General features: G+C 42.7%; 6 protein-coding genes and 1 long non-coding RNA gene across 13 annotated transcripts; 3 read left to right on the top strand and 4 right to left on the bottom strand.

Moving 5' to 3' along the window:
- Positions 1–3,766: 3,766 nt before the first annotated feature.
- On the bottom strand, positions 3,767–5,629 carry LOC120900203 (glucoside xylosyltransferase 2). The gene is made up of 3 exons (XM_040306897.1): positions 5,158–5,629; positions 4,768–5,080; positions 3,767–4,703 (listed from the first exon to the last, which is right to left on the bottom strand). Exons 1-3 carry the CDS (start codon positions 5,307–5,309, stop codon positions 4,038–4,040), a joined length of 1,131 nt encoding a protein of 376 aa, XP_040162831.1. The 5' UTR covers positions 5,310–5,629; the 3' UTR covers positions 3,767–4,037.
- A 979-nt stretch (positions 5,630–6,608) lies between these two features.
- On the top strand, positions 6,609–13,604 carry LOC120900202 (dedicator of cytokinesis protein 7). The gene is made up of 7 exons (XM_040306896.1): positions 6,609–6,649; positions 6,759–6,843; positions 6,911–9,349; positions 9,430–11,454; positions 11,522–12,566; positions 12,637–13,036; positions 13,112–13,604. Exons 1-7 carry the CDS (start codon positions 6,609–6,611, stop codon positions 13,314–13,316), a joined length of 6,240 nt encoding a protein of 2,079 aa, XP_040162830.1. The 3' UTR covers positions 13,317–13,604.
- A 574-nt stretch (positions 13,605–14,178) lies between these two features.
- LOC120900204 (reticulocalbin-2) lies at positions 14,179–15,826 on the bottom strand. Its single transcript, XM_040306898.1, has 2 exons — positions 14,771–15,826; positions 14,179–14,672 (listed from the first exon to the last, which is right to left on the bottom strand). The coding sequence occupies exons 1-2, from the start codon at positions 15,607–15,609 to the stop codon at positions 14,501–14,503; spliced, it is 1,011 nt and encodes a 336-aa protein (XP_040162832.1). The 5' UTR covers positions 15,610–15,826; the 3' UTR covers positions 14,179–14,500.
- A 240-nt stretch (positions 15,827–16,066) lies between these two features.
- Positions 16,067–43,676, top strand: LOC120905021 (arf-GAP domain and FG repeat-containing protein 1). 6 transcript variants are annotated; one of them, XM_040315638.1, is made up of 8 exons: positions 16,067–16,151; positions 19,845–20,823; positions 36,702–36,890; positions 37,026–37,738; positions 38,082–38,783; positions 39,158–39,382; positions 39,447–39,901; positions 39,981–43,676. In XM_040315638.1, the coding sequence occupies exons 2-8, from the start codon at positions 20,660–20,662 to the stop codon at positions 40,023–40,025; spliced, it is 2,493 nt and encodes an 830-aa protein (XP_040171572.1). In that variant the 5' UTR covers positions 16,067–16,151; positions 19,845–20,659; the 3' UTR covers positions 40,026–43,676. The 6 variants fall into 6 exon arrangements, with proteins under 6 accessions (XP_040171572.1, XP_040171570.1, XP_040171569.1 ...); XM_040315636.1 differs by lacking the exon at positions 16,067–16,151 and adding an exon at positions 19,451–19,708; XM_040315635.1 differs by lacking the exon at positions 16,067–16,151 and adding an exon at positions 19,451–19,761.
- On the bottom strand, positions 16,143–18,672 carry LOC120905023 (intraflagellar transport protein 80 homolog). The gene is made up of 3 exons (XM_040315641.1): positions 17,785–18,672; positions 17,346–17,725; positions 16,143–17,286 (listed from the first exon to the last, which is right to left on the bottom strand). Exons 1-3 carry the CDS (start codon positions 18,586–18,588, stop codon positions 16,200–16,202), a joined length of 2,271 nt encoding a protein of 756 aa, XP_040171575.1. The 5' UTR covers positions 18,589–18,672; the 3' UTR covers positions 16,143–16,199.
- Positions 43,677–44,063: 387 nt separating the features above from the next.
- Positions 44,064–46,227, bottom strand: LOC120905024 (stress-induced-phosphoprotein 1). Its single transcript, XM_040315643.1, has 2 exons — positions 44,985–46,227; positions 44,064–44,889 (listed from the first exon to the last, which is right to left on the bottom strand). Exons 1-2 carry the CDS (start codon positions 45,887–45,889, stop codon positions 44,817–44,819), a joined length of 978 nt encoding a protein of 325 aa, XP_040171577.1. The 5' UTR covers positions 45,890–46,227; the 3' UTR covers positions 44,064–44,816.
- Positions 46,228–49,732: 3,505 nt separating this feature from the next.
- LOC120903827 lies at positions 49,733–56,838 on the top strand. 2 transcript variants are annotated; one of them, XR_005739660.1, is made up of 4 exons: positions 49,733–50,558; positions 51,760–51,896; positions 51,953–52,501; positions 56,303–56,838. It is a non-coding gene; the product is annotated as an uncharacterized LOC120903827 (long non-coding RNA). The 2 variants fall into 2 exon arrangements; XR_005739659.1 differs by having other exon boundaries at positions 51,760–52,501.
- Positions 56,839–59,569: the final 2,731 nt, after the last annotated feature.

Here is a 59,569-nt window from a genome sequence, read left to right as displayed (position 1 = left end):
ATAAATATAATCCCACTCCGAAACGCTTTATTGAATATGAAAACCGGTTCCTTTGCATTCCAGCTACCTCAAACCGGTTGCTGGTTGATAATAATTCCTCGCTTTGCCGGCAGGCTTAGTGTGCTGTCCGTCCCGAAGTTCTAAGGATTAAAGGCAAAATAAACGCAAATATTTAATTTTAGCATCCTCCTTCATGCTTCCCATTTTCCATTTTTTCCATGCTTAGTGTATATCTCCACCACTCAGGTGTTCGATCTTCCTTACAAAAAAAAAAAAAAAAAAAAAGAAAACAGCGTCTCCGCCGGGATGACACTCTGCGCTCTGGCGAATTTTAACGCGCCTCGAAATATGAACGTATCCTGTTATCAGATGGCCCATTGTGTACGCTTCACACCTTTGCCAAGAGGCTGTGATATGGCGGGGGAAATAGATAAAACCAAATCGCCCCAATGATTGATGATTTGCATGAAAAGCTTTCTTCCAGTCAATGATCGTGAGGTGACAGGCGTGCGAGAGAAAGCTAAAAGCTACGTTGGTTTGCAAATTTGAATAGCCATTTGAGCCGCGATTTTGCCTATGTAGCTAAAACTAACTGCTTTCACAGTTTAGATGAAATTTAAATTTCATAATTTATGCCATCAACAGCATATGCAGGCGGCGTAAGGTATGTAATGTAAAGTTCGATATTGGCGCCAGGTTTAAATGCCAAACATAAGCGAAACCGTTCGAATGTCGGTCGAACGCAAATAGCCTGTTTAAAGAACGTAGCAGCATCAATAGCATTGCTCGGTGGTAAATGGTGTAGGAGAATAATCTATTAAATCAATTTGATTTATTCAACCAGTCATCGTAAAACGTCGGCCGGTGTCATTCTTTGCCTGCCAGCCAGCGGTTCAGAAGTACGCCAGCCGGTACCCAAATGGCCAGGTGTTGTCGAAGACAACGGCAAGTGTTAAGTACCGAACCTGAAGGCTAATATGATTTACAACAGGAACCGCAAACGCTTAGAGGGGAGCTACAGCTCTCTCGGGGCTGCACCAAACCTCCGTCCCTCTACCCTGTACCGCCGATGGGGACGCTCGGTGGTGGTGTAACAATCAAAACATTAATAAACACTTGGGCCTGTTTGTGTTACCGGAGCTTCTTCTTTTTTTCTGTTCCTTGTGCTTGCAAATCGACAAACAATCATTACGCAACCCGAAAAAGCCGACACCCATGGGAGGTACGTTGGTGGAATCGTTGCCATGCGTCTACTATTGATAAAAACACTTTCCTTTAACGATAATGTTGCTGGCAGATCACTCACTAACGGTGAAAAATGTGTCCTACGTAATCTTGCCATAAAATCAATACGGGGACACTGAGCGTGACACTGGTTGAAATTGCGATACATTAGGAGTGTATTAGCAACATTCCATTGCGGTGTTGCGGTGTTGAGATGCTGCTAATCAACGTTGTGATTTCATGACACTTTTTTTTAAATAAATGCCAAATGTGAGGTGGAACTGCGAAAGACACTAAAATCAACATTATCAATATTTGTACGCCGGTACTAAGCAAAGCTGCAAGCATGATCATGATGGTAAAATAAGAAAAAAAGTGTAAGTAATATTTCCCAGATTACGTCGATCGTTCAATCGCATCAAAGCATGATCTTTCCCTTTTTCCTGCTAAAATACACATTTCTCCACATACACTGCTTCCAAATAGGACAGCAAGACGGTGTAGCAAGTGGAGCTTTCAAAAAGCTCGTTCGCAAGGGGAGGTGGTGAGGTTGCTTTGTGATGGAAATGCGCATATACATAACCCAAAACCTGTGTGCATACCAGAACAGAAAGGGTAAAGGAGCGCTACCGCACCGGACCTGTTGTTGTTGAATTCGATGATGCCACAGGGTTGGACCCGACCCGAAGACCTTCTTACCCTGGGTGCCCAGCCCGATCGATTGCAATCAATGCTTCATCTGAACGAACCATTCCGAGGGCCAGACGGATGGGACGAGACGCGCCTAACCTTGACTCATTTTCGGCACCAAAGACGACGACGACGACGACGACGACGACGGTCGGACCTGATCCGTGCGAGCTTACGTATATAGTAGTCGGCAGGTGATGATTGTTGCGATAATGCTGGCCGCCCCACCCTCCCAGCACGTGGGGCCAGTTAAACGCATGATAAACAAGTCACACTTCACCGCAACCGTTCGAGATCATCGAGATGAGAGTCTTCTTCAGCATAACAATGCATCCTCCAAACGATGACCGTAACGACTTGCTGGAGAGGCGGTGCTCGACTATGAATACATATTTATATACAACGCATCGCTTAAGCTTCATCCTGCCCGGGGGATGGGGAGGTAGTGAGGGAAAGCTTCCTCGTGGAAGTCGGTGGAATGGGTTGGGCGCGCCCTGCCCGGTCCATGTCGACGCAAACATACATATGCTATCCCCGGGGACGCATGAAGATGAAGATCGTGTGCTATAAGGCGTAGCGAACATAAATATAGTCCCCGCGGCGGCCCAGCTTATTATGCTTGGCGATGGGACGTTTCACCAGCGGAATACAAATCGGTTGACGACATGCACGAGAAACATAAGCTGCGGGACTGTATCGAATGTCGAATGTCAGCCCGAAAAGAAGTTTTACCACTTTTTTCCACCGCCAGGCAGAGTTCCATCGCCAAACGATTCGACGCTCGTTGCACAGAGACACAAGTAGAGGACCGCTTCACCCACTACCAAGCAATGGCACTTGACTGCAGACTTCACGATCTTCAAAGCAAGTACCTGCCAGCTGATATTGACTGTAAAGTTTAACAACATTTACCAGCGAACCGTGAAATGTAAATGCTATGAGATCTTTAGAAGAAGAAAACGGACACAGCATCAAGCGTTTGTGCATTAGAGGACGGGCGCTGGACAAGTCTGCTCACCCGATACGCCAAACAGATGCCATTGCCATTGAGAGTAAGAGCGAGAGAAAAAGAAGGGAAGGAGGGGAAGGTTTACGTTATTATTATTAATGAAACTGTCCGCCAAGTGCATTTAGCAAAAACCGCTACACCACACACACACGCCACACGCTTCCAATTCATACGGCAGAAGATACGACCTTTAACGACGCTCCGGCAATAGTCGATCCGGTGGAGACGATCGCAGGCGAGGGCGCAAGACGAAACGAGACGATTACCGGCTTTTCGAGGCAGCGATGTAACCTCTGTGGCCATACCGTCATTTGGTTTGAACTTTACCTCTTCCTCGCGCCCTGTCCTGATTTTACTACTGTTCGACGTACTTTCGGATTCGCCCAGCAGCACACAAACAGGTCCGTCAGTACCCGGGCCACCGGTGGCGGTGCTAATAGGGGGAGATTTATTTTCTGATTTGTTGAAGTGGTGGTCATTGTCTTGGTGTGATGATACTCGTATGGAAACGTGTTTCAACAAGCAACACATGTAAGTATGATTGCCAATGTGCGAATGTTTGTTAGCCAGGCGCTTATTATAGCAACGGTCAATCGGTAGCAGACACAACCAACAAGAACCGATCTGCATTAATCTAACTATGGATGATTGAATTCACTAGGGATTGAATGAAATTAAGATTAATTAACTTTACCGATACAGTAAAACTTGGTTTGCTGTAGAGCTGTGTTACATGGATCAAACCGAAATATTGGAAATTATTGTTGCGGTAAATCGTGAGTTAGGAGCAGTTGTACGTTATTGCGCACACACTAAACTAAACTAATTAATTCTACGCGTATATATTACAAACAGCACAAACACATTTATTTATACACACGTTGATCAATTACATTGTTTTAACTTACGCCCATACTGATTGTATCGTTACACTAAAGAAATCTTCCTCGTCATGAGTATTGGTCGTTAATCTCCTAGATTTTTCTTTCTTCACTGGCTGGTAAAAATATCATCTTGGAATGGACGTTTGCGAGTTTAAGTGGAATAGGTGGTTGAACTGGGAGAGAATAGAAAAAAAATGTAGCTCCGACCAAATTGCACTTCCGCGCGCTCGCTAGGGTACCTCTTCGTACTGATTTTCTTTGAAATATTTGCGCGGATCCTGCAAGAATTTGTCCAACAGCTTATCACAGTTCGAGTTGCTCGGTAGCACCAGCGATTCTTCGATTGTGCGAATGAAGTTACCATACACGTCTGTCCGAAATGTAAATTCTTCTATGGTCGAGTAGATGAGGTTAAAAATTGGCTGCGCCCGTGAATGAAAATACCCCCTATTGCCGTGAATGATTTTCACCCCATCGGGAGCATCGCACACGCTCATGTACATGCAATGGTCGGCGCGGTAGTTCCAGTCGCAAGGGAACACGTACAACCGATCGGGATTGTAGTGAAACAGCACGTTAAGGATATCCTGATCGCCCCAAACTAGTTGCAAGCGATACTCGCGATAAATTGGCAGTATATGTTCCTCCCACCGGAACTCTCGCATACGCGTCAGATTCATCAGCATGACGCCCGAGTTTACCCCCAGCTCACCGTAGTAGGGATGGCGTGCGAAGCGATTATACCAGCCCGCATTCATGTCTTCATGCTCCGGGGCCATGCCAGCAAACTGGGTTGCGTTAAATTGCTGAAACATTGCCCAAATTTCTTGTACGGGCGACAGGAACACGGTGTCAGAATCAACGTACAGCACCGCATCTAGATGTTGAAGAAGAGACTGCAAAACAAAACTTACTTTTACTGAAAACTTCTTCTTTTCGGGGCATGTTCATCAATCTTACCGGTAGGAATAGCCGTTGGGCAGCGCAAGGTTTGAACAATTTCCTCCACTCGTCCTTGTTGGCGCGTGGAAATGTTAACGAATGGATTTCATACGTAAATATTCGATCGGTTACCTCCTGCCAATCGTTTAACTTTTCCATAAAGTTCAACTTTAATTTCTCCTCTGCTATGATAACGAACCGTAATGGTGACTGATTACGGTTGAATATGATGGCCGATTTGATCATATTGAGGGCTTCGTTGTGCCTTTCGTTGCATGCCACCGCCACCACCGATATTTCGGTGCCATTCGACGAATGTGGGTAAGATTTCCTGTAATGTTCATTAAATTACTCTTAGCTGTGTCATGTTTAACAACTACACAGTCACTGTTCTGGATGACTCCTTACCTACTAACAGCTGCTTTCGTGTGTCCATCTGTGAGATGTTCCGCTAAATTCTGGTCGCTACTGTTGGGTCTGTCGCCCACCCGGTAGATGTAGTACAGGAGCAATAAAAACGATGCCGCCGCCAGTAATGCCAAGTATCGGAAGGTCTTCATTGTTTTTTGGCGTCTCAGGAGCACATTCGAGCATCGTTTATTGTTTCACTAATGTTCTGCTCAAACTATTCGTGTCGCGACATCGTTCTACAAACAAGCGAATGGGCTCCTATCATGGCACACAAAAAGATTAACACGGAACGTCCGGTAACCACTTCAGTGTTCTGTTCTTTTTTTGATATGGAGTGGGTTACGCATGGTTTTGGTGAAAAGATCCTTGAGCAAATACACGCGAATTTCCACGCAAGCTTTGTAATGCAACAAATGCCGCACGTAAATGTAAATAATAATAACATTAAAATGCTCTCGTTGTTGGCTGTCAAATTGCTCACGTATTTCACCACCTGCGCACTATGAGCGATAAAACAAAAGGCAGGGTCAAACATTCCCGCAGGGTAAAACCGTGGTTTTCACAAGCTCGCCAGCGCTCAAAACCGGTGCTATTTTCCCTTACTGGCGAGCGTTTTTGAAAGACGTTGTGAGGATTTTTGAGGGTTCAAGCTGGCCGCCAAAAAGCTTTCGCTGGTGTGCGGTTGTTTTGGTGGACAAAATTAAATGACAAAACAATACGCTGCGCCACTTCTCCTCCTCCCCCTCATTGACCCCATCGGGGTTCAAAATACTATGCCTTGATTAAGATCATGCATTTTGTAAAAAACTTACCAGCCGCCGGATATGTTATCTGGTTTCATCCAGGTCTTTTGCCCACGCTGATTTTTGCGTGTGCCTCCTTGAATTGATGATCTACGCGTTGCGCAACTTTCGATTTCGATGCAAATAATTGAACTAAATTGTGCAAATTAAATTTAGTCAACCACCAAGTTTGTTTACGTTTTTTCTCACGTCCATATGCGCGAAAGAGATGGCATGACACAACGAGCGAGAACATACCGCGATATATGATGCGCGTAAATTGTCACCAACATAACGAAAAGCATATGGACAAGGAAGGGTAGAGAAAATGAGCGAGATACAGCGCTATACGAACGTCAAAAACTCTCGCCGTGTTGTACGGGAAACAAAAGGGATAACAACAAATATGGATTTTTTGCAACCCGCACGCGAAAGAGAATAAAAATACACCAAATATTGGAAGATGTGCTATTTTCTACGATTTCAGCCGAGTGCATGAACCTTTGAGTTGTTTTGGTATTGTGAAATATCCGCACAGAAGTAACACGAGATACCATACTTTCTGAGTACGCAAAATAGAACCACGCGCGTAAGAAAGAAAGGGCGTGTTAATAGGCGCAGTGCAGTCATTGCAAGAAGCGAATATTGGTGCAACGACACACAACGATGTCGTCTGCACAGCGAGCATTCGCTTCAAAGCTGACCAAGTAAGCATACGCCAGGAAATTGGGAAGGGCGACGCCCTTGCATCCCCAAAGCGGACGGTTCCGTGTATTGTCCGATGGCATCTAATCAATTCGTCATTTCTTTCCGCAGACACAACTCCTCGGACATCCGGAAGAACGTGGCAAACTACCAACTTTTATCGAAAAGTGATAGCAGCTCCGTGTGCTCGTCTTCCGTGAGTCGTTGTTGTAAAATTTGAGAGTGTTGAGCTGCATTACTAATACATTTTCGTTTTTCCCCAGATATCACTGTGCGATTTGGTAGAGCCGATCGATTATGAGGAATTTCTGGCCCAACATAGCACACTGTTGCAAAAGGATCACCTTAGATCGATTCTTGACTTCCCTTCTGGGGATGTACAGGTGAAGATAGTGCCGCGTAAAATACGTACTACCGAACATGTCATCCCGAAGGAGCCGATGGAGGTGTTGCCACTTTATGTGCAGCACTGTGTCGATTGCTTCACAAGGCCCTGGAAGGTGGTAGAGTTTTCGGCAAGACACCACTCCAGTTCGTGTAACGCGCGCGAACGGAAAGATAAGGGAGCCCTCAGTCCCACGTCGTACCAACAGGAGTTTGAAATAGATCGGGACTTCAGCAACTTGGTATCGTTGGAGGAATCGGTCACTTCTACTACGCTGTATGCGAGTGAAAGCTGTACCCCGAGCAGTCGCCAGTCTATTGCGAGTCTTTCATCGGTGTCCACCTGTACCGATACGCTCACCCCACGGGGATCTTGGGCATCGTTTGATCTGAGAAGCTCGGTGAACGATCCTCTCATTACGGGTGTGCTAGAGCGAGTTCCGCCGGAAAGTGTCGATCAAAGCAATGAAAGCAAACGGCAGGAGGAGCGCCAACCGGCACTATTTGGTTTGTACGCAGATGGTGAAACGGAAGAAGCGATCGAGAAACGCATGCCTGCAGACATGCCGATGGAACATTTGGGTAATCGAATTCACGTGAAATGCCTTCATCTAAAACTGGAGCTAGAGGTGGAGCCTATCTTCGCTTCGATGGCTATATACGATGCTAAGGAGAAGAAAAAGCTGTCGGAAAACTTTTACTTCGACATGAATCCGGAGTCGTTGCGGCGCATGTTAGTGAACCACGTGCCGTTTGCTGATATCAGCACCCAAGCGCGAGAAGCTATCTTCGACATAACGAACCCGAGCAACGAACTGTACCTCGTAATAAGGCTGGAAAAAGTGCTTCAAGGCGATATCAAAGATTCGGTCGAACCTTATCTCAAGGACGATAAGGACAAATACAAGGATAAAGTTAAATCTAATGCGGCCGATTATTGCGAACGGCTCGGAAAGTATCGAATGCCGTTTGCTTGGACAGGCATCTATTTAACCGGCATCTTTAACGGAGACGGCATGGAAAAGGATGACCGTGAGAGCATTGGCTCGGCATCGAGCTCCAACAGCTTGGACCGCAAATCGTCTACTAGCAGCTTCGATCAATTCCGTAAAAGAGCCACCGATATGGGCACACTTACACGGCGGGGATCATTGGAGCGGAAGATGGAAAAGCGCCGTTCCTGGTCGCCGGATGATTTTGCCAACAGCATTGAAACGTTCCGACCGATCACAATTACCGTAGCAAGCTTCTTCAAACAAGAGTCCGACAAAATGAAGGACGAAGAGTTGTATAAATTTTTACCGGAATTGAAACGGCCCGCCGCGCTCATGAAAAAGCACAAATGTATACCAGGATCGATAAAGGTAGAGATTGCTCCCGCTCCAGAAGAGCTGAAGTACGCACTGACACCAGAGTTGGCAAAAATCGACCCTTATCCGGATGATCATTCTCGGCCGGTGAAGGAAATTCTGGAATTTCCATCCACACCGATACTGAACCCATATTACGCCTACCGTAATTTGCTGTTTGTTTCGCCAAAGGAGCTTAATTTTTCGACACGTGCTGGCTCGGCTCGCAACATTGCCGTGCGCGTGCAGCTAATGGGTGGTGAGAAGCAGTCGGATGCACTTCCGGCCATTTTCGGCAAGAGTTCGTGCTCGGAGTTCAGTACCGAGGCCTATAGTGCGGTCAATTATCACAATAAGCAGCCGACGTTTTACGATGAGATTAAAATTGAGCTGCCAGCCAATCTGAAGCAGAATCATCACATCTTGTTCACTCTGTTCCACGTTTCCTGCCAGAAGAAACCACAGGAAGTGCAAACAACGGTAGAAACGCCGGTAGGCTACACCTGGCTGCCGGTGCTTAAAGATGGCGGTCATCTAAACGTGGGCGAATTTAATCTTCCTGTAATGGTTGAAGAACCACCGAACAACTATTCTTTCATACCGCCGGACGTACAGCTACCCGGAACCAAGTGGTTGGACAACCACCGGCAGGTGTTTTCCGTTACAATTGATGCCGTTACCTCGGTGCATGCCTTGGATGATTATCTGGATAAATTTATTTATCTGTGCGAATGTTTAGACATGCGTAAGGTTCCACCGCGCATCGGTGAAGGAAACATGGAAAAGGAGTTCAAGAAAACGCTCCAGGAGCTGCAAAGTGCTGACCAGGAACAACTTGTGAAAAATTTGCAAGTAATACTGGATAAGCTGATCGAGTTGCTGGTAACGAGCTACAAGATTGGCGGCGAAGCATTGTCCCTAGGACAGACGGTATTTGAAACAATCTGCCAGATATCTGACAAGATCTTCGTAAGTGTCAATTGTACTGTTACTATTTCCTTTTGTTTGCTATCTAAGCTAATCTTTTCATGTTCTTTGCACTCTTACAGTTCCTACAGCCCGACGAGCGCTACGGCCGGCAAAACATTCTGAGCACTTACATTCAATATCAATGTAAAATACCTCATCCAATGGATCCGAAGTGTAAATTGGCCTCACTTCAAATGCCTATCCGACGGCCTGCATCGGCTGAGGAAATCAATCGTAGCACAAGCAACCCAGATTTGATGGCACTCTCTGATCTAAATTCAAGCCGTACTGTTGATCGTGCCCTTAGTATGCGATCGGATGGTTGTTCACCAGGCTCAGGTGTAAAGGATGGACTCGTACGTCTATTGCACGAAGAAATTGCACTAAATTGGGTAGTGGCTAGTGGTTCCGCTGCTGAATTATCGATGACCAACTCGTGGATGCTGTTTGAATTGATCGTGAAAAGCATGGTCGAGCATTTGGAGCTTACGAATGCGCTTAACTCTCCTCGTAAGAGCCGCTTTCCGCATCAGTACACTGATGATATAGCCACGTTGGTACATCTGGTTACGACTAAAGTGGTGGGCTACAACAGCAGTGACCAAAAGCTGGCCCAATCCATAAATTCTAGTTTAGCATTCTTCATATTCGATCTGCTAAGTATAATGGATCGTGGGTTCGTGTATGGACTCATTAAAACGTACTACAAAGTGATCATGACCAAAAGCTCACCAACTCCGGACATGATTCAATATAAGCTGGACTTTTTGCGTATCGTGTGCAGTCATGAGCACTTTGTGGCGTTGAATCTACCTTTTGGCACTCCATATACGGTGCTTTCGGCTCCGTGCAGTCCAACACCGAGCGTTACATCGAACCACAGTCAGAACTCGTACATTAGCGCCATGACTGGTAACGATCGTGCTTTGTACGCAGATTTGAGTGTAGAGTTCCGCCAGCAACATTTTCTGGTAGGATTGGTCCTGCAAGAGCTCTCTAATGTGCTGGACATCCCCAATACACAGCTACACGGTAAAGCGATCCGTTGTCTAAGGAATTTACTTACTTCCCATGATCTGGATCCTCGCTACAGCGAGACAGATGCAAGGGCCCGCGTCGCAGCTCTCTATCTACCATTGCTGGGTATTGTAATGGACGTTATACCTCAGCTACACACCCCTGTGTCGCAATCTCACGATCGACTGAACACAATCGGCCAGCTGGATGATTACCAAGGTCCGGCGGCTACGGTTCCTGCGACGAGCACCATTAGTCCGGAGGTAGCATTTGCGATCTCTGGCATTCGTCGCTACAGTTACGTCTCGGAAACGCCCAAACCAAAAACGGTCCTAACGAATGATACCCGCAATCTGTTGGCCTGTTTTTTGTGGGTGTTGAAGAATCTCGAACCAAACACCCTGGTAAAGTACACGATGGGGTTGAGCCCACATCGAGTACATCAAATGCTTCAGGTGTTGAACATTTGTATACCAAATTTTGAATATCGCGGAAAAAAGCAACCGACAAACACATCCAAGCGCAACACCTCAAGCTTCCGCAAAACACCGGATATGCGCGAAAAGCTGGAAGAATTCATCCGTGGCACGGGCTCAGCAAGGAACGATCTCATCAACCGGCGTAAGGATGGACGCAATTCTACGGATAAACTTCGCTGGAAGAAGGATCAAATACGCACCCAGTTTTACGATAGCAACATTAAGAATGAAGCAGAACTGGAGATGTGTAATTACATTGAAGGCTCTCTGGCGACAGAGGTGTGCTTAATCATACTGGATACGTTGGAAATGATCGTGCAGGTTGCATCTTCTTCAGAGATGCATCACAACCTGCTGGGCACTGTGCTGAAGGTGTTACTACATGCTCTTTCCCGTAACCAGAGTACGCTGGCATTGCAAAATCTATTCGCCTCGCAACGCTCGCTGGTATTTAAGTACCATAATTTGCTCTTCGACGAAGAAACGGACAACTGTGCTGATCTTTGTTTGTTGCTCCTCAAACATTGTGGTTCGCAGCTACCGACCGTACGCTCGCAGGCGGCAGCCTCGTTATATCTGCTAATGAGACAGAACTTTGAAATAGGAAATGTAAGCATGACTGTGTGCTTCGGAGTGTTCAGAATGATTTTAATACGTTTTTCTTTATTTTTTACAGAATTTTGCTCGTGTGAAGATGCAGGTTACAATGTCACTCAGTTCACTGGTGGGCACTAGTTCCTCATTTAGCGAACAGTCGTTACGTCGTGCGTTGAAAACGATACTTGTATATGCTGAATCTGATACAGATTTACAAGAGACATCATTTCCCGAGCAAGTCCAAGATTTGCTGTTCAATCTGCACATGATTCTGTCGGACACAGTCAAAATGAAAGAATACCAGGAAGATCCTGAGATGTTGCTCGATCTCATGAACCGCATTGCCAAGGGATATCAAAATTCTCCCGATCTTCGCCTCACGTGGCTTGAAAACATGGCAAAGAAACACACAGAACGGGCAAACCACACCGAAGCGGCTATGTGCTACGTCCACAGTGCCGCGCTTGTAGCAGAGTACCTAAGTATGCTGGAATCTCAAACCCATCTACCGGTGGGAGCCGTCTCGTTCAAGCACATTTCACCAAATGCACTCATGGAATCAGCCGTTTCGGACGATGTGGTAAGCCCGGGCGAGGATGGTATATGCCTTGGCAATAGCTTCACCGAGGGTGGATTGAAACAATTACTCGATCATGCGGCTAGCGCCTTCCAGGCTGCGGGCATGTATGAGGCAATGAACGATGTCTACAAGGTGCTCATACCGATTTGTGAGGCGAACAGAGATTTCCGTAAATTAGCCCAAATTCATGGTAAACTGTTGGAGGCTTTCAATCGAATTGCACAGCTGCAGGGCAAACGTGTTTTTGGCACCTATTTTCGCGTTGGTTTCTATGGTGCAAAGTTTGGCGATCTCGACCAGCAGGAATTCATTTACAAGGAACCAACACTTACAAAATTGCCGGAAATATTTAGTCGGCTGCAAAATTTTTACGCGGATAGATTTGGTCCAGATGTGGTGCAGATTATAAAAGATTCGAATTTAGTGGAAATCTCAAGCCTGGACCCGGACAAGGCTTACATCCAAATTACCTATGTGGAGCCGTACTTTGAAACATATGAACTACGTTACAGGGAAACGTATTTTGAGCGCAATTTCAACATAAGTAAGTTGTACAAACTTCTCCCTCGAAGTGTTTTGCCATCTATTAATCATATTTCTTTCCCTCTACACAGAACGTTTCATTTTTGCTACGCCCTTTACGAAATCGGGAAAAGCGCACGGTGATTTACATGAACAGTGTAAACGCAAAACAATTTTAACCACCGCCAACCACTTCCCGTATGTGAAAACACGCATCCAGGTGGTGCAACGCCAACAAATTGTGCTGGAACCAATCGAGGTGGCAATTGAGGATATACAGAAAAAGACTGCCGAACTCGCTGCAGCTACCACCCAGGAACCGGCAGATCCGAAAATTTTGCAAATGGTTCTGCAAGGTTGCATTGGCACTACCGTCAACCAGGGTCCAATGGAAATGGCGCTCGTGTTCCTCTCCAATATTGCTAATGGTAACACAATACCAACTAAGCACCAGAACAAGTTACGACTTTGTTTCAAAGATTTTTCTAAAAAGTAAGTTTTTGTGAATCATTCCGTATCAGCAAAGATCCACGACCTTGTTATGGTTGATTTTACTTCTCGTTTCAGATGTGCTGATGCACTGAAGAAGAATCGTAATCTAATTCTATCTGATCAGAAAGACTACCAAAAGGAGCTGGAGCGGAATTATCAGGTATTTACCGAGCGCCTTGCTCCACTGATCACTATTAGTCCAGCACAGGCCCAGGGGTTAGTAGTGGTGAAAAACGACCTCCACAATAACAACCGTTTGACCTGTTCACTTCGATTCTAAAGACTGTTTTAATCGTTTGTGCTCTCTACATATGAATTGCAATGGAGTTTGTCGTGTATCACATAAGGAATATGGATTGATCAATGGCTAATGTTCGTTTCGATTATGTAGTATATTCATCAATACAGACAGCAAATCAAAGATGAAAGTAAAACTACAAGATTAATAGGAAGTTCATGGCTATTATTCTACCAGTAAATGATTTACAACTTGATGTGTTGCGTGTAATGATAATGTTTTCCGTACACTTTTTGTACCATTGAATAAAATAGGCATCGCTCTCTGAAACATTAATCATTTACCTTAGTTGAATGTACTAACTAACTCCTTTATCTAAGATTTTCTTTAAACCTCAGTGTTTTTGGATCAGTCTGTGCCAAAGATTTACTAAGTGAGTGATAATTATCAAACTCTCTACACTACACCTATGTTTTATGGTATGATTTCTTTGGGTTCATCAGTGTGGCCGTATCATACGCATTAGGATCAAACACTCCCCATCTCCCATTTGAGTATAGCATTTAGCTTTCGTAGTACATGTTAATAAGTGTAGGTATCGTAACGTGAAATATTTTGCGGAAATGCACAATAAGGTTGATATCATATGACCATGATAAAAATACGAATGAGCAGTAATAACTCTGCACTATTATATCCCGTGACTCCGAGCTAAAACATCGGAATGGTACTGAGCAACATTTTAAAATTCACTACTACATAACAATGAACAAATTATCTATGAGCTTTTTTATAAATATCATTGCAATAAAGTACTTGCAAAAAGTGAGATAAAGTGGCGATAGAACGTACAAACACACATGTATCCGAAAACGATTATTTATGGATAATTTAAGGGAGACAATTTAAATGTGGCATCAAGAAGAACTCCAGCCAAATTTATTTTATTACATTTTAATAATCATACAATGAAAGAACATAAGTTATTTGGCAAAAATATGTTAGGTACGCTATATAATCTCTATCTAGTATATGGCAACTGTTATTGATAGTTGTGCAAATGACACTATAAAAGAGTACGACAGAAATTAGTACCGATACGATAGAATAAATTAAATAGAAGCTATTCGAGAGTGCTTTTGTAGAGTGAAATGAAATACATATCAGTATGCGATGTGTATGCGCCATTTATACAATGGCCCGACGACTGGTCCAGCAAACCATTATTATAGTTCATCATCGAAATGATGAATGTTTTGAAGATGATCGCCGTAATCGGTGGCTTCACTACCAACGAAGGTGTCATACTTATCGATGATTTCCTGATGTGACAAACGGTCATCATGATCGTCATCGCTGGCAGCAAATAGGTGGTCTACTTCATCGCTAGCTACCTCGCTGCAAATTGCCGGAAAGGAAGGAAATGTGTTTGGGATACATTAACATGATACAATAATTTTAACTATGCATTAAAATGGGTGCGTTCAAAAACTTACTCATTGCTTGGAACAACCCATGACAGGATTTCATTGCCGCTCAGGAAGCCGTCGTTATTCCTATCGAAATCTTCCTTGAATTTGTCCATCTCAACAATCAGCCACTCCTTGTCGTGATCTTTTGCGTTGTCTCCCACAAACTCCTGGAAATCGATACGACCGTCCTTGTTCGTATCCTTATCGCGAAGGGTTTGTTGCAATATTATGGGAAGCATTTGGGGGAATTCTTCCGGAGAGATGAACTGCACAAACTCGGTCGAGTCCAGCTTTCCGTCCCGATTGGTATCCGCAGCCTCAAACATTTCCTTATCGTCCTGAACGAGCTTGCGTTCTTCCTCATTTCGGGGCTCCTCAAACGGAAGGCGAACACCTTCCTCATCTTCGCTATCCATTCCATATGTTTCCTGCAGATATTCTTCCCACGTCACGGATTCATCGTTGTTCAAATCGACGTCTTCAAATCGCTCCGATGCTTCTTCTTCCGCAAGGCTCTTAAAGGACCGTAGAATCCATGCCTTGAGCTCGTGACGATCAACGTAACCGTCGGAGTTCTGATCCATCTTGACAACCAACAGCGCTAGCCGCTTTTTGGACTCTTCCGGCGACAAATTGTCGAACTCCTCCGCTTCCTTAACGCTTCCGAGGATCGCTTCGTGGTCAAACTCCGAAAAGTGTTCTCCGCCTTCCATATGATGCGCATCCCGCGGAGCATATGCTCCATCCTCGGTGCGTTCCTTATTGACCGTGTGCGTGTGGGTATGCTTGTGCGTAGCCGCACACTGCACGCAAACTGCAATCAGCAGTATCGAACTAACCGATAGCCACATAACGCGATTCATGGCAGAAGCACTTTTTTTTTACTGTGACCAATCCTGTTTCAGCTTCGATAGTGTAGGATTCCTAGCCAACAAAAACTCCACTATCTTAGCACCTACTCCATCCGAGGCTATCAGATGCCAGGAATGTGGCTTTCTAATGGAGGCTGCGGAAAAATAATGTAAACAGAAATATTGGATGAAGCTTATGGGTTCGTCCGGAATTCGTGAAATTGTGTCATTTTTTTCTTGTATCCAATGTCAAAAAGGAACATGCATTTTCATCTAAGAAAAGATACACGTACCAGTTGCAATACCGTTGCCGACAGTTCATGTGGTGCATGTTGACAAATTCTAAAAATGTTTCGACAGTTTCCGCGCCGTGGCGTAGTTCTCGCCAACTTATCATTTATTTTTACGTAAATATCAATTTTGTGATAATGATTATAAGTTTATTAGCCACTAGAAGATAGTGCACGTGTTGGATTATTGAAATGTCGGTTATAAGACGATACTTTTCATAAAAACCAGCATTATACTTTCGCTTTTTCAGGATATGTTTACAGGTAATTTCACGTTTTGTTGCTATCATTCTATTCGATAAAAACACTGCACTACTCAAGCCGCTCCTCCATTGCCAGAAATTGGGCATCATTTTCCTCCCGCTCTAATGCTTGTAAATATTTCCTACGCTCCTCCAACACTAACTCCACATCGGTACCATGCTTAAGTGCTACCTCTAGCGCTTTATTCCATCGGTGCATTCGCATGCAGAACCGTATCGCTTCGGGGATGCGCTTATTGTGCATTAGAATGATCTCTGCCTCTTGAATGCGGCCATTCATAATCGAGTTTTCGGCCATATGCTCGGGACTCGAAGCGGGCAGCGACTTGATGTAGTTCAAATAGTTCACTTTGTCTATCTGCAACGAAGCGGAAAATGCTTCCTCGCTTATTTCTAGCTGATTGCGCTTCGAAGCCATCGCTGCCAGAGTCGCCCACAGTAGATGGTTCTGGGCTAAGCGACACAGCTTCAATGCCCGTTCCCACTGGTTTTCTGCAAACAGTTTGTGCAGAATCACGCAGTATGTTTTGACCGATATAGTGAATATAGCCCCAGAGCTGCGGAAAGTAATGTTTGCCCCTTCAAAGTTCTCCAGCGTAATGTTTTTACCAAACTCGCTAGTATCGTAGGTGAATGTGGTGAGAGCAATTAGCGTAGGGTCAGCACAGGCTTCCCCCGGACAGTACCAGACGGTATAGCTGAGATCGTGCAATCCGACCAAAATATTTGTATCAGAAGACCACATCACTGTCGTTATCTGCGTTCCGATCTTGTGCATCACATACTCTGGTCCGCTATGAACGCTCGTGATGTACAGATCTTGGTTGGCGTCTATATACACCAGATATTGATCGTCCGGGTTACCAAACCGACATACAGCCACCTCCAAGACGGACGATTTGCTTTGGATGCTGTAAGGTTCTTCCTGTCGTGTAGCCCCAGGTAGCAGGTCAAATACATGGATTACAGTTTGATCAGAATGATCGCGCACTGCTAGCGAATCCATGCCGAGCGATATGCAACGTCCGTTCAGATGGGGTATCTGCGCTTGGGAACCTGGAAAACGAGGATTCAAATGCAGCCTTCCTGTATATGTGTAGATCCAGATGGAGTTATAGTCGACCAGAATGAAATGTCTGCAAAAAACCGGGACATTATTAAGTGCGATACACGTTTGGGCTACTAGCTAACATACTTTTTCCCAAGCATAATAATTCGAATATCACTGCGCCCATCTATAATGATCGGGGTGTTAACATAATGCTCGTTGAAGATATGTACTTGATGGACTGTAGCCACAACTAAATGCCCGTATCCTAATTCCCACTTAATAATTCGCTCCGAGAAGTCTAGCGTATCGTTGGTGCGTGCGACAATGTCTTGTAGTTGAATTGTTTTCCGTCCCGTGGTAATTGCTTTGAGGTTTCGATTTCTAAGCTCTCGTTCGATGATGTGTCCAAAGAGCAAAGATCCAGTGCTAGTTGAGGATGCGATTTGTGTACTATCGGCGGACCACACAATATTGAATAGTGATCCTGTCACTTGTTGGTTGAATCGTACAATACTGTGGCTCCACTGCAGGGAAATAGTACAATTTCAATGAATTGTAAGAATATAACGCCAATGTTACTTACTCCTGTGTAGTGGCAAAGCTTCAACATATTAAATCCACCTATGGCCAACAGCTCTCCATCTGGACAGAAATCAATGGATGTTATGGCATAGTCATCGGCCACACTAGTATACACGTTCGTTCCTAATGTATCCCAAATCTTATAACGACAATCTTCGCCTCCGGTTCCGATCATGCCCGTGTTGTTAGACCAAGCCAGGCAAAGGATCATTCCTTCATGCGCTCTCCATTTCGTTAGCTTACTATTTGCGGCAAGCGGTTTGATGGCTACAAACGGTCCTTGGCAGTAGACGATGGCTGTAGCATTCGGAGACCATCGGGCACATCGGATTTGGCCTTCATTCTGTACAACCGTAGACCGCAACATTCCCGATCGGGACCAAATTTTTATGATACCATCTTCACCGGCAGATAGCAACCCGGCCCCGTCTGGGCTCCAGCGGGCCGTCACAATCGGCCCAGTGTGTGCCGGTACGTTTCGCTCTATTCGTGCGCTTTTATTTAGTATTACAAAGCGGCCATCAGCGCCGGCTATCAGTAGCGATTCTCCTCCTTTGCTGGAACCCGGGGCACTAGCACCGGGCGTTCCCATTCCTGGACCTTTGCCAACGAGCCAATGCAAATCAGTTGGTATGAATCCTTCGGGGAGTTTAGCCACTTGCACCATTTCCCGATTGGTCGAGCTCCATCTGTACACTTGTTGATCTTCACTGCAACTATATACGTCCTCATTGTTGCTCCAACCTAGGGCGGCAACCGTTTCCTTCAGCTTCGAATCCTTCGTAATATATGTTTTAAATTTCATCTTTTATAGCGGAAAAATATTGCCTATCAAATTCACAGAATACGTTCCTCCAGACACCTAAAGAAAGTAAATATCGTTTGTTTTGTGTTGGATTACCTGCTGCCATGGCAACATTAATTCCGCTTCCAACGACCAGCACAACGTGATGTTTTAAGTTAGAAATAATGAACCGTTAAGAAAATCAGTTATTTTAAATGTTTTTGTATTAATATTAACTTTTGGCGTAGTGATGATATGAAAGCAATACTAATAATTGTTAATTACTTGTTCTTTTTTTTTTATTCAAATTTGTTGCTTTTTTCAATAATTTAAATAATTTTAATTATTAAATTGTATTTGTATTAAAATTCTTTTTATCTAAAAAAAGATAGTTGTTAAGTTATCAAACATACATCGTGTGCTAAGGTTAGAGATGAAAGCATAAACATTTGTAATTGTTATATTCTTGTCCAAGAGCTGGACTATGCTTCGGAACAATTGATGATTTATAAAATATTTCTGGAGTTGCACACACCTTACATTCGCCTAAGTTTGACTACTCTGTGTGGAACGTAACAAATCACAGTGGGTATAGGGTCAAAAACTGTTGGCAAGATGTTTGAATCATTGTGCGAAATCTTGTTGATGAAATATTTGATAATAGAATAGATTTGGTCTTGATTGAAGCATTAGTTGGGACCCTTTTTTCTCTCTTCTTAAAATTGTTTAAGTGTCTTACCAGCAGCGACACGCGAGTGACTTTTCAAATTTTGTATTTATGTTTTGGTTTTATAACCAAAGTTCAAGTTACAGTGCATAAAAAATGCAACAAATCAAGATTTTTTTTACGCGCCGTGAAATAATTGTACACTGTACAGCAAACATCATGTCTTTTTTTGCATGAATAATACAAAAATAGAGTTTATGAAATGTCATTTTCATGTGCCAGCGCAGAAGAACCCCTCGATAGCGCAGAAGAAAACCGAAGAAAAGGCTCATAAAACAGAACTGCGAAGGGATTTCAGCCCAAAGTGTTTCGAGAAGCGAGCTACGCCATTTGAACTACGTAACACAAATTGAATTATAGTTGCGTATGCGTTTGCCTCAAGTTGTTGTCGCCACGTAAAGTACCGAGATAACGGTGAATAAAATACACATCAAACGTGATTGGTTTAATAATCTTTGAGAAAGAAGGTGAACGGGTTTTTCATCTCTATTTTGCGAAGAGTGCAATGTTTTTATTCTAATCCAGTCTGTTTTCAATCCCTCCTCCCTAGCGTAAACATCATGGTGTGCGTGACAGCGAGCTGTTCGTCAGTGGTGTAGAGTAGTGTGCGTGCCTGTGTGAGGGTCTCGGTCTCGTTCACTTTCAGGCGCTTTCGTTTTGTTGGTTCGAGCTGTCAAGTGGCAAAATTCAAAGGTGGTGCAGGCGAATGAAGAAAGTCTCTGTGTTTGACCGGACTTAGTGCAGTGCGTGCAGGGTGAAAAAAGAGAAAGCCGTCCTCGTCCGATGCAAGAAGTTGTCGTGGTTCTCGGAAAATAAATTACCCAGTCGTCCGCGCGGTCCGTGCTCGATCAAAGTGCAAAATTTGGCGTAATGCAAAAGGTGTTGTCCTCCGTGGTGTTGTTTTCCTGTGCTATTATGTACCGTCATTGTCGAATCTGTGTGCAAGAGTGAGAAAAGAGAAATGAAAAATGCAGTGTTTCGTCTAAGTGGTCCCAAGTGAGCGTTTGTTCCGTGTTGATTAAACAAAACAAAAAATACGCAGTAAAAAGCAGTTTCAAATCGTTACACTGTGGATGTATTACAGTGCATGCTAGAAGTGTAAAGGAAAGTCGAATAAAAACGTCCAACACTATCATAGCGGAGGTGAAATTCAGGCCGCTATCATCATCTTCCCCATCAGCCGGAAGTGGTCAAATCACTACTACTGCTGCTGGTGCTACTGCTGCTGCTGCTACTGTTGATAGACGGGCAAGCAGTGAGTTGAACGTGGTGAAGGTTTATTTCACCGCACCGGGAACAAATAAACCGTAGCCAGTTGTGCGGAAAAAAAGCACCACCGAAAAGCAAAGCACCGACCCCACGACGATGGCCCTGGTGCGGAAGAAACTCGATGACAAAATACTGAAAACGTTGCGAGAGCTAGTAGGCGTTGGCGGTAACAAAGAATGCTTCGATTGCGGCCAGAAAGGGCCAACTTACATCAACATGACTATCGGCTCGTTCGTCTGCACCAGCTGCTCCGGCATATTGTAAGTATTGTGCAGCATATAACTCCTGATCTCTTTGGTCTTTCCTCTAGACCTATTGATAATGAAACACCCGAAAAGTCATTTGATTTACGGTATGACGGTGTCATCACGTTCGCGCTTGTGTTGTTTTGTAGCCACTACATTTAAAGCACATTCATGGAGCCAGTGCGTCACTTTCAGTACCAAGAAAATCTACTTGGCGTAGGGGTTTCCCGGCATCTATTATCGCATTTATTGTGAACCTAATTGGGGACGTTTTTTTGTTAAGATCAGCTGACATTTAAAAACGAAGCATTTATGTCGGGAGGGACGAATCCAGAGGATGCTGGTCAAGATAAGAATAGCACGAAAGTGGGATAGAATGAACGGTGAAATCATTCGTTGTAGGAAAAACCCTCCGAAGTTCTATGCTTGTCTGCCAATTATGTTACATTAAGTTCGATTCGGTAGCATTTCTATCTATGCAACTAAAAATTGTATCAAGAATCGCATTATTCAACACACTTTTTGAACACATTTCGAGGGTTTAGTCTTTTCTGGTGGAGCACACATCGTGAGTTCCAGCCAGTTAGTAAAACTCGTGATGTAATTATTCTTAAGCAGCATTACCTAATATTCCTTTCAATGACTCGTTTGGAAGACATTGACGCGTCTCTCTTTCCTATCATCCTGAGAAAACCCTAACCTTTACGGGTAATCCTTCGTGACCCAGGGCGGTCTTCCTTGGCTTACCGATTTCCACAATTACAAGCCGAGCGGTGGAACTCGTGCACCGAACACCATCTAAGGCGCGGATTATCTAAGCATTACCGTCGCGCCGCGCCGGCCTTTCCGGGGGCTTCCACACTGTGTGCGGCCCAGTGTGTCTCGAAGCATGTAAAACCCCTGGCGGTTGCTGCGATCAGTCTCTTTTCACTCCGTGATCGCGTTTGCTGTGCAATAGCGCGCCGCGCGGCTGTGTGTACTCGAACGTCGCTTTCATGGCATTCCTGTGAATGGAAGCAAAGATGATGTCGGAGGTCGTTCGCCCGTAATTGTCAATTCGTTACAGTGCGATGCACATAGACACACACACACACGAAGACGCTTAAAACAACGACGACAGTGACGGCCGAGGCGACATCAATTCTGTTTTGTGAAGGCCCTTCACGTCGTTTTGTCGTTAACGTTCGCCGCTGCTCTCCTACATTCCATCACTCCATCACCTTCCGTCTACGCTTTGATCCGGTCCTTCTGGAGCCCATGCTAGGCTGCGCAGAACCGCCCGTTTCCGGGCTACACCACCATTACCGTGACAGTGCTTTGGGATGTGTGTGTGTGTGTTTTTTTTCTTTCCTTTCTCTCTTTCAATTGATTGATTTCAGCAATCGAAACTACTGCTTCACAGTATATTGTGTTCCTCGCTTGTTCACCCTCTGGGAAAATCATCCATCCTCTGTCATGAACGTGCTCTGTGTAGTGTACTTGACTGGGTGACTGAAACCAGCATTTCTGGTCCGAAATGAGTGCAAATAACTGCATCATACACCCTAGATCGTGTGAACGGCCAGGCATGATTTTAGCCAGGGGGTTTATCACAGGTAAAGAAGCTTAGATGGGCGATTGAGAATGGTGTCATATGAGTGTGGAAATCAGTGTATGCATCCCGGAATGGGCACCAGCAAAAGCTATCAACAGGTAGAGCCAGCAGGACTAGCACTCTCTGCGTTCCTTAAAGCCCAGGTTGCCTATGATCACCAAGTATGAATAGGGAAGGGCGATAGAATTAACACAAGCAAATGGTTCACTGTACGCAGCATACTTTGGCCGTTTATGGTTAACAAGTTTTTAACGAGAGTGTTGGTTGCTTTTTCTACCGATGATGCGACAGGGCTTTAAGATCACTGTAAATACCGTTACCATTTAAAGTTAGAACGAGTCTGTGCGTTCATTGCTCGGTTGGTCAAAGATGGTGAATACTAAAACATTTTAAATCAAATAACACTTATTTATTGTTCCAATAGTTATTAGCAGAATAGGAAAGTCGTAATAGACTGATAGCAAAACTAATGTAATCTTAGTTGCTTGTTTGAAATCGTAGGAACTAGACCAACTAAGATGTTGATTGCTGATACCCGTGTGTACCAGGAATTAGGAAGTAATAGTCATTATAATCTGGCTAGTGATGCTTCTTTTCAGTTGAACATTCATCAATATTCACGGTTGTTTTTGCTTTTGATCAATTTTATAAACATTGATTACAGTTATACGTCATGTGTGTGTTTTTTTAATAGGGGAATGTGGGGCAAAATGGTTATGTAGGACAAAATGGCCACTTGCATTATTGGAAAATTAACACGTGCAAAATGAATTTTGGTTATTGAAAACCATCCAATGCAATAAAAGATGCAAACTATGAGCATTTCTTAACCTAAGATTCGTAAATAAAAGAATAAATTAAGAAATAAAGTAAGTTATCAAAACGATGCTATTTTGACCGTCTCGAAATTAAGTAAATCATTAGAGAAGGAAAAGGATGTGCATTCAGACACATGAAAATCATCTATGATTTACGCGAAAAACCTAACTATTTTACTTTGACGTAAAGTATGATAAATGTTCCACGTGGGGCAAAATGGTCGCTTCAGCTTGAGGTCAAATGGTCGGTATGGTTTGACAGGAGAAAAGAAATAAGGCTGAGGTGTAAGCAAAGATCGCAACATTATATTTGTTTTACATAAATAAAACTAAGCTATATGTATACTCTATCGACAAGCAAAATTATATTACGGGAAGTATTCCAGCAATTTACTTCCCTTACAAATCCTTGTTGACAGAGCTTAAACCAAAGCCTAAAGTACAATGTTGTGGTCCATTTTGTTGACCCTTTCTTTTGATGTGTATGGTAGTGATAGGAACTCCGGATTGGAAATCGTGAGTCCACTTCAACTCCGACATTCTTAGTCCGGATCCGATTACGAAATAATAATGGCTTCGAATCCGGCTGCCCCGAAAACCCACTTTAATCCTTCGATTTAATCCGGACCACTCCGATCGAATCCAAATGGCTCCTATTGAATCTGTTTTACTACCGTTGCTTATTCGTAGAGCAAAACACTTAAACTAAAAAGCAGGTTTGCAAGCAACCCTAGTTCCTAGCCAATATTGCTGTATTCATAGCTCCACATATAAGCATAAATTCAATTATCTATGTGCGTACAGGCAAAACCCGTGTAATGGGTTTTCCATGAGTTTCTGGGTGTTTTCAGATTATTGTTTTGATAAATTTGTGATATTATTTCCTGTCCTAAAATGTTTGGGGGATTTACTAGCAGTTTTCCGCATATTTTTTAACAATTCCCACAATTAGTTGGCATAATCCTAAATTGTTTTCAACAAATAATTTAAACAATTTGGAACAACTTCCAATACACTGTTGAATAGTTCAAAAATAAATAAATTGAATTTAAATTTTTTTAATAGCTAATAAATCGTAACCTGATCGCAAAAACAAATCGGAAAGCATGAAAAAATCACAGAAAATCTATAACCTATAACTACGTAAATATACAATGTATAGTGTATAAAGTCGTAGCCGGTCTCGTAGTACAGTCGTCAACTCGTACGACTTAACAACATGCCCGTCATGGGTTCAATCCCCAAATGGACCGTGCCGCCATACGTAGGACTGACTATCCTGCTATGGGGGGAAATCAATTAGTCACTGAAAGCCAAGCCCACAAGTAGTGGTACAGGCAGGCCTTGACCGACATCGGTTGTTGAGCCAAAGAAGAAGAAGAAGAAGTGTATAAAGTCGGATTAATTGAAATCGGGCTGCTGGCCCAGTTTGCCCATCACTAGTATATTGAAATTTCGAGTATGATCATTTTCCCCCATAGCGATACCATTTTACCCCACACAATACATTTTCACGACTTTTGATGTTGTTTTGGAAATTTCATTTAATACATTTTTGTTTGTTGTTACTACATCTACTACTAATTTTGTTTCGCCAATAAAACGTTGAAGCATCAATTGTCGTCAAAATATATGTGTAAAATAGTTTACCAATGAGATACAGAGCAAAATCCTTAACAGTGCCATTTTGCCCCGCTCTCCCCTACATGAATCAGCCAGCTCACCCCGGTTTTGCCGTCTCTGAACAGATTTGCAGCTCTCTTTAAGCACAATCAACATTCGTTTAGGTCAGCATATCTCTGAAGGATCGTATTCAATCAAAACAAACCTCATTTAGCTGAGGGAGTTAAAGGCAGAGCCCAGCAGTGCAGTGCAGTGCTGTTTCTGGTGGTTTCGTGGCTCCTCGGTGGAAAAATACTAATCAAAACATAAACAAACACATGCACAAGAGAGGCTACCGACAATTTTTACTTCATTTTTTTATTTTTGCAATGGCATTCGAAAGGGGTTTTTTACGCAAGCTGCCGATCTTGAAGGCGAAGGAGAAGGGGGTGATGTTTTGCTGCGTCTTCAGTCGCTTCTGACTTGGCGCATTCCAATTGCGTTTTTGTGTTCGATGTGCCTTCTGCTCGAGATTTACCCCCGACATCAGTAGAAAAACCGGTTTTCAATTCCATTTATGAAATTCCACACCGCAAATAGCGGTGGCGGCAGCGGTCCATTTTCGCCTGTATCGCGGGAGAGGGCCGTGTCGCATTCTAAAATACGCGATATATTGCCGGGGTTGATGCGTTTTTTTTATTCATCCGTTGACTCATAGATATTGGAAGACTAAGAAACTGGGCTTTCCATTTCGGCATGCTTTTTTAAGTGAGTATGTTAATGCTCAAACTTACAGCAGTAAAAATAGTTGCAATTAAAGTCAGGGCAATGCGAAATACACAAAGAAGATCCAGTATAAACAGTTGATAAAGAACCACAGCAGATTCTTTGTGTCAGCAACGCAACTGAGAGCTACAAGCACAGTTGTAGTTGTAAGAAGAAATAAATGCCATGAGTCATCAATTAATTCAGTGGCATTGGTTGTTTCGGCTTGAGCTGCCTTTGCTTCTTTGATCCGGGAACGTAGGTAAAGAGGGAAAAGGGACTCTATTCATAATTACAAGATGATGGTGAAGATAAAAGAAATTATTAAAAAAATTTAAAATGTAGCATCAAATCTGAAGGTGCGACAACACATTTGAGAACTATTTTTGCATTATTGCTAGCAATTGGTCAAACATTTGATACTGTCAATCGTGCGTGTTAAGCTTCACAAGTGCGTTCTTCTATCTCTGCGTTCTAAATTCTTTTCTATCGGGTTTATTAAGCAAACAAGGGCTGAAAATACGGCAATTAAAGCAATAAAAACTCATTTTCTAGTGGTTTAAGTATAATGGCACGAAAGAACGATCAACATAAGATTGGCACCCACATTTTTGAGGTATTATGTTTTCAATTTTTGATTACTGCATATCTTAAAATTACCATAAAAATGGCAACCGGAAGTCATGGGCCAACGGAATATCTTTAACAAAACATTTCTCAGAAATAGATAGAAATTCTATAGCTTTTCAAAAAGTGACTATTGCAAGTTTGATTTTGACTTTGAGGAAAAATGACATATTCCTATTAACAAGTTCATCAAACATGCTGGGGTGTAATGTACTTGTGTAATTTCATATAATGAAATTATAAATTGTCCTGCATAAAAATTAAATTGTATTTTATTTACAATTGTTTATTGTAAAACCGTAGCTGTTTACGCAAGAGATTTCAATAATGCCTTAGTTTCTGCTTTCTACTATTTATCGAAACGCCGCTCATATTCTCTAAATTTACAGAGCGAGCCACCGTAATAAATTATCAGGCATCAGGCAAAGTACTTATGGTCCTAATTATAGGATAACGGAAAGGAATAGATTATGTTAAAATACTTTAAACATCTTCCTTTTCCCATGCTTTCTATAAGTATCTATCTTCTTAGTGTCACAGTTATTTCTATATTTTCTCATAAAATTTGATTGTATGATAAGAGGCTTGCACATTTTCATGGTCACTGTGTTTATACATATATCGCTAGATTTTTAATATTTGTCTTAATGTGTCCACCTTTACCTATCTTTTCCCATAACTTCATATTTTTAATTCAATTTCACTGTATGTGTTGCGTACATAACGAAGTATATAGTCGTTGCTTTTACCATCTTTGCATATCAATAATATATTTCAATTCATTCGCGAAATGATCTAAACTAAACCAAAAAGAAGATTTTTATCCATTTTATCCAAAAACTTCACCGAATGGTTGAAAAATCAGTATTGCATGATATTTTGGCAGCTTTGGGTGAACACTGAAACAAGTGCCAATTTTTGTTCTTTTTGGTTGTGTGTGCTACTGTTCCGTTTCGATCGGTTACCGATAAAAATGCTCATGAAATCATCATGTACACCTGCAGAGAAAACACCGGCTCCCAGAGGAAGAGGGTGCATGTGTTGTATGTTTCTGGGGTGGCCAGCAGACGGCTATACCATGGTATAGTTATAGCGAAACTTCCATTAGTTTGATTGACAGGGTAGGTGCGCGCTTGTTGGTGTGTTGTGTTAAATAGCCCGAAAATGTTTGCAATTGGCTCATCGATAAATGCCCTCCCTGCCGCCACTTGGCGGAAGCAGTTCGATGATTTGAAGTGGTAGGCAAAACATTGACGAATAAAAAAAGAAATTTGTTTACAGAATACACGGAAATGCAGGCCTAGTGCGGTGGTATGAGTCGGTTCTGATATCGATTGGCAGACGATTATTTGTCACGTTCGCGTTCCATACCCAGTGTTTTTAGTTCTAAACGGGTTTCATTTATGTAATCTTTCAAATATTAAGCTCTCTAGATTTGCGTTGGGAATATGTTGCAAAATTACTAACGGGACAGAACTATGTAGATGCATTCCAAGAAGAAACGGAACGGAATGGGTGTATTAATTGGAATTGGCGTAGGGTGATAATAAGTTTAGACAAAAAGAGTAGGAAGAGAAGGAAGGTTCTTACTGTTTTGTGGTTCTTACTTACATTTATAACTAATGCAACCATTCCAAATTATTTCTAACATTCTGATTGATCCTTTCCGACAACATTCCGATTGATCCTTCTGATCGCTCTAATTGTTCCAACAGTTCCGTTTAGATTAGAGGTTTGCCCCAAGAGCCAGAACTGTACGATGTATTCAATTCATCCTAAAGAACGGACGACCTACGTTCATCCAATTAATGTTGATCGATAATTGTCGAAATAAAGAAAGTCTTAGTACGCCAGGTCGTTAATTTCCTCCATACAAATATAAACGTGAACTGGATGACCAGGACGTTCATGAAAAGAACGTCCTACCAATTGTAATGAAGATCTTCCTGCTCTGCCTAAAAATTTTTAAGATGTAATGTACTAATTATATTCTTTTTACAAAATGAAACAATTTACACTATTTTTCTTCAAAAGAAATGAACGAATGAATCGCGATTCACGTTCAGTTAATCTTAATGAAAGAACTAGTACGTTCACTTTAATCAAAATGAACCGAATCGCCCAAGCCTAGTTTCGATCGTTCCTGTCATACCGCTCATTCTGGCTGCTCGTATCATTTAGATCGTTTCTATATATCCGATTGATCCGTTACATCCAATCGTTCCGAACGAGGAACGGTACAAACCTATTGGATACATTTCGCAACGCGCGCCACTACGGCATCACTTGCATCAAAACATTCTATGCAACCTCTATGCCACTGGCCGAAGCAGATTACGACGACACTGAAAGCAGCTATCATACACCATTAGCCTTCAGTTCAGTTCCGAGCAATCTGCAAGGTTATACTATAGCATCAATGTACCAGAAGATCTGAGCATAATAACCTTTTCCGAACATCGTTTAATTATGAGCGTTGGCCTTCACTTACCAGTGCATGGAACTGACCACAGAGCACAAGTCACACAGACACACGCTCATTTAAAACTCGCGTGGAAATTGCATTTGCCTAGATGGTCGTATGCGGGAGGCAGCACTGAAGGGGAGGATATCAAATTATTAAAATTTCTCCTCATCTTCATCCGCGGACAATTGGTGCGGGAGGGGAGCTTTGATTCCGATGGTTGTATATACCACCCGGACACATATATGCGCTGGTCTCGTACCACAAACCGGTCAATTTACAGTTCGCAGTTTTTACTTTCCTTTTTTGCTTTCCGCATAGCATACTAACCAACAGATTGTTGCGTTCCAGGCGCCTCTCTGGGCAAGGTTTTTCGTGATATGAAGTTTTGCTTTCATCGTAAATGATATGTGAAATGCAATGAATGGATTCATGGAGCTTCTTGGTAAGACAGGCACTATTAACCGCCATTATTTTTAAGGCCATTGTTTTTCAACATACCGTAAGTTGTGAGTTCGTTAAAAACATTGCCAAAAAGAGAAAAAAACAATCAAATAAATAAGAGATAACCTGACACCAACTATATTTGCCCTAAAATAAAAAGAAACCAATCTCTTCCGCCTACAAGCGTGTTACCGTATTAACATGCTCATTCATATCAATTTACAGCTTACGAGTGGGTTTAATTTATAGAACAATCAAGCAAAGATCACTGCCATTGCTTATTCAATTTGTATGTTGCTATTTGTAAATATTATCTTCAAATATTTCATTTTGAATGACGCACTCAACAACAGTTCGCGAAAAGCAAATTGAACGTTAGCAAATTGAATGCAAAATTATGATTTTATTTTTGGAAAGTTTAGCAAAATGCATTTTGTTTTTCTATAAGCGAGAGTGTAATCAGAGTACAGAAACCTACCAACTGTCCAGTCTCTGATGGTACACGGATGGCTTCCTTTACGTTAAACAATACTATGCATACACCACATCACCCAAAGTCTAGATGAAGACAGGGAAAAATGCCTTTTGTTTACATATCAACGGTCTTATGAAACCATCAAAGTCGTGTTGTGGTGGTTGGAAAGTTAAAGTTGCTTTGCTGAAGAAGAAAAAAATAGTAGATTTCTACATCTTTACGGCTAGTGTACAGCTACGGCATGACATCAAAAGCGAACCGTTGGCAGATTGGATAAAATGTGCCTGGATAGTGGATTAATGAACTAATTTGCATGCCAAATCATTGTTGAGACGCTAGAAAGCGGTTCGAGAAAGTGTAATGTGACGTTTCTTTTGCTGTCCGTTGTCTTGAAATTACAGCATTTCTTATTCATTTTCGTAAATTTGTTATGCTGAATCATGTTAGCAGAGTTTTCAGGTACTGAGATGTTATTTAAATGACGTCGAAAACTTTGTGATAGACATAATGGCAGATTCTGAACCATCTGCAACACCTGCGACTGTTCAAGCAGTTCGTTGTGGTTGTGGTTATGAATTAATGTGTCAACCTCATACTCTAAGCCAGGGGTCTCCAAACTTTTCAGTTCGCGGGCCGCATTGCTTCACAATCAACATTGTCGAGGGCCATTTTGACGCTACCGTTAGAATGAGTGGAAGTTCAAATCTCGTTTTAATAAGAAAATACCAACAAAATATATAAAATTTCTGGAGCTTTCTTTTATTGCATCTTGATTTTCGTCTTTCAGAATTAAAAAAAATAATTATGATTGGTTAGTCAGAAAAGAAAACTATTTACTCTAACCTTTACCCAGTCATCGCGGGCCGCATTAAAGGCTCTTGAGGGCCGCATGCGGCCCGCGGGCCGTAGTTTGGAGACCCCTGCTCTAAGCCAACTATCATTAGTAACTATCATAAACTTCTTAATAAAACTATTCTTAGTATAGTCACCAGAAAATGGGCGGCTATGGAGTACTATTGAAAATAATGTTTTCAACTCGGTGTTTTATTTTAAAATTCTAGCATTTTTTATTCCCTTGATTTGTGTCGCTGTATAGCTATACCAAGTAAGAATGATAGTCACCAATTTAAATTCACCTGTTAACTGCCACAGATCGCCGGTACCGCCATGGCTTTACGAGTTTGCGTGCGATGCATCAATCAACAGCCTTGATTCGTGCTCTAGTACAATCTGATGCAGCACAGTGCTGCCGCGTGTATAGTAAACTACATCAGTTTCAGATCATTGCGCGCGCGTTTTTTTCCAGGACGGTTGAAACTATCGGCCTTTTAGAGTATTAACCATGACACCTGTACGCGCTCAGGTGTCGGCGAAGCGTGAACGTAAATTAACAATGCAGGCACTTCCTTACCGCTCGAGTGTCTTAATTTGTGTCTTGTTTTGTTGCGAATGTCGGTTTTCTGTAGTACACGACTTACAACAGTGTAAAACGCCTCACGAGTATTGATATAATGAGGGCGTACCCACCCACCGCCTGTTCCATTAAAGATTTGTGGTTGATGCTTAACTTCACGAGAACTATTTCAAAGTAGCTGGGAAGGAAGGCGTATTCCGGATAACCAAGTAAAAAATACGTTTCCACTCGACGAGTGCATCGTTTATCAATGGACTGTGCCTGCATACTTATCGTGCTTTGCTCTGCTGCTGTCTGGTGGTGGTGCCCTTCCCGGAAGTTGACAACAGTATTCTTTCATGTTTGACGTATTTGCAATTATCAGCTACATAACTGGCGCTTTGGATGAGATACAAGCATATCATTAAAGTTATGACAAAATAATAATTCACACAGCATTCGATACGAAACATGGCAAGATCATAACAATACCGAGGTCATAAAAGGCCCTTTTACTTTACTCTTTTTGCACTTTTTTCAATAAAAGTGCTTATTTTGAACGACTCATTTACAAATTGGATATCAATATCTTTTGGGGTGATGAATAGGGACTCACTCCAAATTAGACATCGCCATTACAAAATTGGGTTTTAAAGGCTACAAGCGAATGGTTTGCCCTTTACCGTACGTAAAACAAACACTTAATTCTTCACCCTATTCTTACATGCGTGTGTGATGTGAGTGGAAATTTAGTTTGCATTATGTTTCCATTTCCGGTTTTGCGGGGGCCGCTTTAGGGGTGAACTTTGTGGCTTGCAAGAAACCCCACAATCACTCGAACAAGTTGAGTTTCAAAGTCACTCAACTTTAGCACCATCATTGCAAACTTACGACCAAATGGAGGTGACATGTTGCGTGCGTGTATACGTATGTGTGTGTTTTGGCTGTGAAGGTAAATGTTCTGCAACGACGGCTAAAATAGATGGTAAGGGTTGTCTGAGAGGATACACAACACAGCGTGAGTAAACAGCAACCAGCATTAAACTGCGTGCAAATCAACGGGCTTTTGCAGTTGAGGTTAGAAGGGAAGTTAGTGGAAGCGTTTTTTTAACCGTTGCCGTAATTATTGTATTCAATTCTTCCTAGCAGCGAAGGTAGGTGGATTGTAAAGAGCAAGCGCCTTCTCTAGAGACATTGTTATAACCTACCTAAGCACTGTACAATGGATTTCCAACCGTATTCTTGGATAATGATCGTGTGTCCTACAGACAGGAAACCGGGTTTGTCGCCCGTGACGCATGTTGCGGTATTGGTCATATGAATAACCGGTATTACAGCAACAAGGGAGCAACAAATGCTAACTGCGTTCTTTTAAAACATACGTTTGTACTAATATTATAGCTTTATTTTAAGAGTGATAATTGCAAAAAAACTTACGAATCATACGATACGACTTCTACAAAGATGACTCGATAACTTGCATATATAATTGTTTATGGCTGCCTATTCTTAACTTTTTTACATTTTTCATTGCTTTGGTACTCTATTATGATACTATATTGGTGACTGAGTTATTGGAACTGTTCTTAAATTAAAAAACGTACTATCTTCGGCCAGTTTTGGCAATATTTGGTTCGTTCTAGTTGATTGTCTACTAATTACTTAGAAACGACTTTTGGAGACACTCTTCGATATTACTATGCTTTTAATCCAAGTCCTTGTTCTCCGCTTGGGCAGTTATTCCGGCTTTGGTAGTGAATGAGGTGATCGCCCACCTCAACATTCAACTAGATATGGGAATAACCACTAAATAGCGAGAACTAACCCATATTAAATGATTTAAATTATGTTCATACTTTACCTCTCTTTAAGAATCATGCAAAACTTCTGTCTGAATGAAAAATAAACGCTACCGGACATTTTTTTAATAGGGCAGATGATTGAAATGTCCGTTTTCTTGTTCCATTTGATTACTAGTAGTCCCAGATTCTCGTAGAGAGACTTTTCAATAAAAAATATAAAATTTTATAAAATATACATGTTTGTTGGTAATTTTCATTCAATTTATAAATAAAAAAAAGTAATGGCTGCGTGGTACTAAATAAGTATCGCAAGCCTGTATGTTCCCCTGTAGCTCGTTACGCCAAATAGAAGAAGAATTCTTAACTACAAACTCAGGCTCCATTTTTCGATACACTGTTTAAGTGTTGGATTGAAGTATTGTTAGTAATTTGCGATGTTTAATAATGTAAAATGTGCAGCAAACAAAGTCTGAAGTGCTTGGCTGTCAGAAGTTCGTTTAGTTTGCCCATTATTCATGTACGGAACAATGGAAGTAAATGGCCGCACGAATGGTGCGAAATGCAGTCTAGGTGGTGTTGAAAAAAATGCAATATCCACTTTTCTAACCCACAAGCCCTTACCGCTATGGCATCTTTCATTCGCGCATTCGTGTGCCTATGGTGCCGTACCGTACATTCTGTGCAGTGGAAAGCAAATCCGGGCCTAGAGCAGCGAGAAAACAATTTCTCGGACGGTAAAGCGTGTAGCTTTTTATTTATTTAGCGTCTCTCGGGGTGGTGCCATCCTTGGTTTGTTTTGGTGCGTTGCATGCGGCAAAACAAAAGCAACGACTGGCAAAAGTAAAAGTTTCCCACATTGGTGGTACCGGCAAACATTGGCACTTTTACACGGCACACATACTCACACAAATATAAAGCAGTGGTCAAATGAGTCATATCGTACCATCAGCCAGCAGCAGCGAAAGGGAAGGGCTGGAGAGACGGCTGCTGCTGCTGCTCCACGTAGTGTGGACGGTGGCCCGATTTGAATTTAAATCATGCGGCTGCTATTATATGATGGTATGTGCTTTGCAGTAAGTGCAACATATCGCCTTTACCCGACCAGCATCGATAGTGTGTATGGTTTTACTGCGGTTTGTGGACGAGTTTAGCATTCCCATGGGGCTCGTCTAATCAGTTCAGGCGATTTTCTGCCTACAGATATGTACACTGATTCTGTCATGTTTCTCTGTGTGGAACGGAGAGCTCTCCTCAGCACCAACGACAGTAGGATGATGCTCATCTCATCTCCAGTTTCGATGTGCCATGGGCACAAAGGTTTACGTGTGGCAAGCCGTAACCAAACCGTCTCGCAGACCGTGTCACGACTTTCGTACGTTCCGCTTTGCGACGATGGCGGTCGTCGGGTCGAGAGTGAAAATACAAGCAAAAAACGCCGCGTGCATTACCATGCAGCCGTAAAACTGCGACTTAAGTCTCTGTGTGTTTCGGAACCGTTTTGGTAACATGGCACTGTATTCATCCGGGATGATTTGAAGAAAAAGACCTTCATCGAATTCATGATGGCGCCGATGATCTGTTTTCTCTAGATTTCGCTACTTTGAAATCTGCCATCGTCCGCAATAGGTCAAGCTAACCAGCAGCCTATTTTTTGGGCAGCACTGGCGACAGCCTTGTTTGTAATTCAATGTCTTCATAACGCTGCAAACAAAAATCAAAGATGTCGTTTTTAGCGTAAATATGGCGTAAATATGGCTCTATTATGTGTGTGAAAGTTGTGCATAAAACCAAAAGAAGAAGAAAACCACATATCGTTATTTTAGTCGATCGCATTCGATCGCTTGAATGAAATGTGCCACTCTTGTAAACAGGTATTTAAAAATAGTCCCCCCCCCACTCCCCCACTTACCTCATTCCCTCTGAGGGTAATCCCAGCAGTAGCCACTGTCCCTACTACCGTGCCATGGGGGGGGGCTGGCGTGTGATGATCGGCGGAAGAATGGTTTTTATTTTAAGTGGTGTGTTTAAGCTAATCTTGCTAAAGTTGCCCTTTCACTGTCGTTTCGACTTGCTGCTGCCGTGCCCGGCCCTAATGTTCGTTCGTACCAACCTCGGTTCCGTTTTTGTTGTAATAAAGCTAAAATGAATTGCTTGCCAAAACTGTTGCCAATTTGGAAATCCATATCGCGATTCGGCTTCGAGAAGGGTCTCGTGATGGCGGCGCCGTTGAGCAGAGCTGCCGAAAGATTATTATGTGATCAAACGTTACCTCACCAATACGGGGTACGAAAGTATATTGAATGTTTTATGGAACGGGGCATCGTTTGACGTCGTTCGTGGTTGATGTGTGTAGTATTCGGCGAAATCAATCGCGTATTACGTATATGAACGTAAAAGTAGTAATTGTGAGACGATAAAACTACAGCAAAGATTGATTGCATGCAGATGGCAGAAAGGTACTATTGCTTGAAGTAGTTTTATAGTATATGGACAACCTTAGTTTTTTTCCTACCTGTCAATTTTTTATGTCTGTTAAAGCTGTTGTAGTTAGTTTGTTTTTTTAAACATTTCGTCGATATGTTTTAAATAACCATTTCGTTAAAAAAAACGGCTCTTAAGGTTTGTCCGGGCTCCTAACGAATACTAACAGTACTATGTAGAATTCCAGACATTCAGCAGGTCTAGCATATAAATGTAAACAAGAAGCTCGTTAATCGTGTGTAACGGTCATGTGCTAATCCCATGCTTAATTTGATCTTCCAAGTCGTGGAAAATTTCGCTAGTCTATTCATCTACATGCTACAACTAATACTACTAATACTACTATCATATGTCGGCATCTGCGCATCATTCATTCATCAAGTAATGCCGCTACTCGATTGTGTTGTTTGAACATGCAAGCATTCCAGACTAATTACTGTCTGTTAGCATTGCTTTAATCTTTACATAAGTTCTTGATGGTACGCCTTTTTCCACCGTTAACAATACGCATGGCGTTTTTTTTTTTCAAATTTGTTGAGAATTTAGAATTTCCAACCTTAAATTCATCCTCAATTAATTAGCTTTATAAAGACGCATGAAACACATGACACAAAACATCATGATAACTTCCGTCGTATGTGTCAGATTATCAATCACATAGTATTTAACAAAAAAGACTAATGCGCAGTTCAGCTCCTAAGCAAGTGTAAATAGTCGATCGTGTACAAATAAACCAAGGGCGCGTACTATGGCTAGTGGTGGTTACGTGAGCGGCGTGATTAAATTCCTTGGTGCTTGCAGGGCTTCTTATACAAATCAGGCCTTTGTTTGATATTTTCTCATTTTAACTTTCAGTTTTGTTACCAGCAAAATGTCACGTATAAAGATAAGCCTGCCAACCAGCCAGTATCTTGATCAGACGTTTACGTATTTGATAATGCAAACGCAACTTTCCTGCCGTAATGACAATCAATACAAACAACCATATTGTGGAAATGTACCGTATTTTAGCGCGCGTTTTATGACCTTCCGTACATACCAACGCTTAATGGCATTAGAATGTTAGTGGAAAAGCGTTTGTGAGTTTATAAGGATAATGTTTTAACTAGGTGTGTATCATCTTTTGTCTTGGCTTTCAATATTTAATGAAAAGGGTGTATTTATAAACACCGAGATCCGGTACATATTTAACCTTTGGCGTAATTTTGATATATACCAAACGTATGGTAAATGACAATTTATAAATAACAATTTTGCGTACTTGAGTAATTGCTTAATTAAACTCATAATTGCGTAAAAAATGTGTTTTCTTCCAACTAATAATTGATAATCTATTATTATTAAATAGATATGCAATGACGATGTATTTACGTGTGACAATTTTGCTAACAGCACATGTTATTCTTATTTCTTTTCATTAACATACAGAAGAGGACTCACTCCGCCACATCGCGTAAAATCGATTTCCATGGCCACTTTCACCCAGGAGGAGATTGAATTTCTCAAACAAAATGGCAACGACAACTGCAGCAGAACTTGGTTGGGCCTTTGGGATCCAAAACGTGCAATTAAGCAGGAACATCGAGACTTTATGATAGACAAGTACGAAAGGAAAAGGTACGTTTGATATGTGGCTGTGGCCATGTCAACCACCGACACAGTAACACGCATAATCAGTGTCAATTGTGTACAGATGTATTATAATCAATGTGTGGGTTTCTGTTATCCTGACGGTTTTATATTCCCTTCTAGATATTATCTGGAGCCTGCTAGTCCGTTGAAATCGCTGCCCACGAATGCATCGAGCTCGCTGACGTCACTGTCGGGAGGCAGCAATAAGAATGCCAATGAAAGTTTAGTTCCACTCAAAACGCCAACGCTAACGCCTCCGGCAACGTTACGATTAAATCGTACCAACTCTGGCTCGTGTAATGGACTGAACAACGTAAACGCATCATCATCATCGTTGCCTGGTGCAATCGGTGGCGGTACGCAGTTTCAGCAGCAATTCACGCCAGACGACAGTGGGTTTTTCAGCGCGGATCCACCGAAAATTTTGCCACCGACACCGCAAAAGAGTCACATTCTTCAGCGAAAGAATGGCATTAAGATGAAACAACACCCGGCGAACGGACTGCCGGCAACGTACGGGCGTAACCAGAAGAATGGTTTGCTGAACAACAGCAGCGCCACCGGGCTGTCGGGAAGTAGCGGTGACATTAACGCCAATAAGTTTACACCTGATGCCGACTTTGTGGCTGACTTTGGCAGCGCTACAATAGTGAATAACGTCAGCAACGGAGGCAGTCATTATGGAAGTACTAGTAGTTTGAAAAACAGTAATGCCGTTAGCGACAACGGGACCGGATTGTATGCGCAGCACAATGGCAACAACGGGGAGGTATCGGCACGAGAGATGGAAAATTTTGCCGACTTCGATCACAATCCCATCTTTAACTCAGCAGGTAATGGTAATATTATTTGTGGTCGGATATTCGGTACAACAGCGTTATTTAGGCTCGGTTACATGGTTACACTGGAGAATCTCGGTGCAAAATGGAATCGTTTTTCTCTAAGTCAGATAGACGTGTTACGTTTTCTGATTTTAAACTATATTGGAATATTGAGATGGTTATGTGGTACATGTTAGTGTTATGATATTAGAAAGTAAAACAATAGATGAACTACGAGAAAATTCCTTCGTGTACATGGGTCACAAGTTATTGATAATTACATGAGTATATGGTTTTTCTTTATTTTCTCTATTGCGGCGTATATACTGTTATATCGGATATGGCGCACAATTAGAAAACATGAAGTCATACTTCAGCAGCAATAGTATTGATAGCAGCACTACAAACAGTGTTAGCAGCACGGCCAGTGTGCAGAGTTTGGCCGGACCCGATCCATTTGCGAGCTTTTACTCCAATACTGTCGCTGCTAACAATTGTGGTAGCAACTCTACGGGATCTACCGTTGGCACACCAACCGCTTCGTCCGGCTCAGCCTCCACTGGCATGTCCATGCACGGTGTTGGCTATACGTGTATTTCGCCGGAAGATAACTCACGCGCAAAGGTCCATACGAATTATGGATTTGGTAACACTTTCTCAGAAGAGCCGCGTTATGCGACTAACGAGGGTATCATTAATGGCAGCGCTGGTACCGGGCCCAGCTACGCACATCTGCAAAATTACAAACAACCTTGGGGAAACAGTAACGGTGCGCAACCGGAATTCAATTCCGCGAGGTATGCTGGGAGCACAAATCAATTGAATAATAATGCCAGCACCGAAAGCTCCCAACACGATACCGTACAGTGGAACTTTTGGCAACAGTTCGGCAACAACTGTTGGTCGACTGACGGTCGCCTACAGTCGCGTCACCAACAGCACCAGCAGCAGCACCAGCAGCATCAACAATTTTCCAATGGTGGTGCCCTGCAGATGATGAGTCCACAGCATCGGGCATCAAATCAAGTGAATTTTTACTCAGATCAAAACCGATGGAGTAAGTCCGGGATAGTGATGAACATGTCAACAGTGTATTTGTTATGTATATTGACTAGTTTGCATTTTGTTTCTGGCTTCAGTTGTTGAATAATCCTGTCCCTCGTGTGTGCCTAGCTTTGCAGTTTGATTTAGTAGCTTGTTGACTTGGTTTGCTACATATTTTTTTTTTTCATTAGTAAGCTACCTATTCCTTAGGTCATTACAGTTTTTAGGGATGTTGTTAACCACAATCATTTGAAACACGATTTGCTATAGCTGTGCGAATTTATTTGTAACCTAAAATGTTGTTTTTGCGTTGCAATCATTTGCTTCTGGATAAATATTACGTAAAATGTGCATTACTTTACATTCAATTTTGTTTTATGGTCATAGGTCTTCCGATGCTGCATGGTACGAACAATGGGGATAGCAAAACATCCAATGGCAAACCTAGTAACGCGTCCATTAATTCAACACCGTCCGTGGATCGATACGCCGCACTGAAAGACTTGGATGAGCAGTTCCGGGAGATAAAATTAGAGCAACAGGCTGAGGCGAATAATAACACAATAACGTCAAACGGAACTGCAACCACCATAAGCGATTCCATCACGCCAAGTATGTGTTTGCGTAGGGACTGCTGCGTAAGAGATGAAACTAATTCTTTCTCTAATCTGTTCAGCTTCCTCGGCCAACCCGTTCAAAACGGCCAATCCGTTCCAACCGCAACAGCAGCAACCGCATGCACAACAGCAAACGATGGCTTGGCCTATCAGTGGTGCCATCAACGGTACGACGCCGGATGCACGGCATCCGGTAACGAACGGCGGGACTGGATTCTATGCTACATCACCCTATCAGGGAGGATTCGCTCACTCTGCCAGCCCACAGCTTTACAACGGCAATGTTGTGAATGGTGGTAGCACTATGGGAGCTACGATGGGTTATCTTCCTGCGATGGGCTACCCTCCCAATCATGGCAACAATGGCTATCCTGGAGCGCAGGGAATGAACGGAGTTATGATGGGAGGACAGTTCAATGTAACGGCGAACGGCGGTGGTGCTTCGATATTGGGCAACGTTGCAGGTGTCGGTAATCCGGTGCATCATTTTGCAAACTTTGGAAACCCTTTCATGGTATGTTGAGAACACGCAGTTTCATCAGCGTCGTGTTTGAACAGCTAATTTGAACATTTTTCTGTCCTACCTTTTTCAGGCTGCCGGTACTACAGCGGGAAACTCAAATAATCCTTTCTTATGAGTAGCTTCATAAGCCGTATGTATAGCTAGTAAATTATACATTTTACAAGAAAATGTTTGGATGTGTGTTTTAGCATACGCTTCATTGTTTTTACATAGAAAGAGTTTATTCTGTTTCGCTCTGTGCTGGACGGAGCGCAGCAAGAAGATGCATACAAATATTCAACACAATAGGAAAATGAAGCGATAAACTGTGACGCAAGGAGCGCACAATAAGTGTGCAACACATATACGTGAATCGTTCAAGGGATGTACATAAGTTTTAATTTAAACTAATTAAAAGTAAAAAAGAAAGCGATAACTGATACATTCAAAGGAGTAGACATTATCGAAAGCGTGTAACATTAGCTTTATGTTGCTAAGCTCTGTATTCATTTTATTCAACCCATGACATGTTGGTTTGGGTCCCCCGCTACTGTTCGATAAAAGTATTGGAAAACAGGTTACAGCATGGCGGTTCATCCGTGAATTGGCGGGACACGCACGTGTTTCACAACCAAACCAGTCAGTGATACAAAGCAGTGTATGAGGAAAACAATGTAGGAAAACAAAAGTAAACCAATCCATCTCTGCACAAGGTTTCATTTTCTCGGAGGTTTCTGCTCTAGCTTTGATGGCAGCCAAGTAAATATAATAGATACGAAAATCGGCATTGCTATGCATAGCTAGAAGTAATAATTCTGCAAACCCGATTTTGAGCATCATTCAAAATTGGAAATTCGTGCGGATGATTAACACACACAGCTGGGTTTATCCAATTACTTAATCACTGTTTCGGGAAAGTGCGTATGTTGTGTTTGTTGGCAGTGATTGTGAAGCAATTTTCGGTTAATTTTTAAACAAAAATTAGTACACGAATATGCACCAACAAAACGAGAATGGGATAGAGCGTTGTAGTGATGGTCATCATTACTAATACTACTATTACTATTGTTACTACTAACGTCACTACTACTACTAAACTCTTTCGAAAATATGGAACATTTTACGGCAACCGTCGTTTGGCGGGCGTGTAATGTATGTGTATGTAGATGAACAGTTTGATGAACAATGCTCTAACACTAACGATCAAATCGAACATAAACTCCGCTGTATGTTGGATTTACCAATCGATAATAAAACGAATCCTCCATGACAAACTCGTTACACTTCGAAACAGTTCCGAAACCAAACCGACCCTACAAACAAACCTACTCAATGTACCGACCGAAACGTAAAACGAAATGTATCTTACTGATGGTTGTAAAAAAAATGAGACAAATGATACAAAAACAGCAAAACGTGTTTAAAGTTTTATGCCTGTAGTAGCCACATAGATACGTGAAAAGTGATAAAGTACAGAAGTATTAAATGATAAATCTTAAGGCGTTTTTCTGTCCTCATATACTAATCAAGTTTAGCTCGATTAACGCATCCTCCTAGTACCGCCCCGGAAAATCAAGATAGATCAATTTGCCTCAACAAGAAGGGTCGGTTTAAAATTTTACCGTACAGCAGAACGTTTTATTCCGGCATTTTGCTCTTCTTATGCATATGCAGCGGAGCAGTATGTGATGTGCCACCCGCAAAGGCTCGATGGTAAGCAACTAACTAGATAAAAAGGTGTGCATCATGCTCAGTAGAGTGGATCAAGGGAACGAAGCCTTTCAAATGCAGCAACAAACAGAAAAAAACTGGCCGTATTACACATCATACAGAACCGCAGAAGGATAAAAAAGTAAAAGATTAGTATTCGTTTATTGGTAGTGAAGGGGGGGGGGGGAATCGATGATCGATTGACGAATGAAACCCTCCTCCTCTAAGATGAAATCAAAGAAAACGCTTATGTGGCCTTACATAAACAAAGAACTAAGATGAAAGTTAAAGTAAATGTTCTTTATTTCAATCTGCATTGCGATAGAGAAATATCAATTAGCAAAAACTAATAAAAGAAAACAGTTCTGCATGCTAAAAAGTTCAACCAACACCAAGCGCGGTACCTACGAGATACATGGAAATTATCACTCCTACTACTATAATAGAAAACGATGGAATTGTAGCAGATTGTTAAATGAAAAAGAGAAACAACTAAATGTCTGTTACTTCAGACATTATTTTAAAGATCACGGTCATCGCTATCAACCGATGCCGTTTTACTAAATCAAAAATTGAAGAAAGCTTCAGAGAAGGTAGGTCGACGTGATGGAAAAAACGAAAAAAAAAATACACAACATTATTCAAAGGAATCATATAAAATGGATGTCCATACATCCATACATCAATATACTTCCTGGACAAATGTCTAAATTTAATAAGTGATACCAAACAAACAATGTGAATAGGTTTTGAGAGGAAACATTCGCCTTCTATGGAATAATTAGCAAAAAAAAAAGGAAAATCAAATACAGCAAACAAAGCTGATTACAGAATATAATTGTTTGAGCGTCGTATGCATAGTGTAGTGGACTATACGCACGGGAAAACATTGGAAGATGCTTCAAATGTTCTACAACAACATCCATTGCCCACTGCTATCCTTATCTGGAGTAGGATTAGAGGACAACATCTTACTACTTGTCTAGTTATGCGTTGAAGTTTTTTTTTTGTTTCTTTGTATTCCTGTCTCTAATGTCTCTAATGCTTTACCAGCGCACAAGTATCAATGTATGCACACTCAGCGTTGCTGGTAGAAAGGTAAACGATTGTGCGAACGAATCGTGCATCGTGTAGCGTCGTAATAGACAGAAATGTGTTACTCAAACTTAAAAAAGTGCTTTTCATTGCCTGTGTTGGATGCCGCTCCGTGCTGATAGTTTAATGTAAAACATGAAACGAAGCTCTGCATGAAAATGGATTAGAATGTGTGTAGCGCATGCATCTGTTGTGCCTTAATTTGCAAAAGCTCTGCTTTAACAAAATACCATGTTTGCCGGATTGGGTTTCTTTCTCGGCTGGTCAGCGTCGTTGATGTAGCAGAATGAACTTTCGAGATAAAGCTCAAAATTGGGATGCAGGATGATAGACCGTTTCACCAGCGCCTGGTTACCGTGAAACGGGTTTTGTCAGAATCCGTCCCGTAAGAATTTGCCTATTTGCTGCGCTTTTCAATTGCATCTCACTGCGAGTAACGGTTTTAAAGGTAGAGCGACCCCCGTTATGGCCCAAGGGGGAAGTTAAAAAATAACGTACGTCTGTAGTACACTAGCAGTGTTTGTTTTAAAACTTACACGAATACGGTGAATACGGATACACGTGAGAGAAGGAAGGAAGAGCTTGCACTACTACCAATGTGAAGTGGACGAACACTACAAATTGTTGTGAACGTTTATGCCAGTACTGGCTAAATGATTTTAACTCAATATCTATAAAATAAAATAAAATAAAATAACAAAACAGTTTAAAGAAGTACCATAGCGTTCTAGCATTACGGAAGCAGACAGAAGTTATAAAACTAAATGCATCTAAAACAACGCAAACATAACAAACGGTTTGTCTGAGAACCGATGATACCAATCTGTAGCATAATGATAAAATTAGCAGTTCCAATGCGGAAGCAGATACGATTCATCTTTATATAAATACATTCACTTATAAGAATGGCAAGTTATGCGCTAATTATGTTTCAAAGATCGTAAATAAAGAAAAACACTATTTAATATTTATTAGGTGACAACCGTTGTAGTTTAATAATTTTTTTCTTTTGGCGTTTCTTCTTAGAATTGCATTTCTTCAGCACATTTTTTAAAATCCGAAAGATGACGAATTACAAAATACCAGAATGAATAGTCGATTTTTTTAACCACATTTCAAAGAATGATCACGAATGTTCGAGAAAACATGTTTCCTTCTTAGCATGAAACTATGTGTTAGCCCATATTGCTGCAGCTGGTATCACATGTTCTTCGTCCGTTGATAGGAAAGTTCGAGTGATTTCTCCTTGTTTCTTTAATGCGCAGTAAGACAATGTGGGTGTGGAACGCTTTGGCGTTTTGACAATGCTGAATGTTTTTCGAATGTTCGAATGCAGTAAGAAGATAAACAAACACCCGATCCGCCGAAATTAGTTTAGATGATTTAGTTGTAGAAATATTTTATTTTCTGTCTCTAGCCTGATGATTAATCACCTTTTTCTTTTGCAAATCCTGCTTACCGCACACACACACACACAAAGACACGCGCCTCGCTATATTTCTTTTAATTTCTACGGAACTACTAGTAATATGCTTACATATCCTACGCTTATTCGGATTATTAACCGTTGTTCTTAGGCAATTCTGAATGCGGTTTGTTAATAGTACGATCGAGTTTGGATGCTTACGATGCTGCGCGCTGCTGTGCTTTGCCAGTAGGGACAACTTGAAACCAAAAAAAAAAGAAAGATAGTAAACAAACAACACATTCTTTTGCGCTATGCATTTAAAAACTTCATGGCTAGGATGTGTGTAGAGTTCAATATTGTTAAACCTCAGGATTGGAAATCAAAAACCAATAGCGCGCAAAGTAGACAAAATTCAACTGGCTTGGCGGCAAGGCGAGAAAAAAGGCGGGAAGCGGTGGAGTGTAACCATTCAAATTCGCCAACGGGGAAATCTCGACCTTTCTCTCAGTCGTCTGCAGTTTGGTTTTCTCTCTCTCTCTTTCGTTATGTCCGCCGTTCGCCCGTAGTCACTGTCTCCTTCACACTGGTGAACATTTTTTTACTCTAAGGATATTTTCGGCTGATGGTAGCAGAGTGACGAAACGAGATGTTTCATGTGTTGCGCGTTGTCCTCCCCCCTTCTCCCATCGGATGCACAACATTCGAGAAGTCTGTTCAGTAGATTTGTATGATTCCGGACTCTAGCAGTTTCTGAATTTTGGATGCTACTTGAGGATTCTTGAGATGCCTACAATGAAAGTGAAATGGGACGAATGAAATTAGGTTAATATATTACATATTTAGCGCCGCACAAATATTGCGTTACTGTGCACCATCACTTACTCTTGCACTGCCTTTGGATCGTTTTGCATCTGCTCGAGAATGACACGCATCGCCGGATCTTTGAGAATTTGTTGCACTTCCGGATCGTTCATGGCCTTCTTCCACACCTCTTTCGGGTCGGCGTGCACTGCCATTGTGCATGCCCGGTAGCCTTCCAGCGCTTCCGCATTGTTCGGATCGATCTCTAGGGCTTTCTGGTAGGCAGTGAGCGCTTCGGACGATTTCTGCATCACCTGCAGAATTTTGCCCTTGCGGATCCACCCTTTGATGAAAGTTTCGTCTAATCGGCAGCACGTTTCGCAATCCTTCAGACCCAGATCGAAGGCGGCCAGCTTCGTATAGCAGGCCGCACGGTTGCTGTACAGTTTTGCGTCGTCCGGATTGCGCTTGATCGCTTCGGAGTAGTGCTTGACGGCTGTGCTGTAGTCGCCCTGCTTGAAATACTCGTTGCCCTTTTCCTTCTCCTCCTCCGCCTTTGACGGATCGATGTAGGCCAGTCTTTCCATCTCCTTGATTTTCTTCTCGGTGTCACTAAGCAACGACTTCACCTCCGGGGTCCGGTGTTCCGAGAGCGACTTCTCGAAGTAGGTCTTGGCGGATTTGTAATCCTCCAGCTTGCGGTACGCATTGCCGGTGCGGGTGAACGCCTTCGCTATAAGCTTGTAGTCGGCCCGGTTTTCACGACCTACCTCAACCGCCTTCTCGCATTCCTCGATACACTTTTTGAACTCCTTCTGCTCGAAGTATACTGCCGCAATGTTGTTGTGGAATGTAATGTCCGTCGGGTCATGCGTCAACGCCGTGCGGTAGTGCTGAAGGGCTGTCTCGAAATCCTTCTTTTTGTACGCCGCATTGCCGAGATCCTTTTCCTGTAATGCCAGCTGCTTGCTTTCTGGAGTGGCCATTTTCGCTTAAACAGTCTTTCGGTGTCCAACCACGATACTCAAGCGTTGGTTGTGATGGGGGTTAGAAACACCCGGTTAGAGAGATCAAACGTGATAGAAAATATATGCACTTTTTCGCCAAACACGCGTTCGTTAGATGAATATCGTCAATCCAAATTGCACTCCGTCACGCACAGTTCGTCTTTCACAGTAGCTTTGTTCGGAAAACACTGTTCACCGATGCAGTAGTGCAGAGACACGTTTTTCTTCTCGACACTGACGATTGTTTTTTCTTCTGTATCCGAATGTTCGAGAATCTTCTGTCCTGTGTTTCAGTGTGTGAGTGTTGCCCGGTGGGCCATGAAAATGCGGCGGTTGCATGAAATGTCAAAACGCAGACGCATTGAATGTCAAATTCGGACGGTCTGTCAGTTTTGTCCATAGAACATCAGAATATGTGCGACAAACATTTGTCGCGTGTATCAACAACTATTATTAACGCGCAAATAGACGTAGTGCGAAATCTCTCGCTAATTTTCGATTAAATTTTAGCTCCATCTGTTGAACCCTAACCCAGTGGAGTTTTTTGCGCTCTGATAGCTTTCACGTTCCCTCAGTGCAGTTGTATGGTTTCGCGTTGAAGTGATGCATTCTTAGGAAAAGAACCGAGATACGATTATTGAAATACAGTCTTTCCCCGAGTTACGCGAATAATGCGTTCCGGAGACATTCGCGTAACTCGGATTTTCGCGTAAGTCGAATATCACATGTTACAGCAAAAATATACTTTATTTATCATAGTTTTTGATTGAATTTAGTTCATTTCTGTAATTTAATACTTATTTGATGCAATTGGTGTAGAAAATTTGGTTATTTATCGGTAATTATTTTTCATTTGACAATTGATGGAGAAAATTGTACTGATTTGACATCTGAACTGTCAAAAATAATAATTCGCGTAACTCGAATTCGCGTAACTCGGGGAAAGACTGTACTAAACTTCAATGAGATTCTATCAGCAACGAAAAAAACCCTCCGAGCAATAAACGGCTTTGAAGGCATTTAGAAGGCATTTAAGGCCCTAGTCGTCTTAGAAAGCGAATAAAGATTTCAACCAAAACTTTCACGACAATAACGATTCCTCTTCGAAATACAGTCAGAATTCAATAGTTGAACGCTTTTTAGTTGGCATGTTTTTTAGTTGAACGTTCGATAGTTGGCTGACAATTCAATTAAAAAGCATGCGTTTGTATGGAAACCTCGGTTTTTGAAAAATGCACAAAAAATCTCATTGCCGATAATTTTTTTAGAAATTTTTTGTATGAAACAACGTGCCAACTAAAAAGCACATATTCAATAGTTGGCAAGGAATCGAAGTTCAACCAGCAGTTGCGCTGCCACCGGTCAACGTCCAGGAGGACGACAATGTGTCACGCACACTGTCGCACACACCAAGCAGCGCAAGGCTTAGCGTGTGCCGAGCGTCGCACGATCAGAGTGTGTTTGCGAGCCGATCGAGCAGGAGCTCTCGGTAGGGGCGCTCGGTGCGGCTGGTAGTACATAGCGGCCACCGTACTTGTATATTTTAAAGTGTATTGTGCATTGTGTGTTTTATTTATTATGTACGTTTTAAGTGTTTGAATAAAAGCAAAAGTATCAAACATAACAACTGGAAAATCGTATATCTATAGAAAAAAACGAAAGCTCCATAGCTTCATTGGTTTGCTCAATAGATGGCGTTACAACTCATATATTGCTGTCCTTTTCTTGCAATGTGTTTCGACAAGTTTCACGATCATCGGTCACAGGCTCTAAAATGGTTCTCCAGCCACGGAGCCCCAACGACCATCTTTCCGGGGGCCCTTGTCGCTAATACTCTGTCCACTTGTAGACATACGGCATACTACAGACTAGAGATCTTCGGCAACCGCTTAGGCCGCCTACCGTTAGGTCCGCCGCTGGTTCATTACGGTATTTTTATAATGGAGGTGGAGGTGCACCCTTCTCCCTGCCTGCAGCGTATGCATCGAGCAGGAGACAGTGTGGCAGTATGGAAGTTGTACGCTGGATAGGAGTGGGCCCGCGGTACCGCCATCATTCCGCACATCTGCATGCCCGTCGTGGGTTCTAACCGCGTATGAACCGTCCGCCGTAGCAAGAACTGACTATCCGGCTGCGTGGTACTCAAGTCCTGAAAAGGCTGGCATGATCGCGTAGGCCGTAATGACAATAATAAAAATAATAAGAAGAACTTATCATAACATTCCACATCCGGGGAAGAGTTTGTCTTGACTTTGTTGCTGCCGGGCTACCGCTGTGACGCGACAAATGCACGGAATGCACTCGACCAAAACATGAACCTACCGATCCGAACCCATTCCAAGGCATTGCCGGTCAATCGGCGTCATGATAACTACTCCAAACCAACAAGCCACCAGATTCTGGACGGACAGGTGCAGCACCATACGCGCACCGTACTAAACAAATCCAGTATCCTCTTTTGTATGAATTCAATTCAAGTTTTGTTTCCACTTGCGTCCGCTAGCTGAATTGGAAAGAAATGTGCTTCATATCACACGCACGTTTGCAACAACATACGAAAGCAAAAGCTTAGTGTAACAAAGTTATGCTTAATGCTTAACACGTTCAGATCGAAGGCAGGCCCCAGGGACTGGCCAGTGAACTTTCCAGCCTGCGTTCTAGGTGCTGGTGGAAAGGAAAGTTGATGAAAATCAGCGCCGGCATGAACGTGTTAATGCGAATTAGGATTCTGCGCGTTTCACAGCAAACCCTCCAGCGTTAGCTTGCGATTCCTTAGTCATTTTTACATTGCAGCAATTGAACTTATTGCGCTTTTTGGTTTGATTTGTGAAAATTAAACTTCATCGCCGCAATGTGTGTTAACGGTTTTTTAAGCGCCACAGCAACTCATGAACATTGTCCACACGTGAGAAAGAGATAGCGCTATGGAGGGAAAAAGCACGGACGACCGCTGACAGCGATTGGCCGTCTGACGCACTAACACATCCAAACCTTCGGCAGCGCGCTCAGGCGAGGGGTATGAGGCGGAGCCAGGGACGGGTAAAGCTCGACGAGTTGCTTGACAAATTTGCCGTTGGAGAGAAAAATAAGGAAGGCATGATAAAATTCTCCGAACGCCTTGATTTCTTCCGTCGCTTTGCACAGCGGGGACCATGTGGTCAGATACGTGAGTATCGACACCACCCACCAATACTCAAATCTCACTTGCTTCAGTGCTGGTGATATCCATTGAAGTTTAGTATTTAAACAATCGTGTCGCCGTTCTAGTTCTAGCGATGCATAACTTCAATGTGAAACCATATAACAGTGCAGAGGAACTGAGAAAGCTCTCCTCCAAGCGAGAATGCTTTGCTGGTTGCGTATCCCACCAACAGATGGCGCCACCAGATTTTCTCTATTTTTAGAATGCATGAGTCATTTGCCGTCTGCTAAACGAAGGCTTTTTATATTCTGTTTAGGTTTGAGAGCTTGAGCCGTTTAGAGCCCGTTTAGTGGTCGTTTTGTGCATTTATGGCACTTTGATAAATTCAACTTGACGCCATACTCCTACGATAGAAGAAATTCTAATACAGGAAAACCCATTCAACACAGTTGATCACACACAAATTCTTGATTCCAATCGTATTGAGCATGAGTGGAGCAGATATGGAAAAATAATTGCGAACAAAATTGGGGTGTAAGAGGTTCCTTGTATCTCGGGGACTACTTGTACTTTCAAACTTTGTTTGCCAAACATTTTTATGGCGTATCTCTGATGCTTACTGTACAATGATGAGCGAGCCGTCAAATAGTTAAATTCATGTGGCCAAGGCTTAATGTAAACAAAAGTTCCCTACATTTTCATAGATTTTTGCGATTTCTCAGTTATGTTTTCATGCATGTAGCTTTGAAAAAATCACGGGAGAAATTATCATATGTTGTAAAGGAAAAGTTCGATTTGCGTTTGATTGTTTTTTCCACGTTAATGTTAGGCGAAGTATTAGGATTTCCGTATGATCTCGTGCGATTGCCTAAATGTGTTTGCCCGGTGTTACCCCATATTTCGCCACCGATTGTTATACCTTCCTGTAATTTTGTTCTAACATAATCACTCTTGCATTTTAGGTGCAGCGGTTGCTTATTCTGAAAACGAGAATTGTCAAAAGTCTCAGTTCGCGCATGGATGCATAACATGGAATGATGTTGTAGTGAATGCTATTTTTCTTAGGCTCGCTCACTATTGTGCTCGTCGGTCACGATCCATGGATACGGTACGGTTGATTGATGCAAACGACTCCGACCAGTTGGGCATTCCACGCTGAACGACGCATAAGAGCTCTTCTTGCACCTGCTGATCTTCCGGGTATAGTCGAACTCCGACGTATTGCACCCGCTGGACCCACGGGACGATTCATTTAATGACCGGACCCAGAGTCGGGGGCGAGCCAATCGGAATCAATTTCCGTGGTTGCAGCGAGTTTGGTTCGACCCGCCAGGCCACAAAACGTTTAGCTGGGTCCGGGCCATGAGCCTACTTTGGCCCAACCTGACCCGAACTCGCTGCTGCAACGGGTCTGCTTATGCTTTCTTGCATCTACTGAACATACTTACATCTTACGGTTCGACCCGGACGACTCAGGGTCGTTTACGGATGACTCCGACTCGGTAGGTGCGTGTCGACCTGCATAACACTAATTTGCCTAAACAAAACACAAACGTTAGCCGCGACACTCCTTTTCACTCATTTCATAGACCTCTAGATAAAAATCGAAAACTGTCTAGGTTTTGTACAGCCCAACCTAGTAGTACTACGCTATCTACTCATGAGCGAAGAATATTTTTCGACGAACAAGTTCACCGGTACGGATGATCGTTTTGCATAACAGCACCCCCTCCCTACCGATAACTACCAAAAAACTAAAGCTCCTGCCGAAAACTACCGATAAAATTATAGTGCTCCTACCGATAACCGCCAAAATAAGCTGGCCACATTGAATACTGCAACTCCTATGCTCTGCTGTAATTCTAGGTTTTAACCCACAATGGGCATATTGTTAAGTTCATTTCTTCAAATGCCCTACACATCGAACTACGAGGATTGTTGTAGCCGTTATCAGTTCGATGACAAAGAACACTGAGCTATTGTTGAAATAATGTCCTTTCGTTTCCGGTAAAAAACCGATTGTTATGTCCGAAAAATTCTTCAGAATATGTGACAAACTGTTTGAATCCCCTATACTATTTTCATCATAAATCCTTGCACCCTTTTTTTTTTTTTTTTTTTTTTTTTTTTTTTTTTTTTTTGTTAACGAAGAGTGAGCATATTCCATCCCCCTCTCCGACTCACCCAACTCGGCCGGTACGCTTGTGGTGCGTTACTTCATGCGGAGTCGTGTGTGCGGTTGCACCCTGGGTCACGACGCATCTTCTGCGGCGATCTGGTCTGATGATTCTGCTTATTACGCTGCTTTCCGTCGTGCGACGCGGTCCCTTTGGTCCTATCGCCCACGCTTCGGGTAAGGCAGTTCTCCTGAAACGAAATTTGGATAGAGGAAACAAGAAAAAGGAGAAAGAGATAGAAGAAAGCTGAAAATAGATGAGAGAAGAGAAAAAGAAAGCTGGAAGAAATAATCCTTGCACCCTTGTGGTACTAAAAACTTCACATAACCTGAATAACTCATAACAAAAAAAACGAACTTCAGACAGCGGGCAAACACCTTTTTGCAGGGACACTATGGTTCCATTCCATCAGGGCTCAAACACGCCCCGAGCGTTTGCATCCTCCGCTCGGATGGTCCAAGACTCATGTCCATAAAGTACCACCGAACGAATCAATGTACGATATATATCTACTACTCTACCTTCCGTAGGCTCTCGCCGTCAACTAAACGAGCGCTGAAGCTCTGGCAAGCAGCTATTTTGTCTTCGTCGCATTGATTCTCGGTCCAATTCTTGATGCTTCGCGCTTGAGTCAGGTGATTGCACTGCACTCCGTTGATGGTGGCTGGTAAGTGGTTGCGCTGCATGATGTTCCATAGCTCATTCCGGTCCATGGTGTCGTAGGTCGCCTTGAAGTCGGTGAACAGGTGGTGCATTATTCATCCGTATGCCTTTATTGATCAAACAATTTTAACAAAATAATGTGTCCTGGATGAACCTCCCGATAAGGATTACACATTATGGAATTCACTCAACAGGTGTAACCGTCCGAATGCACCTATTGTGTAGCTAAACACTAATGTCCGGCACTTTTCCGACGCTACAACTGATTTGCAGTCGTGGCTGCCTCAGGAGCGTCCGAAACCGCTCACGGTTTTCTTGCAACCTTAATTTGGGCCTTCCACGCCTCTTCTGTTCTTGTCCCCCTAACAAGATTTTACGGGTTGGGTTGTCTGCTTCCATGCGTACAACATGGCCAGCCCATCGGAGCCTGGCGAGCTTGATACGCTGCACGACAGTGAGGTCGCCGTACATCTCGTATAGCTCGTCATTATAGCGTCAATTTCCTTCCACACATACGGGGCCAAGTATCCTTCTGAGCATCTTCCTCTCGATCGCGGCTAAGAGAGGTCTTCGTCATATTTGAACAGTGGCCATGTCGCAGAGACGTATGTGAGTACCGGTACTATATAGGTACTATATAGTCCCAGCTTCGTCCGTCGCGACGGGTTCTTTGAGGTGAACTGATTTTTCAGACTGTAGAATGACCATCCTTGCGCGCAACTCAGCTTCCATGCTATTGTCGTTGCTGACCTTTGACCCAAGATAGCCGAATTGTGGGACGACTTCAAAAGTGCGTTCACATATCTGTACGTCACGCCTACGTAGATTCGGATTATTTATTGGTAGGCCCGCTGTTGTTGTCAACATCAGTTTTTTCTTTGTCTCGTTTATCGGCAATCTGTCGCCTGCTCGATCCCTTGGTAGGCTTCAGATACATAGGAGAGTCGCAGATCGACTCCGAACGACTCCGGGCGGCTCCGACTCCGGGCGGATCTAGTTGTTCCATTTTGCCGGAGTTGTTGTTCGAAACCGGACAATTAATAGTCAGAATCGGACTAATAATAATCGGAATCGGAGTCGTGGGTGCGTTCCATACAGCACCTCACTAATCTCGAGGTCTACGCAGCTAGATCTCCATCGAGCCATTGGCATCAAGGGATCCAAACGATTAACAGAAACTCAGATCCTTCGCGTCCTTGCTAACTGTATCTTCTAGATAATATTTTCTGTTTTACTGACTTGTACGTTGTTCCTTTTTTACCTTTCCTTTTACGCTTATTTTACGCACAAACTGCTTCTCTTTTTTGTTTCATTTCTGTCTCATTTTTCATTCATTAATTTATTGTGTCTTCTTTGAATGTTAGGGCATTGGTTTTATTAGTTCAATTTAGATACTGTTAAACTGTCTACCTCGTCAACTCGAACGATTTAACAACATATGGGGGGGAATCAATAAGTCACTGAAAGTCAAGCCCACAAGTAGTGGTACAGGCAGGCCTTGACCGACAACAGTTGTTGAGCCAAATGAAGAAGAAACTGTCAGCCTCAGTTCATCTTTATCCTAAATACATTTTCAATAACTCAAAATGATAATAGATAAAATTTATAAAAATCAATTGACCGAAATTGGAATGCAATAAGTTCAAAATAAGCTAGTAATGCTAAAGAATATTCGAATCGTACAACATTTAAACACCATAAAACAACTTTGATAAAACATTGCATCAAAACGCGCACAAAATACATTTAAAACACAATACAACGCTTGTTTATTTACAGTTCCTTAAGATCCACCGAACACAATAGCTCGAGTCTATCCCGGTCCAACTAATTAGTTCACCCTTTCTACTCGCTGCCATTCTTCTGGCGCGCACAAACCTCCGAACCTCGCCACATAAACATTCACAAGGTTAAGGATCATTGGCCATGATGTGAGTTGATTAAATCCTCGCGTATAAACTTAATCAGCGTGATTCAATCGAATGATTAGCATGGAGTGTACGGCGGTGATTAACCTAATCCCGGCCGAATGTCAATTGAAAGTGTCGCCACGTGTGCAAAGCTCGCCCCGTTACTCACCGAACCGAACCACCCTTAACTTTATTAATAACGGTTCATAGTGTATTCAATTAAGTATTTTCACCATCGTTAATGAGGGTGCCGGAATCTAGGATCCTGCGTACGTTTCCAAAAGCGCCAGAACAATTTTCACAGATGATGAACTGAATCGGTACAGAGTGCTATTGCTGGTGGTGGTGGTGGTGTTCGTTGCATGAAGCAATAGTGCTCGCTCTCGGTACTCGCTGGCCGGAAGCACATTAGGACATAATTAAAGCGAATATGTGTATAGTAGTTGTGTGTTGATAATAGAATTTTACACGCACCAGTGCAATCCTTTCACTGGACTGGAGTCGGAAATGGCATCGGATGAGGGATGGGCCACGAAGCTGCTTGGGGCTTTAATTTTAATCAAACTCAAGCTGAAGCAGGGCGTTAAATTACACCTAACCTGACACACACACACAAACCACAACCACCCAGTAGGACAGACAGACCCGCGATACATTTATTTGCCTTTCCCATTCTCACATTTCCTCGCGCACATTTCCATCGGTTTAGTATGGGTAGAGATGTTGGATGCAATTGTGAGTTGAAATAAATTAATTTCATTCCTTTATCCTTTTTTTTTGCTGTTGTTCATCGTTTCTGCAACCTCGTACATTCCGTCCGGTGCATTCCTTCCGCTGCAGCCAGCACCACGATGATGATGAACTCTCACATATGCACTGCCCGATATGCACCGATGACGTGCGCTTATACGTGCGCTTCTTTGTGATCGTTTTTCTTTTTATACTTGAGCTGATTTCCGTTTAACGGTTCCACGTGCATGGATAATTGTACGCATGTTCGCTTCATTCCTTCTCTCACGTTAGTAACCCGAATTTGCATTCCCACTAACGCATCAACTGTTTATTTTGTTTCATTAAATTTTATAGCACATTGCACTCGTTGGCACAACTATTGGGTTGCCTCTCACAAATGGGTGGCAGAAATCAGAATAAATCTGAACTTTTTTCAATGGAGGGATATTGAATGTTGGAGAGGGGAAGAAACAAACATAGTCTTATTGAAACATGTGCCTTACCCGCTCAATCCATTTTTCCCTAACAGAGGGATGAAAGCGGAGAGGGGTCGGTGGTTGCAGCTACGAATGCGTCATCGCTGCAACGGTTCTACATATTAATTTGACCCTTTATTTTTTGTTTGGCTATGGGTGGCGATGGGCAGCAGTTTGACCCGCAAAGCAATATCAAAGATACTTTGGATTAGTGGGATAGGAGCATAATAGCAAAACGGTACTGTACGAAAATACTAACTATTATTTCCTTGTTTGTCTATGCCCCCTCCTCCTCACTCCAACCCATTGTGTTGTCGTGAAAGTGCCGTCGGATGCAAGCATTCTAGCAACTACTGGCGACAAAATAATATTTATAGGTTTTTGGGGGAATGGTGCAAAAATTGAATCAGCTTTGAAATAATAACAGCAGCAGCATCATCAATAAGCTACACATGCGGAAGGGATGCTGCAGTGTGGGGATTGTTTTAGAACTGCACACCGCCCGGCAGGATGGCATAAAATTGGCCCTATTAATAATCAGTGAGTGCGGCGGCACTGCACAGCCGATTGGTTTAAACAGAGCGACAGAGAGAACGAAACGGGGTAAAAAACACATTCCTTTCGCGCACCAATGTTGCAAAGGCACAAATTCAGCGAGGTTATAGTTATTTATGGTCATTGATACCTACCGATGTTGCCTACCACTACACACGCGTACACACACACACATACACACACGAAAGGTTTTTACTATTCCGGGCAGCGCGAATGTATATAGATATAACCCGCATACCTTCCGGATGAACATGAATATTTGGTTTCCATTATACGCATGAACACAATCATTGTTGGTATTGATTGTTTTGCTCTTTAAGTACTATTTGTTCTGGATTATTTTTTTATACGCAACTTTCATTTGCCCCCGGTCTTTTTTTCCATACACCATCAACTGTTATCCGAATAGTCATCAGCAATAAGAAGAAAGTATAATTTTACATTCGTTTATTATTAAACCACATATAATTAAAAAAATGTGGTTAACAATTAGCATAGCCAAGGTAAAACTGTACGACGCAATGAGCTTATTTTAAATCCCCGTAATATTAATATAGCCTGAGAAAGCAGTTCACACCAAAGAACCCCCCCCCCCCCCGCCCACCAAAGCTGAGACTATATCGCACCTATATATTGCGCGAAATTGAAATAGCATTACAACGTAATTTTTTTGCAAGCATTGTGGATATACCATACCTATTGAGATGTTTTATTATTTTCATTTAATTTTTGAAAAGACGAATCATAGAGCATGTCGACGTGACATGCCCAGGTCAACAATCATTCTCCGACATGCTCAGTCCCTGGCTGCAGCCTCCCATCCATGTAGATACCCGATTTTCGACAGGTCTCGCTTCACCTGGTCCACCCCTGTGCTCCCATGCGCCTAATGCCGAACTGTGGGTCGCTGTCGAATACCTTCTTGGTGAGGCATGAGTCCGGCATCCTCATGACATGCCTCAGCCATCGTATCTTGCCAGCCTTCGGTTGGCCGTACAGCTCAGCAAGCTTGTGGTTCATCCTTCTCCTTCAAACTCCATGCTCGAACACACCGCCAAAGATGGTCCGGAGGATGCGTCGCTCAAACACGCCCAGAGCGTTTGCTTCCTCCGCTCGGATGGTCCAGGGTTCGTGTCCGTATCAATGTACTATATATCGCACATATTGTTGCGAAACGATAAAATAAAGGTGAAAAATGTAGATATTTCGGTGTTGAAAAATCACAAATTTAGTTTTTATTCCTTCTTCTTAATATATGGCGCAAACAAGAGGTCGCAGGCGTTTCCTTCGGCTTTATTTATACCGCTTCGTTTTCTGCACAATGCGTATCCGGATTTCGCTGCTGATGTCGTTTTCCGAAGTAACGACCGTCCCAAGATAGTAGAATTCCTTTACTACCTCGAGATTGTAGCCGTTAATTAGTACATTGCTTTCCAGTTGGTCTCGGTCTCCGGCAAGCAGGTACTGCGTCTTCGTCACATCGATTCTCAATCCTATTCTTGCTGCTTCGCGTTTGAGTCGGGTATACGCCTCACATACCTTCGCTGTTGCGAAGGTATGTTGCGTCACATACCGCGCTTCGAATGACACCTTCTAGGGCGATGCTGAAGAGCAGACAGGAGAGTCCGTCACGTTGCCTCAGACCCCTGTGAGTTTAAGACACTGTCACCTTGCACTGCACGTCGTTCGTGGCGGCCTCTAACAGCCGGATCAATTTCCCAGGAAAGTGGTACAGCTTCATGATGTTCCATAGCTCATATAAGTATATGGTGTCGTAGGCCGCTTTGAAGTCTGACACTTTCGACATTTCTGGAGGATCTGCCGAAGAGTAAAAAATTGGTCAGTAGTAGATTTGTCTTCAACAAACCCAGCTTGGTAGCTGCCGATCAAATTTGTAGCAAGGGGTGCAGGTCTGCAGAACAGGATCCATTATTGCACGAAAAATTCGAGTATTTCTGTCTGTCGCCCTTTGTGCAGACTGATTGAATGACATCCAGCGTCTTTTTCTCCGATAGTTCTTCCTGCTCCCAAATTCTTACGATCAGCTAGTGCATTTCGACGGCAAGCCTCTCCTGCCCCATCGTGAAGAGCCCATCCGTCCGCCAGCCCATCGTTGCCGGCAGACTTATTGCTCTGCGGTTTTCCTATTTAGATGAATCCTGTCCATTGATGAATGAATGAAGACTATCCAAAACTGACAAAACCATCGTGGACGCTAGTTAGACATGGAAAAGTTAGATATTTTTTTCTTATTTGGTGCAAACACTGTTGTCGGTATCACCTCTGATCTGGTCAGCCGCACTTACGCATTAGGTTATCTGTAATTTGATTGGTCTACTCAAAGCAGGATCGTCACTTAAAGCTTTGAATCCATTACGAAATCCATTTGAATCCATCTTTGTTAGTTGACATATTTGACGATATTACTAAGAGACAGACTTTTCGTGTATATTTCTTTTGTACTTGCTATGAGAATGGCTATTTAAAGTTCTCTGGTGAAATTCAATGCACCGCATATATATTATTTCATCATTCACACAGTGTTCCACTTAAAAACAAAATCTTTCCTGAGGCGTTCATACTCTTTACAGGCTGTGCGTTGCGGCATGTTCAAACTAAATAACATAATATAACAACGTTCGCTGAACGTTTGTAACATTTTTCTTGGAAATTAACTCACTACAATCAGACAGTGAGCTGTGCATTGCTTAATAATTAGTTGGCGGCAAAGTTTCGCTCACTTTCCATGGGCGTCTTGGCAGAAAACGACGACGACGACGACGACGAGGAAGACGCTTTCTGCGCTTCGCGGTGCGTTAATTTGTTTCTTTCCGGTCCCGGCAAGGTTCCGGTTAGCAACAGCAGCAGCAACAGCTCAGCACGATGCACTAATAAGCAGTTCTTCATTAACATTGCCGCTGAGGCAGCTTTTGTTGTACGCGGATCGCCTTGTGCCGGGATTTCCATATCAAGGATTATACCGGCTACCGGGTAGCGAGTGGGCACGTGTACTGGATCGGGGTGCAGCGAGAGCAGTACCAGGCATATCAGATGCAACACATACACGAGTGTAGTGAACACAACGCGACTAGATGCAGATGTACCAGCTTCCAGCAAAAGGTTCACTTACAGAACCGAAAGGTGTTGGAGGGTCCCGGGATAAGCCTCGGGTGGATTTCGCTAGTAGCTGACGGTGGCACAACAAAATTACACATTTTTGGTAGCCATAGTGTGCGCTGTAGTTGGGTTGAGCGGCATGAGGATAGACAGTGGTGAATCTTGCGGGCCACAGCAACATCGAGCTGGAGGGGAATCGAAAAGAACAACAATATTTTAACATTTTATGTACTGCTCTTGGGAGCTCGCTTACGTTTACCATCAACATCCACTCATTTAGGTTGAACGGGAATGGTGCCGGGAACTGAAACAACTAGAGCCACATTCACCCCAAGGAACCCCTTTTTCTCGGGTGTAAGGTTGAATAGAAAATGCTATGGAGGTCTTACTTTGTTTCGTACAAGATTTACTTGCACCACCCTAACCCGAAACCTCCCAAACCTAACCCGAACGAATCTCGAGCAAATATTTTACAATTCCTGTGTGAAGTTTCCGATGTTGTCGTTTTGTTGTAGTACACAAATGTTCTAAATTGAATTGATTTCACTTCCTGTAGAAGTTAGTATCCGCTGAAGGGTTCAATGTTTAACAAAGCATAGTTTCTTCTTGAGATAGACCTAAAGTATCGAAAATGGTGGTGATTTGCTGTGTGTTGTAAAATGTATGTAATACACAAAATACTGTTTCTTTGTAGCTTGCATTGTTGCTTGCTCACGCAAATCAGAAGCTGCTATATTACACAAAGATAAGAACGCAACAGCCCTCTCACCGTGACAGATAATAAAACCGAGTTGGCGGAGCATTGTGCAGAGTGTTGAATTCGGTGGGAAATTTCATCGCTTCATGCTTCCATGTACGTTTGCCCGGTGATATGTTTATGCTATCCC

Source organism: Anopheles arabiensis, chromosome 3 (genome assembly GCF_016920715.1).
Source record: "Anopheles arabiensis isolate DONGOLA chromosome 3, AaraD3, whole genome shotgun sequence".
In the NCBI taxonomy this organism is placed as follows: domain Eukaryota; kingdom Metazoa; phylum Arthropoda; class Insecta; order Diptera; family Culicidae; genus Anopheles; species Anopheles arabiensis.
The sequence above is the reverse complement of the archived record's forward strand: the minus strand, read 5'-3'. Positions and strand labels throughout refer to the sequence as shown.

Coding starts and splice junctions, on each gene's coding strand:
- LOC120900203 (XM_040306897.1), bottom strand. CDS start 5,309: ATGAAGACCTTCCGATACTTGGCATTACTGGCGGCGGCATCGTTTTTA. Junction 5,081..5,157: donor ACGAAAGCAGCTGTTAGTAG/GTAAGGAGTCAT, acceptor TGAACATTACAG/GAAATCTTACCCACATTCGT. Junction 4,704..4,767: donor CCCAACGGCTATTCCTACCG/GTAAGATTGATG, acceptor TTTGTTTTGCAG/TCTCTTCTTCAACATCTAGA.
- LOC120900202 (XM_040306896.1), top strand. CDS start 6,609: ATGTCGTCTGCACAGCGAGCATTCGCTTCAAAGCTGACCAA. Junction 12,567..12,636: donor TGAGCGCAATTTCAACATAA/GTAAGTTGTACA, acceptor CCCTCTACACAG/AACGTTTCATTTTTGCTACG. Junction 13,037..13,111: donor TTCAAAGATTTTTCTAAAAA/GTAAGTTTTTGT, acceptor TTCTCGTTTCAG/ATGTGCTGATGCACTGAAGA.
- LOC120900204 (XM_040306898.1), bottom strand. CDS start 15,609: ATGAATCGCGTTATGTGGCTATCGGTTAGTTCGATACTGCTGATTGCA. Junction 14,673..14,770: donor TGGGTTGTTCCAAGCAATGA/GTAAGTTTTTGA, acceptor GGCAATTTGCAG/CGAGGTAGCTAGCGATGAAG.
- LOC120905023 (XM_040315641.1), bottom strand. CDS start 18,588: ATGAAATTTAAAACATATATTACGAAGGATTCGAAGCTGAAGGAAACG. Junction 17,726..17,784: donor AGCTTTGCCACTACACAGGA/GTAAGTAACATT, acceptor ATTTCCCTGCAG/TGGAGCCACAGTATTGTACG. Junction 17,287..17,345: donor ATTATTATGCTTGGGAAAAA/GTATGTTAGCTA, acceptor GGTTTTTTGCAG/ACATTTCATTCTGGTCGACT.
- LOC120905021 (XM_040315638.1), top strand. CDS start 20,660: ATGGCCCTGGTGCGGAAGAAACTCGATGACAAAATACTGAAAACGTTG. Junction 20,824..36,701: donor ACCAGCTGCTCCGGCATATT/GTAAGTATTGTG, acceptor ATTAACATACAG/AAGAGGACTCACTCCGCCAC. Junction 38,784..39,157: donor CTCAGATCAAAACCGATGGA/GTAAGTCCGGGA, acceptor TTATGGTCATAG/GTCTTCCGATGCTGCATGGT.
- LOC120905024 (XM_040315643.1), bottom strand. CDS start 45,889: ATGGCCACTCCAGAAAGCAAGCAGCTGGCATTACAGGAAAAGGATCTC. Junction 44,890..44,984: donor GATCCAAAGGCAGTGCAAGA/GTAAGTGATGGT, acceptor CTTTCATTGTAG/GCATCTCAAGAATCCTCAAG.